The 70,673-nt window shown below is 41.7% G+C and overlaps 3 protein-coding genes across 8 annotated transcripts; 1 reads left to right on the top strand and 2 right to left on the bottom strand.

Annotated features, from left to right (window-relative positions):
• Positions 1 to 9,954: 9,954 nt before the first annotated feature.
• On the bottom strand, positions 9,955 to 16,061 carry mgat2 (alpha-1,6-mannosyl-glycoprotein 2-beta-N-acetylglucosaminyltransferase). 2 transcript variants are annotated; one of them, XM_063047165.1, is made up of 2 exons: positions 15,940 to 16,061; positions 9,955 to 15,684 (listed from the first exon to the last, which is right to left on the bottom strand). In XM_063047165.1, the coding sequence occupies exon 2, from the start codon at positions 15,648 to 15,650 to the stop codon at positions 14,346 to 14,348; it is 1,305 nt and encodes a 434-aa protein (XP_062903235.1). In that variant the 5' UTR covers positions 15,651 to 15,684; positions 15,940 to 16,061; the 3' UTR covers positions 9,955 to 14,345. The 2 variants fall into 2 exon arrangements, with proteins under 2 accessions (XP_062903235.1, XP_062903227.1); XM_063047157.1 differs by having other exon boundaries at positions 15,920 to 16,034.
• A 1,460-nt stretch (positions 16,062 to 17,521) lies between these two features.
• On the bottom strand, positions 17,522 to 44,838 carry lrr1 (leucine rich repeat protein 1). Of its 5 annotated transcripts, none has more exons than XM_063063525.1 (5): positions 44,706 to 44,838; positions 34,491 to 34,684; positions 34,314 to 34,412; positions 24,599 to 25,326; positions 17,522 to 18,349 (listed from the first exon to the last, which is right to left on the bottom strand). In XM_063063525.1, the coding sequence occupies exons 2-5, from the start codon at positions 34,677 to 34,679 to the stop codon at positions 18,097 to 18,099; spliced, it is 1,269 nt and encodes a 422-aa protein (XP_062919595.1). In that variant the 5' UTR covers positions 34,680 to 34,684; positions 44,706 to 44,838; the 3' UTR covers positions 17,522 to 18,096. The 5 variants fall into 5 exon arrangements, with proteins under 5 accessions (XP_062919595.1, XP_062919502.1, XP_062919518.1 ...); XM_063063432.1 differs by lacking the exon at positions 44,706 to 44,838 and adding an exon at positions 36,471 to 36,605; XM_063063448.1 differs by lacking the exon at positions 44,706 to 44,838 and adding an exon at positions 35,257 to 35,339.
• A 9,030-nt stretch (positions 44,839 to 53,868) lies between these two features.
• On the top strand, positions 53,869 to 54,887 carry rps29 (ribosomal protein S29). The gene is made up of 3 exons (XM_063063180.1): positions 53,869 to 54,029; positions 54,220 to 54,319; positions 54,726 to 54,887. The coding sequence occupies exons 1-3, from the start codon at positions 53,968 to 53,970 to the stop codon at positions 54,732 to 54,734; spliced, it is 171 nt and encodes a 56-aa protein (XP_062919250.1). The 5' UTR covers positions 53,869 to 53,967; the 3' UTR covers positions 54,735 to 54,887.
• Positions 54,888 to 70,673: the final 15,786 nt, after the last annotated feature.

The following is a 70,673-nucleotide window of genomic DNA, read 5'->3' as shown; positions in this document are numbered from 1 at the left end:
AGTTTCTTAACTATACTCACAAGGATTCTGCAGCTTCCGATCCTATGTCACCTCTCTCTAAGGATTTGATTTCATTTTTTTATGAACACAGCCACCCCAGTCTACTTGTCTGTCCTTCTAATACAAGGTGTATCCTTTGATGCTAAGCTCCCAACTATGATCTTCTTTTAGCCACATCTCAGTGATGCCCACAAGATACCTGCCAATGTCGAACAGCGCTGCAAGATCCTCTAGCTTATTCATTATACATCCAAATATAACACTTTCAGTCCTGTATTTGTCACCCTTGTCAATGTAGTCAAATTGTTACACTTCAACTCATCCCACTGACTGCAATTTTGCCCTAACATCTGCTTACTCTTCCTCCTAGTCTCACTACACACTGCATCGACTTGTATACCAACTGCCCAATCATTCCAGTTCCCATCCTCTGGGCCAATTTAGATTAAGCCCTGCCCAATAGCTCTAGCAAACCTGCCCCTGAGGATATTGGTCCATCTTGGGTTCAGGTGTAACTTGTTCTTTTTGTACTGGTCATCCATACCCCAGAAGAGATCCCAATGGTCCAGAAATCTGAAACCCTGCCCCCACATCACTTGTCCTAGTGGTCAGCTTTCATGTTTATGATCCAATAATAATTCTTAGCAATTAATTAGAGGGAGATTGAAGCCATACCTGATCCTGTCCTCATCCAGATATAAGTATTTGTAGAATACATAATCTCATGCTTGATTTCGGGTCAGATCCGGAATCTGGATCAGATTTACCTAGCTCGCTGTAGCTGCATAAATCTAATATTTTTCTCCTAATGCATTCTCATAACTGTATTTTACTCTCCACACTATCACTAAATGGCAAAACTACATAATAATTTATTTTCAGTAGGAGCAATAGAATACCATAATAAATTGAAAGTATGGTGCCAGTTCTCACTCCTGGCTTTATAAAAAAGTTTAGATTTTAGCACAGTCAGGGAGATTAAACAATCACCTTAATGAAAGAGATGTGAAATAGCTTTTAGATTCATAACCAGTGCTACACAAAATCAAGATTACACCCATGAAGCCAGGACTGTTGTCGTCTTGGTAATGGACTTGACAGAACAATGGTAATGGTGTTTACTGACTTATTGAAATGACTTGGAATCATGCCAGACAACATTTTACCAAACATTGTTAAAGGCATCCCAATTTCAGCTCTTCTATTCTCTTTCCCAGTCTAATCTCTGTTATTATGTGAAATAGTGAAACATTTAGTATCGTAATCATCTAGCAAATTGTCACTGTATTGGGTTCTTCAGAAACTTTTCAATTGCGGCTTCATAGTAACACTCAGCTTACAGGGTACATTTATACCTGGAAGTAGTATCTCAAATGAAAAGAAGACCTTAAAGGTTCGATGTTCATAAGATCATAAGACAAAGGAGCAGAAGTCGGCCATTTGGCCCATTGAGTCTGCTCCACCATTTTATTATGAGCTGATCCATTCTCCCATTTAGTCCCACTCCCCCGCCTTCTCACCATAACCTTTGATGCCCTGGCTACTCAGATACCTATCAATCTCTGCCTTAAATACACCCAATGACTTGGCCTCCACTGCTGCCCGTGGCAACAAATTCCATAGATTCACCACCCTCTGACTAAAAAAATTTCTTCTCATTTCTGTTCTGAATGGGCGCCCTTCAATCCTTAAGTCATGCCCTCTCGTACTAGACTCCCCCATCATGGGAATCAACTTTGCCATATCCACTCTGTCCATGCCTTTCAATATTCGAAATGTTTCTATGAGGTCTCCCCTCATTCTTCTAAACTCCAAGGAATACAGTCCAAAAGCGGACAAACGTTCCTCATATGTTAACCCTCTCATTCCCGGAATCATTCTAGTGAATCTTCTCTGTACCCTCTCCAACGTCAGCACATCCTTTCTTAAATAAGGAGACCAAAACTGCCCACAGTACTCCAAGCGAGGTCTCACCAGTGCCTTATAGAGCCTCAACATCACATCCCTGCTCCTATACTCTTTTCCTCTAGAAATGAATGCCAACATTGCATTTGCCTTCTTCACTACTGACTCAGCCTGGAGGTTAACTTTAAGGGTATCCTGTATGAGGACTCCCAAGCCCCGTTGCATCTCTGAACTTTGAATTCTTTCCCCATTTAAATAATAGTCTGCCCGTTTATTTTTTCTGCCAAAGTGCATAACCATACACTTTCCAACCTTGTACTTCATTTGCCACTTCTCTGCCCATTCTTCCAATCTATCCAAATCCCTCTGCAGACTCTCCGTTTCCTCAGCACTACCGGCCCCTCCACCTATCTTCGTATCATTAGCAAACTTAACCACAAAGTCATCTATTCCATAATCCAAATCATTGATGTACAATGTAAAAAGAAGTGGCCCCAACACGGACCCCTGTGGAACACCACTGGTAACTGGCAGCCAACCAGAATAGGATCCCTTTATTCCCACTCTCTGTTTTCTGCCAATCAGCCAACTCTCTATCCACGTATGTAACTTTCCCTTAATTCCATGGGCTCTTATCTTGTTAAGTAGCCTTATGTGTGGCACCTTGTCAAAGGCCTTCTGAAAATCCAAATACACAACATCCACTACATCTCCCTTGTCTAGCCTACTGGTAATTTCCTCAAAAAATTGTAATAGGTTTGTCAGGCAGGATTTTCCTTTAAGGAATCCATGCTGAATTCTGCCTATCTTGTCATATGCCTTCAGGTACTCTGTAACCTCATCCTTGACAATCGACTCCAACAACTTCCCAACCACCGATGTCAAGCTAACAGGTCTATAATTTCCTTTTTGCTTCCTTGCCCCCTTCTTAAATAGCGGAGTGACATTTGCAATCTTCCAGTCCTCCGGAACCATACCAGAATCTATCGACGTTTGAAAGATCATCGCTAATGCCTCCGCAATCTCCACAGCTACTTCCTTCAGAACACGCAGGTGCATTCCATCTGGTCCAGGATATTTATCTACCTTTAGACTATTCAGCTTCCTGAGTACTTTCTCTGTCGTAATTGTGACTGTGCACACTTCTCTTCCCTGCCACCCTTGAGTGTCCGGTATATTGCTGATGTCTTCCTCAGTGAAGACTGATGCAAAATACTCGTTCAGTTCCTCTGCCATCTCCTTATCTCCCATTACAATTTCTCCAGCATCATTTTCTATCAGTTCTATATCTACTCTCACCTGTCTTTTACTCTTTATATACTTGAAAAAGCTTTTAGTACCCTCTTTGATATTATTTACCAGCTTCCTTTCATAGTTAATCTTTTCCCTCAATGACCTTCTTAGTTTCCTTTTGTAAGGTTTTAAAAACTTCCCAATCCTCTGTCTTCCCACTAATTTTTGCTTCCTTGTATGCCCTCTCCTTTGCTTTAACTTTGGCTTTGACTTCTCTTGTCAACCACGGTTGCATCCTTTTTCCACTCGAAAATTTCTTCTTTTTTATCTTGCACCTTCCTCACTTCTCGCATAAACTCCAGCGACTGCTGCTCTGCCATCCTTCCTGCCAGCGTCCCTTTCCAGTCAACTTTGGCCAGTTCCTCTCTCATGCCACTGTAATTTCCTTTACTCCACTGAAATACTGACACATCAGATTTCAGCTTCTCTTTTTCAAATTTCACAGTGAACTCAATCATGTTATGATCACTGCCTCCTAAGGGTTCCTTCACCTCAATCTCTCTAATCACCTCCGGTTCATTACACAATACTCAATCCAGTACAGCCAATCCCCTAGTGGGCTCAACAACAAGCTGTTCTAAAAAGCCATCTCGCAGACATTCTACAAATTCTCTCTCTTGAGATCCAGTGCCGACCTGATTTTCCCAATTCACTCACATGTTAAGATCCCCCACAATTATCATAACACTGCCCTTCCGACAAGCCTTTTCTATTTCCAGTTGTAATTTGTAGTCCACATCACTGCAGCTGTTTGGAGGCCTATAAATAACTGCCATCAGGGTCCTTTTACCCCTGCTATTTCTTAGCTCAACCCATAAAGATTCTGCACCTTCTGATCCTATATCACCTCTTTCTAATGATTTAATATCACTTCTTACCAATAAAGCCACGCCTCCCCCTCTGCCTACCTTCCTATCCTTCCGATACACCGTGTATCCTTGGATGTTCAGCTCCCAGAGACACGCATCCTTTAGCCAGGTCTCAGTGATGGCCACAATATCATACCTGCCAATCTGTAGCTGTACGACAAGATCATCCACCTTATTCCTTCTGCTGCGTGCATTTAAGTACAACACCTTAAGACCAGTACTTGATACTTTTCGCTTTGATTTCTCTGCAACTTTATTGCACTGCAACTCATCCCAACGGCTACAAATTTGCCCCATCACCTGCCTGTCTTTCCTGACATCTTTACTGCTCACTATCTTAGATTTATTTCTGTTTTCCCCTTCCTCCGCTCTGTCATTCCGGTTCCCATCCCCCTGCCAAATTAGTTTAAACCCTCCCTAACAGCTCTATTAAACTTTCCCGCCAGGATATTGGTCCCCTTTGGGTTCAGGTGTAACCTGTCCATTCTGAACAGGTCATACTTCCCCCAGAAGAGATCCCAATTATCCAAGAATCTGAAGCCCTGCCCCCTGCCCCAGTCTCTCAGCCACGCATTCAGCTGCCTGATCCTACTATTCTTGCCCTCGCTAGTACGTGGCACAGGTAGCAATCCCGAGATTACTACCCTGGAGGTCCTGCTCAGCTTCCTTCCTAACTCCTGGAAATCTCTCTTCAGGACCTCCTCCTTTGTCCTATCTATGTCATTGGTACCAACATGTACCAAGACAATTGGCTGCTCACCCTCCCCCTTCAGAATATTCAGGACCCGATCCGAGACATCCCGTACCCTGGCACCTGGGAGGCAACACACCATGCGGGTATCTCTATCAGGCTCACAGAATCTTCTGTCCATTCCCCTGACTATGGAATCCCCTACGACTACTGCATTCCTCTTCTCCCTCCTTCTCTCCTGCACAACAGCACCAGGCTCAGTGCCAGAGACCCGGTCACCGTGGGCGTGCCCTGTCAGGTCATTTCCCTCAACAGCATCCAGAAGAAGATACTTGTTGCTGAGGGGAACAGCCACAGGTGTGCTCTCCACTATCCGGGCACTTCCCTTCCCTCTCTTGACAGTGACCCAGTTTTCTGACCCTTGTAGCCAAGGGATGACTACCTCCCTGTAGCTCCTGTCTATCACCTCTTCACTTTCCCTGATAAGCAGTAGGTCATCAAGCTGCAGCTCCAGATCCCTAACACGGTCTCTGAGGAGCTGTAACTCAGTGCACCTGGCGCAGATGTGGCGATCAGGATCTCCCAGGATTCCCATATCTGACACCCTGAACAAAGCACTAACCCTGCAGGCATGCTATCTAACTCTAAAGGAATGAAGCAGGAAAAATAAGTCTACTCACCCACTTACCTCGCCAAACGGACGAACTTTTTAAACCGTTAGCTCGTACCGTTAGCTGTGAGAGCCCTGCTGTTCCTGTCTGTCTGGGCCAATTCGCAAAAGGGTGGGGGGGGGTGGGGAGAAAAAAAAAGAGTTGGCTCTTCGCTCTTGCCTCTTCCCATTTACCGCCGAAACCCGTTGAAGCCAAAGCCCTACACTCTGCTACCACTCACTCCACTGCCCGCTGTATAGGGTGGTCTCCTTTCTAAACTCTCCGCGTGGTCCTGTTGATGTCATGCGCCTGCGCAGTCTCACCCTTCTTGCACTCGAAGTTTTTAAAAAAAAAACTGCCTTCCTTCAGAATTCAGCTCCCACGACGCTCTGTAGTCCTGATCCAAAAGAGAGCCATTAGGTGCATAAGATTCCAAAAGGAATTTTCTGAGTGCAGCACTAATGTACGTGGAGCCTTTTATTCCTCAATAACCCAAAATACTCTACAATGAATCAAGAAACTTCTGAAGTATAATCACTCTTGTTATCAGGAAACGGGAACATATTATATGTACAATGAGAGGGAAAAGGGGAAATATTGCCAACCTGATGAAACATAAATAAGATTTTCCTCAAGTATGAGTAGTCAGCAGTGAAAATCAAAAACATGTCCTTCCTAAATGATGAACGAGATACTAAGAAGAATCTTCAATGTTGTATCATCAATTACCTATATTTAATAAGGATTTTTTATGTTTAAGGCCAAAGTTAATTTAGAATCATTTTTGAATCAGCATATCCGTGTTGTGAATTGATGATTCTGAAGGAAGATGTGAAGTAAACTAGAGGGGCAACTCAGGAGCTCAGGAATGACAAAATATTTAAATGAGAAAAGTGATAAATGAAATTTTAAGCAAATAAATGTAAAGTTAGAAATGCTTTATGAAATTGTAACAACAAATTACATTCTCATTCTTAAGGATGACTTGAAAGAGATCTGGTCATGTAACAATTCCAACCAATGTAGGGCTAATAGTTTTCAAAAGTAAGAGGAAAATAAAATAGAAGTCTGAAAAAGATTGAAGGTTGAGGCTGGGAAATGTCAGTTTTACAGAGAATTATCCAGAATTCTTCACTGAAATCAAAGAGTAAAGATGTTCAGAATTAATATGAAAAATCATTTGTAACACTATAAGTTACAAATTAATTAAGATGAAATAAAAACAAAGAGCTGAAACAACTTAGTAAGTTAGACAACATCTGTGAAAAGAGGAACAGTAAACGATTTAGAGGAACACACAAAATGCTGGAGGAACTCAGCAGGCCAGGCAGTATTTATGGAAAAGAGTAAATGGTCGACGTTTCAGGCCAAGACCCTTCATCAGGACTGATGAAGGATCTTACCTCGAAATGTCAACTGTTTACTCTTTTCCACTATCTGAGTAGAGTTCTTTTATTTTCACTTAAGATGATTGTACTATTCATCTTTATCTATGAATCCAATGGCCTCAATAAGCTATCACAGACAAAATTTACGTAGCTTTATGTCTTCCTATTATTTAACGCAGAGTTCGGAAAAAAAAAAACAAAATTATCTTTAAATACTGACCCTACCTATCTTTGGAATCTTCTACTTTCCAATCAAATTCTACTGCACCACAGAATCAGAACTTACACTTTTTGGTTCCTGCTGTTTCACAGCTATAGAATCCCTTTTAAAGCTTCCTCTTTAACGTTCCCTTTAAATACAATTCATAGTATCGTGCTTACGTCTGATTATGGAATCCTGCAGGAAGAGACTGAAAGGTGTAGCTTAAGTTAATTTTACTGATAGCAGCTGTACTTAGAGCTTGTACATACTAATGCCATCTTTAATAGCACCTCTAGTTTAACAGCTTAGAAATTAGGCCAAACTATCACTGCATCTTAGTCACAATTTGTAAACATTCAATTATTTTAAAAACATTTAATTAGTGATTCAATCAAATAATTGTGATCAGAAATTAATCAAAGTATCATCTAAAAGCCAAAAATAAACTATTTCAACAAAAAAAATCCATTTTACTTTTTATGCCATGCTTCTGTCAGCTAAAATTATTTGGGAGAGATTCAACAATAACCAAGTTTATGACACATTCCTGGAACTATATGAAATCAGTTGTTCTTGATAAACGGTAGACTACTGAATGACTTGTACAGATTTGGATTTTTTAAAAAATCACAACTTCAAGCCATGTAAATAATTAAAATATTAGGTTATTTAATTTGAGATTTTATTTACAGAAGTCCAAAAATACTAGTGAGTAAAATCAAAGATGTTTATAATTATATAAAAAGCAGGTGGACAATTAAGGAGGGTTCTTTCAGAGGTCGAAAAGGAAATGCTTGCTGAGAGATGGAGCAAGTGGGTAAGGCTCTTTTCTGTCTTTATGAGAGGACAATTTTAATTGGAGGGCATAATTCTAATTAGAGGCTATAGGTTTAAGGTGACAGGGCAAAGATTTAAGAGACCTGAAGAGCAACTTCTTCAGAAAGGATGTGTTGTCATTGGAGATAGTCCATAGGAGATTCATGAGGATGATTCCAGGAATGAAGGGGTTAACATATGGGGACTTTTTGGCAGCTTTGGCCCTGTACTCATTTGAATTTGGGAGAAGACGGGGGGGGGGGGTGGATCTCATTGAAACTTACTGAATGTTGAAAGGACTAGATAGGGTGGATGTGGAGAGGATGTTTCCTATGGTGGGGATATCCAGAACTAGAGGGCACAGCCTCAAAATTGAGGGGCAACTCTTTAGAACAGAGGTAAAGAGGAATTTTTTTTGGCAGAGTAGTAAATCTGTGGAATGCTCTGCCACAGACTGCGGTGGATGCCAAGTCTGAGCATATATTTAAGGCAGAAGTTGATCATTCACTGATCGGTCAGGGCATCAGAAGATATGGCGAGAAGGCAGGTGTATGGGGTTGAGTGGGATCTGGGATCAGTCATGATGGAATGGGCTGAATGGCCTAATTCTGTTCCTATGTCTTGTGCTCTGTATATAAAAAGTGATTGAGGCAGGTACAATAACATTTAAAAGATACTTGGAAAAGTACATGAATAGGAAAAGTTTAGAAGCACAAGGGCCAAACGCAGGCAAAAGGGTCAAGCTTAGATGGGCATCTCTCTTGAGCCAAAGAAACATGTTTCAGTGCTGTATTCATTCTGTTTTTTAAAAAGGAACAATGAGAAATAGCTGGGATAAACTTACTTGTATTGATGATATTGACTTAAACATATGGTACATGATTTTAAAAAAGTCCGCACATTTTATAACATTTAGCTGTGTGGTACTGGTGATGAAAGCATTAAATGCTTCAGGGCGGCATAAGTAGGCTGGTGAGATGGACAGAAAAACGGCAAATGAAATCCGATCCAGACAAGTGTTAAGTAATGCATTTCAAGAACTGCAATAAGGTGAGGGAATACCATGTACATAGTAAGATATTGTGTGGTGTGGAGAACCTCTGAATATATATCCATAAATCGTTTAAAGGTAGCAGTACAGATCACTAAGTTTAAAAATGCTTTCCTCTTTAAAAAAAATCATAGAATGCAAGAGCTGGAAAGTTGCACACTAAAGCTGGCATGTTGTATTCTGAAGCAACACCCACAAAATGCTGCAGGAACTCAGCAGGTCGGGCAGCATCTACAGAAATGAAAAAAAAAGTCGACATTTCAGGCCAAGACCCTTCTTCAGGGCTGAGAAGAAAGGGGGAAATGCCAGAATAAAAAGGTGGGTGTGGGGATAGAGGCGAGCAGGAAGGTGATAGGTGGGCGAGAAAGGTCAGGGGATGGAGAAGAAAGAAGCTGATAGGAGAGGAGAGTGAACTGTAGGAGAAAGGGAAGGGGGTGGGGAACCCAGGAGGAAGTAATAGGCAGGTCAGAAGAAGTGAAAAGTCATGGTACAGAATGGGGGGGGGGCGGGATTTTGTTCATCGGAAGGAGAAATCAATATTCGTACCATCAGGTTGGAGGGTACCCTGACAGAATATAAGGTGTTCCTCCATGCTGAGGCTACATCTTGGGACAAGAGGAGGCCATGGATCGACATGGACAGGAATGGGAATCAAAATTAAAATGTTTGGCCACCAGGAATTCTGATCACCACACTGCAGAAAGAAAACATAATTGTGTTGGAGAAGAATTTCCCCCAAAACTGCAGGCGCACATGTACAAGACATGCAGAGGATCAATGGATAGCAAAAGGAAAATTCTTTCTTTGCACTATTTAAAAAGACCATCAATGTATTGCTTGTTTATTGTTGATTGACTTCTAGAATATTAAATTACAATACTATCTGATTTTGTGGTATTTAAATGTAGTGTTGTAGAAGTAAGTATTGTGTATCCAACCTAAACCTCTGGTGACCATTTTCAAAGGCGTTCAGCATGACAGCCCAGTATGACCAAGACCTACTGAGTAGAATCAGGGAAATATTGAGAAGAACCCTCAGGCCCTATTTACAAAAGGTCTTCATGAATCAATTATCTTTCATGCACCACAGCAAAGGGAAATCATAAGGTTTCAATTTATTCAGAAAATCACAACAGAAATGCACCACGTGCTACAGCCACTACTGTTGCGCAGGACCAGAATCATACCAACTTTAATGTTTCTGTCTCTTTCCAGGGAATATTTACAACATTTTGTGGCTTAGAGTTCACAAATGCAATTTACTTCAGAAGAGCAGAATTTATCATTTTCTTCCTTGGCAGGAAACAGCAGGCAGCAAAAAGCATGTGGCTTTTCAAACAATACAAGTTCCTGATACTACAAAGTATGAATAATTCACAGTAGCTTGTTGGCATCAGATGTGAAGGAGTTATTAATGTGTTCATTATGCATATGACAGCTAGGCTCTCCATTTTGAGCCTCTATTCCAAATGAAAAAGAGACTAATTAACCTCGCGGCACATTGTCAGTATCTTAAATGGTGATCGCAGGTGGAGACGTACTCTGCTGAAACACCTATGCTGGTTTAACTCATTCTGGCAACTGAGGAAGTGAAGAGCCAAGAGGTACAGTTGATAAAGCGAGGGGTGAGGAGGTTCTCTACTGGTGGAGCTATCAGAAAAGATATGGTACCACACTTTAAAATGAAGACAATAGCAATTCCTTATTCCTGAAGGTTCCCATTGTTATTTTTCTAAAAGGAGAAAGCCACAAGATTATGTTTATGCTGAGACAAATTACAGATTTGAGTTGGGAGCAGTGAAAGATGCATGTTTGTATCACCTGTATCTTATAAATCAGATGTGATTATGCTGTGAAGAGTTGAGACTAAGGGAGGAGGATTAGGTCTGAGCACCGTCATTATCAATGGTCTCATGTCTGCCATTTGTCTTGGATTTGACCATAGGAGCAACCATGACGAACATTCATCCTTTTGACTTGGCAGTGAACACACCGTGTGGGATATAGATGTAAAGCTTGGTATAATTCATGTATCTGGTGGGACATTTAAAAGGCTTATTAGTGACTTGATACAGTTGCTTATGAAGTGCGTGAAACTACTGTTGCAATTGGAACATGTCATCGAACATTCTGTGGCACTCCCGTCCTTATGCTTATTTCCACAGCCACTGCCTCTTTTTTCTGCTGCTTCAGCTACTGTAGTCTGAATGCAAAACCTTCTCCCATCATTGCCCAAGGTTTCTATTGTATCAGAGCACTGCAGTGTAGCTGTTGCTTCTATCCTAACAGCACTTCTGGAAACTGTGACCAACTTTGGAATGATTTCCACTCCCACTACTTCATTCAGCTTGACTACACCACCCCTTTAAGAGGAGCAGGTAAACTGTAATCTGCATAAAGGTGGCTTGAACTATCAAGTCACTCAAAAGTGGTCCCATGGGAGTCTGTTAAGACAATCTGCAGCAAGCTAAGGCTTGCCCAAATACTAAAAGCATAAAGAAATGGCATTGCAAAATTTTCCAGTGCTATATAACTTAGTTCCAATGTCTTTGGAGAGGAACAAGGAGAAGGAATTTATTTAAAACAGTGAAGAAAAACAGAATCCACAGTGCCTCTTTGTTAATATTTGTCAGTTTTCCCTTCTCACTAAATCTGTGAATGCTGACAGCTGTTCCGTCCATATTTCACATTTTCATATGTGAGTTAACTCAGCAATCATTGCTAAATTACGTGTGTTCACAAGCATCCTTAACAAGACTAAACTCCTTTACATCTACTATGCTCAAAAGCGCACATCAGTGGAAGATTTATGGGAGACGTTTTGAAGAATGAGGCAACTTTACAGATTTGAAAGAGGAAAAAAGAGAACCATTGACCAATGGCTAACACGAGGGGGCATAGTTTTAAGGCGCTTGGAAGTAGGTACAAGGGGGAGGTCAGAGGTAAGTTTTTCACACAGAGAGTGGTGGTGCATGGAACGCACTGCTAGTCACAGTGGTAGAGGCAGATGCAATAGAGTCTTTTAAGAGATTCTTAGATAGGTACATGGAGCTTAGAAAAATAGAGGGCTATGCTGTAGGGAAATTCTAGGCAGTTTCTAGAATAGGTTACATGGTCAGCACAACATCGTGGGCCGAAGGGCCTGTAATGTGCTGTAGATTTCTAAGTTCTATATTTCATTTCCATGGAAGCCAAGCACTGAACGGTGCAGCACTGACATCATCTCATGGGAGACAGCCACACAGAGAGACTCCCGTAAGCCAGGACCACCAGACTCAAAAATAGTTACTTTCCCCAAGAAGTAAGGCTGATCAACATCTCCACTTACTAACTCCACCACTACTTTATTATTTCCAGTCAGTCACACAAGTACAACCTAGTGTCACTTTATGGAAATACAATTAATCCACATATATAAGCTATCTTATGTATTTATATTTATCATGTTCTTATTATTATTGTTTTTTATCCTGTGTGTATTTTTGTGTTGCATCAGATCCAGACTAACAATTATGTTGTTCTCCTTACACTTGTATACAGGGCATGATATTAATCCTGAACCTTGAAACTGGAATTGCAGGGATGAGAGTTAGAATTTGGAGCAGGAGTAAGGGTTTAACAGAGGAGATTGTTAGTGGTGGTGGGGGGCTGGGGGAAGGACCACTCATCGAAATGACAGTTTTACACTATTTAGACTCAGCCGACAACATGACCACATTGTGTCACTTGAATTTTTCCAGTGATTTTCCCGGGAGGTCGACCCTTCCCTCTGTAAAGTAAAAGGATGGAGTAATCTGTTCCCAAGGGGAAAAGATCATCATCTTCATTTTTCACAAGGTTTTGTCTGAATAAGAAATTTTGCTGAGCATGGTCACTGTAAAAAGGACATTCCCCTTCCGGGCAATATAGCAAGAATGGAACATTAGGATCAAACTTAACTGTCTTGTGGAGAAGACTTGATGGGCCAAGTAGCCTAATTCTGCTCTATGTCTTATGGTCGTCACCACTATCCTCCCACCTCATTAATGAAAAGCAGATTGTATGGAGGTGATTGACATATAGGAAAGTAAAATAGCTTGTTTTAAACAAAAGTCATATAATTTGAAACTGAAATTAAAGTACAGATAACTTTTAGAACAATGTTTGACTCATTACATCTCTTCCAGTTCACAAAAAGAATTGTATTGTTCTTTTTATTTTAGGAGGCCGTACAATGAAAAGCAAAAAAATTTAACCAAGGCATTTGCTTTTAAAAAATGAGCAGTTTCAGGGGGTCAGCAGTATCTCAAACTGCAGTGAAGCACCATCTGTCAAGTCAGATGAACCCTAATAAATGCAATCACAGGGAAAAGGCATGCTGGTTTTTTTTGGAATACCATCACCAACAAAGGAACAAAAACATTTCACTGTAGTATCAGTTACAGATTTGTGTTCAAAGCAAAGAACTGAACAGTATCGTGACTAAGATTTCGATATAGTGTACTAATGAATGAGTGACATTTTCACATAGCCATTCATTGAAGGTGTTTTCCCTTTACTACAATTTCATACATACTCTCGTGGTGAATTGATTAAGTCTTCATACCAATTCCATTTTGGCAAAATATCCACTAACATAGCTGCAGATTTTGATTTTGGATCTCTGGGTATTTTAAGGAGTGAGTATTTTGAACTGTATAAAGTATTTTCAGTTACAGTTCTGCCACTTGTTTCAAAAATAACCTGGATAATAAAATTAAGATTAATCTCACCACAGTATCACACATTAAGGCATATTTAAAAGTTTTCTTAATGTAAATACATTATAAGAACAGTGTGACAATGCTGATTTTGAACAAGTATCACCTGTAAATTAAATCAAACAATGAAAAGTGAGCCTTAACTAAATGACATAAAACGAGCAGGTTTGACTTTTGCCATCAAAGTTGCATTTTCTCCTTCTCAGTTACCAGAATACATACTGTACAAAGAATGGTAACCTGCTGAAAGTGCTTGAGTTCTTTAAAAGGCAAAAAAAACCTTTTCTTTTTGCTATTCTTTTGTAAAGGCATCAAAATGCTGATGTACCAGCATTCTTCCAGCACCTTATTCTTGGGACCTAATGGCAAATGCCAAAAAAGATACATCTGACTGGGGACCAGACTCCCAGGTTTCATCCAGCACTGTTTTTCAGTGTGGTTACTAACACCAGTCAAACATTGGAACCTTGGTTGATTTTTCCCTCTTTCCTACTTGATGGATAATGAAACCAATTGCAACATCCCTTACTGAGAGAAATTAATCCAGAGGCTAGGTCAAACCTAGCCCTTCTGTGGTCCATAAATTTCAGGACCACATCTTTTTTTGGGAGGAAAAATGTCATTGGAATAGTCATTTTCTTAGGGTTTAAGTTCAAAGATTGTATAACACTGCTTCTGTTCTTGCAACAGCAGAAAACTAAACTACTGAACTCATGATATGGCATAAAATTTATTACATAATTACTGCAGACGGCGATAGCTTGCACACAATTCATGGTCCCTTATATCTCCCCAGCCTCCATTTTTCACGTGTGGAGTAATTGCACCCGATGGATACACTTTGCTTATTGTCATTGTTTCTGGAAATAAGTGCTGCATATTACTACTTATAATTTTGTCTATTTTAGAAACTTCAACAGATGGCATGCACACTTTCTTGTGATGCATACCACAATCACCAGCATGGTAAATCCGAGGAGCTTCACAAACCATAACTTTCCAATATTGAGGCAAACAGGACACTGTTAAATGCTGTAATGTCCAATCCCAGTTATAGTCATCATATTTGCAAAAAGTATCTGTGCACTGTATTAATTTTTGATAGGTCTCTCTGGTCATAGCCATGCCCATGTTATGCTCCGTTGATCGCCAGGTTTTCACCTCAACTTTATTTGTTTTATCTCCAAAATTACTAACTCGCATATATGCCCCAAGAGACAGTATGTCACAGTCAGGACAATTTTCAGCTTTCAGACTCCACATATTTTTCAGAACATGATAAAAATCAGGTGACAGATAGTGGTCCTCTTCAATGAACAGCACTAGACCCTTATGATTTTCCAAAACCTTGACTTTCTCCCAAACAAAATGCAACTTCCACCACCAGTGGTGTTTGGTTTGACAGAATTTGGACTCTCTATAATGGCCAAATGAATCTGGATACTCAGCATTGATACAGCCCAATTTGAAAGCATCCGCCTTGCTTATGTCACGTGGACAGTCCTTGGGATCGTGCCCTGGGAATTCGTTAGGATACAACTGGATACTGAACGGAAAAAATATTTGTAGTACTTGACAAAAATCGATGCTGGCCACAATCTGGTTGATCTGCGGCGACCAGAAGTCATGGCTAAATATTAACAAGACATTTTCTATGCCTTTGACTTTTCTGAGCGAGTTCACGAGTAACTGCAGGTATTCTGGCCTGTTGTGCACTTGGATCACCACCACCACGTCGTCGGGAGGACGTGTCCTTATGCTCTCCCGGTTTCTGACAACCTGATCGAAGTTTAATTGGTAGACGATCCCTCGGTAACCCAGCGTCAGGTTGTCGATCTCCGGCCTCTCCAACCTACCCGGCTGAGACTCGTTGGAAACTTTCCGGCTCACCTTCCCGTCGCCAACTCGCGGTGAACGCGGTGTCTCGGCGTCCCTCGGAAATGCCTCCGGTTTCCTCTGCTTGCCGCTCGTCCAGAAGCCGAAGGCGGCCACCAGCACGACGAGCGCCAGCACCAGGACTTTCCTCTTGTAGATGCGGAACCTCATGTTGTCCGGCGAGCTGGCGGCGCCCTTCTCCTGACTGAAACAGACCAAAACACGGGGTGATATCGCTGGCGGCACCGGGCAGCTTCCAATTAATAAAGGCACGGCCGCGGTGCGGTGCCGGCCGCGCTCCGGATCATTTCCAGCCAAGGACGGGAGGCGACCGGCACTCCCTCCCGCTCGCCACCCTCCGCAGCGCAATATCCGATCCGGGGAGAGCGGGGAGCCGGCCCGCGGTGCCGCCCACCCACTCTCAGCGGCCGAATCCGTACCGTCCTTCGCCCCTCCTCACATTCACACCGACACCAGCATCCTGCGGGCAACGGCCCCGCGCCCGCCTCTGCTCATCCAGCTCCCCGGAGACCGCCTGCCTCCTCCTGTCGCCTCTCCGTGCTGATTGGTGCGCAGCGGAACACAAGTCCAGCCGTGATTGATCGACTCATCTGTCACTCGCTGGCGCTTCTCTCTTCCCGAGAGCGTCGCACCTCACATTAGTGGGTCTCTACTTTATGACGTTGGCGCTACAGGGAAGCAATGTCATGGCCGCATTTGGTTTGCTGAGTGGCTGAAAGCTCCTTAAATAACGCTGTTTCAACCATAAGCTACCAGGACTCTACGTTAAACAGAAAATGCTCGAAATACTCAATGGGCAATAGAGCCAGCGAGAAATAGAGGGCTGACATTAATTGTATACCTCGTTTTTAACAGATGCGTTTGTTGCAATGTTTGTTTATAAATTGTCGAAAATACTTTTTTCCATGCTGTCCGACTTAATTTTAGTTATCAATATTTCGTGTCGTGTCTTTAATGTATTTAGTTAAACTTCCAAGCACCTCTACATGTTATACATGTCACCTGCACTTTGTTTAGAACATCCATTTAGAGTCAGGGCACTAAACAACTATATATGAAACTTCTCGACATTCAGAACAATCTTCCTCTGCCTTCAGACTCTCTTTTTCCATAAACTGTGGCTATGTAGGTGACAAATCAAGACAAATGGAGAGCATTTTGCATGACAAGATACTATGCTGTATTCTTGTGTGTACCATGTACCATTTGTGGATACACGAGGAAATCTGCAGATGCTGGAATTTCAAGCAACATACATAAAAGTTGCTGGTGAACGCAGCAGGCCAGGCAGCATCTCTAGGAAGAGGTACAGTCGATGTTTCGGGCTGAGACCCTTCGTCAGGACTAACTGAAAGAAGAGTTAGTAAGAGATTTGAAAGTAGGAGGAGGAGGGGGAGATCTGAAATGATAGAAGACAGGACTGAGAGGGATGGAGCCAAGAGCTGGACAGTTGATTGGCAAAAGGGATATGAGAGGATCATGGGACAAGAGGCCCAAGGAGAAAGAAAAGGGGATGGTCTCTTTCTTGCTGACTTTAAACTGATTCCTGGTTAAGCAACTCAAATTTGAGTTTTTGATTTTAAAATTTTCTTCCTTGTTTGCATATCCCTCCATCTTCCATTCAAGTTACACCTTAAAACTCACCTCTGACTGAGCTTTTGGCCACATGCCTTTTGGTATCCTATGTGGTTCAATGTCAATGTTTTTTTTGGACAGGATGTAGTACCTTGGTTATGTAACCTTTGGCTGAAAACTCTCACATCCAGGATCGGGGTAAGGTTTGCAGCATTGATGCATTGCAAAGAAGGAAGGGGGTCACACATCAGCATCTCACAAATTATTTACCTTGTAAACCACAAGTCTTGCTTGAAATTAAAGATACAAAACGCTTTAGATTTTGGAACTAGATTTACAAATAGTAAAATGCAAGATTATTTTGTTAAAATAAAGGTGAAAATTTGTTATAGAATAACATTTCCAAGAATGCATATTTTAACAATACTGGTCTGGTATATTTTAGTGAACATGATAACTTTTTTATTAAATATAAATGAAAATGCCACATACAATGGAAGAAATTCATTAAACATTTGTCTTCTCAATAAAAAGATGCATATACTGTATTTTAGGTTTACGAATTGCAAAACGAAAACAGTGATCTCTACACAGAATACTGCTGTGCAATTTTTTATAAAGTTTAATTATCTATGACTTAGTCCAGTCTCAAGGTCTACTTAAATTGCTTTGTTTACTAATGCAAGTTTTCCTATCAAAAATCTTCCACAGAGTACATACAAAATATAGTAGCCAAACAGCTAAAGATAATTTTAACTCAATACCTAAAATATAGAACTTTTCAAGATAATGGCTTTGTCCCAAAAATACTGATTTCAGTTTTGTAGTCCAAAACCTTGCTATAATGTTCTTAAAATGTACATTTTGGTCAGCTTCACTCACCAAAGTAGTATGTACCAAAGCTGGATATTTTAGAAAAACAGCTAACATGTACATCAAGTTTCTGCATTGCTTAAAATGGTCAAAAATTAATGTTGGCAGAATATTCCACAGCTTACCATTTAACTTGAACATTTCATGACTATCTGTTACGTTGTTGATACTTATCAAGGAACTGTGAGTAACAAGTTAAAGAACAGAAATAGTAGAGAATTGGGGCTTCAGTACCACCCATATTGTCCACCAGGACCACCGTATGGGACACCTGATGTAAATTCAGATTTACAACAATTTGAATGAAAGAGTTCAGACAAGGTCTTCTGCAAAGGCATCCTTTAATCAAATCCAGATCTTGACACAGGTGAGCTGGAAGGATATGTGGCCCGTACACAATTCTTTAGAAAAAGCAAAGAAAAAACATTTAGTTAGAACTGAATGAATCTATGCATGATTCAGGATGCAACTTAAGCAGCCTTTAAACAACAATGTACTCAAAAGCTATTCCAGACCATTTAGGTGATGGAAATAAATGACAATGCAAAGGTAATACATTAATTTCTGTCTGATACTAGATTTTATGCAAGATGCAGAGTATTAATAGCTTGATTTGTTGCATTACTTTATGCTGTGAAATTTTAAAAGCTCTAATCAGAGATCCTACTGGCTGATGGAGTAGCAGTGTTTTTATATGCGCTCCTACTCTCTTTAATTTACTGCTTCTAGCTTGTTTTGAAAACTTACTTTTAAACGCAATATTGGTTTATGATGAGTCGTGCTAAAGCTACTAAAAAAGAGGACCCTCCTGTAACTTTGGAATCTGTTATAGTGACACTTCGGAAGCATAAAAATGAACTTTCGGAGGAGTTCCAGCAACTCAGCACTGAATTTAAACGGATGGATGGAAAATTGGATTCTATTTAAAACACTTTTAAGTGAACACGATAAACAGATAAAAGAGAACGAAGACACTTTGACGATGTTCGACACGAAGACTGACGACCTGGAACAGATCTGTGATAAACAGTTAAAGGTTAACGAAACATTAAGACAGAAGATTACCAACTTAGAAAACAGAAACAGAAGAAAAAATCTACATATTCTGGGTTTTAAAGAGTCATTGGAGGGCAATCAGCTTTCGGAATTTTTTGCAAACCTTTTGGCTAAATTATTTCCAAATATTTTAAAATCTCCACCTAAAATAGTCCGACCTCACAGATTGCCTGTACCTAGACCTCCACTGAGAGGACAACCCCGTTCAGTGATAATTTGTCTTCACGACTTTCAAACAAAGGAACTTTTAATTCGTGACTCTCATTGGAAAGGTATGATTGATTATGAAGACCAGAAGTTCAGAAATGTGGAAGATTTTTCTCCTGAGGTGTTGAATGAACGCTTCAAGTTTTAAAAAATCATGTCTGATCTGTATAATAAAGGTTTTAAGCCCTCACTTCATTACCCCGCTCATCTAGAATCTTTTTGAAAAATGGCTCTCCGAGATGGTTCCGTTCCACCAAAGAGGTGCAGGTTTTCTTGAGTGCCGAATCAATCTCAGAAGTTTAACTGTTCAATGATTCTTCACACAAACTTATGTTGCATCTGCCTGATAGATCCTTTTGTTTTAGAAATCAGCAGTCTAACTGTTCATTACTTTCTTTTATAAACAATTGTTTTTACTACTTTTGGTATACCTTCTAATTTTTTTTTGTACTTCTATTTCCTTGTTTAGAAAATTAAGGATTTAGTATTAGTAAGTTTTCTTTGAGTTAATACTTCCTAAGTTAATATGATCTGAACTTTCATATTTCTTTCTAATATTTTTATACTATAATTTTAATGAGGTTTTTTAAAAAAATGTTTAATTTTGCTCTTTTTTTGTTGTGTCTTGCTGGAATGCATTTTTGCCTTGAAAATTTTTTTTTGGAGCTCAGCCAGTAGATTGTTTTGGGAGGAAATGGTAGGTTTAGCTGTCGACTGCCCTTTGGTCAATTTTCTCTCTTTGGGCGGGGATGGGGGGGTGGTTTTCTTTTTTTCTATCAGCTGTTTGGCTCTCTTAGCTTCATTTGTTCCTTGGTTACTTTTTCTTAAAGCTCATTGTTTGGATTTAATATATATTGCAGTGGTTTTTATTCACACATCTCCTTTAAGCAATATTTAAAATGGACCATATTTTTAATTTACTTAGTTTTAATGTGAAAGGATTAAACCATCCTGTGAAATGTATTAATTATATTAAGAAATTGAATGTCTCAATTTTTTTTTACAAGAAACACGTTTGTAAATGTGATAATTTACGTCTTTTCAGCCGTTGGAAGGGTTTATCTTTCCATTCCAAGAGGAGTTTCGATTCTTATAGACAATTCAGTTTCTTTCGTTCAACATAATGTAGTGTCTGATACCAATGGACATTTTGTTATAGTCTCAGGGAAATTAGATAATAAATTAATGGTATTTGCTAATTTGTATGCCCCGAATATAGATGATCCAGGCTTTTTTTGAACTTTTTTTTGCTTTTACCAGATTTAAATTTATATTCTTTGGTTTTAGGAGGAGACTTCAACTGTTGTTTAGATCCTGTTATAGATCATCCTTCTTCTAAACGATTGACTTGTAGTAGATCTGCCTCCTTTATTCAATCTTTTCTAATGAAATGTGATATTGTTGATGTTTGGCATTTTTTTTGCATCCAACAGATAAAGAGTACTCATTTTTTTTTCTCATGTTCATCATACATATTCCAGGATTATTTTTTTTTGTTGATAGCCAACTGATTCCATTAGTTCGATCTTGTGAAAATAAAGAAATTGCTGTTTCAGATCATGCTCCTGTGTTTTTATCTTTAAATCTTCCGGGTATCTCCCAAATAAACAGATTATGGTGTTTTAATCCAACTTTATCAGATAAAGATTTTAAAAATTTTTGGAGAGACAAATTATTTTTTTATGAAGAGAATATGCTAGAAGAGCCTCCTAGTCTTATTTTATGGGTTGCTTTTAAGGCTTATATTAGAGGACAAATTATTTCTTTTACTGCAAGTGTTAAGAAAAGAAGCTAATAAAGGAGAGAATTGAATTAGCCAATCAGTTGAAACAATTAGACCAAAAATATGCTTTGGCTCCAGATCCTGTTTTATATAAAAGACATGTTGAAATTAAAACTAAATACGATCTGCTCTTAATTTGTCCAATTGAAATGCAACTTTTAAAAGATAAAAGTCAGTTTTATGTTCATGGAGATAAAACAGGTAAACTATTAGCTAACCAGTTAAAGACCTTTTAGTTAAATGTCAAATTAAAGAAATTTGTAAAGCTAATAGTGATAAAACATCTGATCATTTAGAAATAAACAATGCTTTTAGAGAATTCTACTCTAAACTTTATAATTCTGATCCTCCTAAAGATAATTAATGAATAATTTTTTAGATCGATTAAACATTCCTACACTTTCTCATGATATTCGAAAATTGTTGGATCAACCAATTTCTTATGAGGAAATTGCCGATGTTTTTCACTCTTTGCACTCGGGGAAGGCTCCGGGTCCTGATGGATTTTCTGGAGAGTTTTATTAAGCTTTTTCCTCTTTGCTTATACCTCGTTTATATTCAGTCCTTTCTGACTCTTTTAAATTAGGCAAGTTGCCACAATCTTTTTATGAAGCCTCTATTTAACTTATTCTTAAAAAGAATAAGGACCCAATTGAATGCTGTTCTTACAGACCTAATTCCTTACTTAATGTTGATACTAAAATTTTATCTAAACTTCTGGCTCGTAGGATTGAAAATATTTTGCCATCTATTATCTCTGATGATCAGACTAGATTTATCAAAAATCAATACTCCCACTTTAATATTCGTCATTTATTGAATGTTATTTATTCTCCTTCTAAAGAGATTTCAGAATGTGTGATATCCTTAGATGCTGAGAAAGCCTTTGATCGGGTTGAATGTAATTATTTATTTAAAACTTCAGAAAAATTTAACTTTGGGCCCGATTTTATTCAATGGATTAAATTATTTTACTTATCTCCCTCCGCTCAGGTTCTTACTAACCGTCAGTACGCTAAACCATTTAAACTTTATTGTGGAACTAGACAAGGTTGTCCTTTGAGTCCTTTGCTTTTTGATTTGGTCTTAGAACCTTTAGCTATTGCTTTCCAGGAATCTAATGATATCACTGGCATTTTAAGGAAGGATATTACCCACAAAGTTTCACTTTATGTTGATAACCTTTTGCTCTACATTTCTAATATGGAGTCTTCTTTACCTTCTCTACTTTCTTTACTTTCCTGCTTTGGTCAGTTTTCTGGATATAAACTTAACTTTCATAAGAGTGAACATTTTCCTTTGAATAATTTGGTATTAGTTAATATTAACCTTCCTTTTAAAATAGTAAGAAATCAATTTACTTACTTAGGCGCAACAATTACTAGGAATTATAAATTCCCTTTTAAAGAAAATTTTTTTTACACTTCTGAATTATGTTAAGAAGGCACTTTCAAATTGGTCACCCCTCTCTTTATCGTTAATTGGCCGTATCAATTCCATTAAAATGAATATTTTGCCTAAATTTTTATATTTATTTCAGGCCATACCTGTTTTCATCCCGAAATCCTTCTTTGATTCTTTGAATTCTATTATATATTCTTACATATGGAAAAATAAAATCTCTCGATTAAATAAAATTCATCTTCAAAAAGCTAAAAAGAATGGAGGTTTAGCCTTACCCAATTTTAGGTTTTATTACTGGGCGGTCAATATACCGAATCTTACGTTTTGGTTATATTATATTAATCGAGAGGACTGTCTGGTCTGGGTTTCTTTAGAAGCTAACTCTGTTAATAAATTCTCTATCATTCCTCTTCTCAAATCCTCAATTCCTTTATCTTTAAGTAATTTAACTGATAATTTTGTAGTTAAACACACTTTAAGGATCTGGGTACAATTTAGAAAATGTTTTGGTTTATTGAGTTTTTCACTTATCAGTCCCATTTTTTCTATTTTTTTTTAAAACCTTCTATGTCTGATGTAGTTTTTAAAGAGTGGCATAGATTGGGTATTAAATGTTTTCATGATTTGTTTGTTGGAGGCAGTATCTCTTCATTTGAACAACTGTCAGTTAAGTATAGCCTACCAAGAACTCATTTTTCTCGATATTTACAAATTAGAGATTTTTTGCGTTCTCAAGTACATACATTTCCTAAAAGTCTAGATAAAAATTTACTTGATATAATTTTTAATTTGAAACCCTTCCATAATGCATCTATATCTAATATTTATGGTATGTTGTTGGGAATGAGAAATATTCATTTAGATAAAATTAAAAATCTTTGGGAACAAGACTTACAGATTTCAATTTCTGAGGACACTTGGAATGAAATTTTTAAATTAGTTAATACCGCATCGTTATATGCCCGTCATTCCCTTCTACAATTTAAAGTGGTTCATAGGGCCCATATGTCTAAAGATATCATTTTATTTGGCTATATCTCCCTTTTGTGATAGGTGTAATAATAGAGAAGCTTCACTAATCCATATGTTTTGGACTTGTCTGAGTCTTGAAAAATATTGGAAGGAAGTATTTCAAACTTTTTCGGTGCTTTTTAAAGTAAAGTTTAAACCTAATCCTTTGACTGCCTTATTTGGTATTGTTGGAGGAAATGATATTATTTTGGAGACACATGATCTGCGTATTTTGGCCTTTATTTCTCTCATAGCCAGGAGGACATTGTTGCTAAAGTGGAAGATCCCACTCCACCTACTCATACTCATTGGTTACATGATGTTACGTCATGTTTAATTTAGAGAAGATTCACTGTTCAATTTCTGAACATAGACAAGATTTTTTAATATTGTGGGGACCATTTTTGAATTATTTTCAAAATCTTTAATTTGCTATTAAACACGTATGTTGGCTAATAATATGTTTTACTCTATGTTAAGGATTTCTTCCTTTTTTTTTTAAAAGCCTAACAGCTTTTTTTTCTGGTAGTGGGTTTAGATTTTTTGTATAATAAAATTATCTCTTTTCAATATTATGTTTAAATTTAATTTTATATGGATATGGGGTAATTACACTTTATCTGTGATTTCAATATATTGTATCGATATATATTATATATCCTACTGTACTCTGTATTCTTTTATGTAAGAAATTAATAAAAATATTGAGAAAGAAAGAAAAACTCTAATCTTTTTGAGGCATCTAGGTATCATTTGAAGATTAGAGGCTCATCCAAACCATGAATTTGAATTTATAGTTCCCCTATCAATGTCATTAGGTTGTTGCCACATCGCATTCACCTTGGGAGAAAGGAGAAAACAAAGAGGTTCTAACGTAAAGCATTACCCCCCCTAATTTGGATGAACTTACTAAACTACAACAGTTTGATTAGTCAAGACTATTGAAAAGGAAGGTTCAGGTAAATCTCATTTAGTGTGATATTGCAGTTGGTCTAGAACCCTTGGGTTTTGACAAACAGAAATAAGAAAAATTGCGGGATGGTGGGAGGTGTGAAATGCAGTTAGATCTATATACTAATTATCTCTTGAAAGTAACTTTAAATATGCTCAATTGACCATCTCACATTGCTGCTAAACTACAGAAAACTCATTAATAATCATAATTTTAAGAAAAGTTAAGATCTTTTACCTGTAATTTATTGTTGCTCTTGCTGCAGATTCTAATAGAGTCATTGGAATCTGCAAATGGATTGTTGGAATAAGGGGGTTGGGGTGTTCAAAGGGATTTCCAAATAGATCCACATTCTCAAGGCATAGCAACTGGAAATCACATGGAAGATAAGGCAACTTGTTGCGTGCTGCTGTAAGGAAGCGTAGTTTAGTTAGCCGTCCTATCCTGTAAGGAAGTTGGACTAACTCATTATCGTCGAGCTTTAGATGAACGAGTTCTTGCAGTTGACAGAACTGAAGAGGGAGAGCTCGTAAATGGTTGTGGCTCAAGTCCAAAAATTGCAGAGATTTTTGCAAAGTGGAATTACACAATCCAACGCTGAATGTTTCCAGGTAGTTATTATGCAAAACAAGCACAGATAGGCAAGTAAGGTCTCCAATGGTAGCTGGAAGTTTGCGTATGTGGTTATTACTGAGATCCAGTTTCCGTAGTCTTCGTAGGCAAAGCATTCGCATATCCACACGTGCCAGTTTGCAGAAGGAAACCTGCAGAAGTTCTAGAGAGTATGGAAAATTTGTAGTAATAGGATAATCCTTTCTTGATGTTATTACCATTTTGGTTTTTGGTTTTTCGACTTCAGAGGTTTTCACTGGAGCCAGGTTGGACAGTGATATAGTGTCTATTTCACTACCTCGGTGAGCCAGCCTTAAAGCTGAAAGGAAATTCCTCAAATTATTCACATCTGCCTGTTAACAAAAGAAAACAGTTTATGAAATATTTGTTCATTGTTTACAATTAAGTTCTATTTTAAAAATATTAACTTTGATTTATTGATAAGACATTTGTTTTACCATTCCGAACTATGCTCCATCAAGTAATTATTCCCCAGAAAACAGAATGGAATCAGATTTTAACATTACTGAAACATGTATGTCATTTGAGTGTCAATACTTGTATTAGGGTTCATTTTCTGGCACCTTCGCTTTGCTGAGCAGGATAGGCAAATTTTCCAATTATCGGAATAATATTTTTGAAATTGTCTTTAAAAATAGCATACAGGAAGTCCATTCCAGCAAGGAATGTTGTATAGATGGGTTATAACTCTATCTCAATAGGAACAGGGGCCCAGTGAACCAGATATTAAACGACTGGGATTTCTCAACAATGGGATAGTGGATTATCGGAAGGAGATAGAGAGGTATAACCAATCTATATAACATTCCTTGTTGAAATGTACTTCCTGTAAAGCTGTACATGTAAAAGTGGAAGCTATAGTGGAATAGTTCAACCTTTCCTCATTACAAGTACTTAAGATACTTAACACATTCAAGCCAAAAAAAATGTCAACCCAAGGTATTGAAATCCAAATCACCCAAGGTCAACTGACTTTGATTTTCAAAATAAAAATCAAACTGCTGGTAGGACATGATCTTCAGTAGGGTAATTGGGAAGGTGGGGCAGAATTTTCAACATTACTTGTTGAGACTCTGCATCAGGAATCCTCCTGTTATTTGGTCATGCTCCAGATTCCATCATCTGCCTTTCACTTTTGCAACTTCACTGCAAAGTCTCAAGACATGCTGATTTTGAAGAGATTTTCTACATCTCTTCAACAGCAGTTTTCCAACTCCCTCTCACTGCTGCCCCTGCTCTTCAGACATTCTTATTAAAATTCATTACTACAGCCACAACTTTCATTAGGACTTGTCTTCATCGCCATCTTGTTCTGCAAGCTTCGAGCTCTATTTCTATTTTTTGCAGTTTTTCCCCCAGCTAGGATCTCAAGTATGTGCATTCAACTCATCACTTCTCCCCAGTTTTCCCTTTACATCCCATACTCCGACATTCCTTTGTTTCCCTCCAGCAGCCCTGGGACCTCGCTTTCCTGGATTTTCCCCCAGCCAGGCTCTCAGGTACGTCCATGCAATTCATCACTTCTCCCCACAGTTTTCCCTCCACATCCCATGCTCCACCATCTCAGATGTACCAGGGTCTGAAATTCTTCTGCAACCTCTGCCGTATCAGCTCAGAAGGCTCAAAAGCTTGCTCAGTTCCAGGCTCACAACTCCACTGGATCTTACTCCCTTTTCCCATGCCACGATTCTCACCATGGGCCCCTTGCCCTCCCCCCACCTAGTATCCTACCTGCAGCACCGCTCCTCTCTCTTCTTCCCCTAACCCTCCCCTTCCCCCCATCTCACCCTCCCTTCCCATTAGTCTCTTGCTTCTGGACCTAGGCTTTGCCCCATTGCCTGTCAGGTCTTCATCACCCCACCTGACCTCCCCCGCTTTTGATGCCGAGTGGTTAATCATCTGCCAAGGTCTTACTTTTGTACTCTTGTGCCCCAGCATGATGAATCCTGGGCCTGTCATGTTTGCCCACTCTACTGTGCAGCAAAATGGTGCTCTTTTCCTCTCCCCTCACTGAAAGCTCTTTTTCAGATCTCCAACACTCCCCTTTCTTTTGAGCACCACATCTGTCGAGCTTTTCATTTCTAACTGCCATCACACCAACTGCCTCAACTTCTCCACTCACTTCATCCCGTCTGAACGCTCAGCACTCCACACCAATCCCAACCTAGTCACCTCAGTCCCGATGCAGGGTCTTGACCAAAAAGTCAATGATTTGTTACATCCCTCACCCGCGCCCCACCCCCAAAAAAAGATGCTGCTCAAACTGCTAAGTTCCTCCAGCAGCTTATTTTTTGCTCCAGATTCCTGCAACTGTAGTATCTTGTGTCTCATTCTTTACTTTCATACTGTTCAAGACAGAATTAAAAGTGCTATTTCAAGTCCAGTTCAACCGCCATTGTTAAAGTAGTAGGTATTGAATACCTGAGCTGATTTTTATCACGGTGCAGTAGTAAAACTGGATTAAGACTGTACATGAGCAGTTTATGTGACTATTTTGAAATAGCAAATAAGATATTTCTTTTTGACATTTATTACAATAATAGGAATTATCAGCATAGACATGATTGCCATGTATCTTCAGTCTCTGTGAATCAAAATAGATACCTCTACAGTCCAATTACTATAACCCTTCTTTCTCTGCTTCTCACAAGTAGTTGATTTATCCTCCCCTAATCTCATTTCCTAACATTCTATGAATAACTTAGGTACAGCACCCAAGTTCATTTTGACTTTACTGGAGGAGGAGCGTTCCAGTTGTATGCAAATAAGCAGCACTACTTATTTTTAAATTTGTTTGAACAATTACATATGAAAACACAGAATTATCAAAATGAACGCCCACCTGGACAAGCCAGCGAGCACTGTGAGGGTCATGTTTTTTGACTTCTCCAGTGTGTTCAACACCATCCACCCTGCTCTGCTGGGGGAGAAGCTGACAGCGATGCAGGTGGATGCTTCCCTGGTATCATGGATTCTTGATTACCTGACTGGCAGACCACAGTACGTGTGCTTGCAACACTGTGTGTCCGACAGAGTGATCAGCAGCACTGGGGCACCACAGGGGACTGTCTTGTCTCCCTTTCTCTTCACCGTCTACACTTCGGACTTCAACTACTGCACAGAGTCTTGTCATCTTCAGAAGTTTTCTGATGACTCTGCCCTAGTTGGATGCATCAGCAAGGGAGATGAGGCTGAGTACAGGGCTACGGTAGGAAACTTCGTCACATGGTGTGAGCAGAATTATCTCAGCTAATTTGTGAAAAAGACTAAGGAGCCGGTGGTAGACCTGAGGAGAGCTAAGGTACCGGTGACCCCTGTTTCCATCCAGGGGGTCAGTGTGGACATGGTGGAGGATTACAAATACCTGGGGATATGAATTGACAATAAACTGGACTGGTCAAAGAACACTGAGGCTGTCTACAAGAAGGGACAGAGCTGTCTCTATTTCCTGAGGAGACTGAGGTCCTTTAACATCTGCCGGACGATGCTGAGGATGTTCTACGAGTCTGTGGTGGCCAGTGCTATCACGTTTGCTGTTGTGTGCTGGGGCAGCAGGCTGAGGGTGGCAGACACCAACAGAATCAACAAACTTATTTGAAAGGCCAGTGATGTTGTGGGGATGGAACTGGACTCTCTCACGGTGGTGTCTAAAAAGAGGATGCTGTCCAAGTTGCATGCCATCTTGGTCAATGTCTCCCATCCACTACATAACGTACTGGGTGGGCACAGGAGTACATTCAGCCAGAGACTCATTCCACCGAGATGCAATACAGAGCGTCATAGGAAGTCATTCCTGCCTGTGGCCATCAAACTTTACAACTCCTCCCTTGGAGGGTCAGACACCCGGAGCCAATAGGCTGGTCCTGGACTTATTTCATAATTTACTGGCATAATTTACATATTACTATTTAACTATTTATGGTTCTATTACTATTTATTATTTATGGTGCAACCGTAACGAAAACCAATTTCCCCTGAGATCAATAAAGTATGACTATGACGAAGCACCAAGAGGCAGACACACACACGCGTGCAAACACACACGCACATGCGCATTTGTCTGAGAAATACATTTATGCAATTTAATAGAACCCCTCTACATTTGTAGTTTTACAAATATTGTACCAATACACCATAAGTTGGCAAACAGTTAAAGACCACCCATCTTTTAATGGGAAAGATCAGTCATGAAGGCTTTGATTCCCTTAATATCCAAAAGTCTATTGATTTTGGCCTTGAATATACTACAGCACAATCCTCTTGGATAGAGAATTCTAAAGATTCACCACCCTCTGGTTGAAAAAGTTTCTTCTTCTCCTGTGAACTGAATAGTCAGCCCATTATTTTGAAACTGCGACACCTCCCCCCCCACCTCAGTAGGGAGAAATATTTACTCCGATTACCTTAACAAGCCTCTTGAGAATTTTTTTTTACATTTTCATGAAATCATCACTCACTCTTCTTTAAGTGCATGGGCACAGTCTATTTAGTCTCTCCTTGATTAACAAATCCTCCATCTCACAAATCAATCTGGTGAACCTTCATTGCACCTCCCTCCTCTATTACAATTATAACCTTGCTTAGTTAGGGAAACCACACCTGTGTAAAATATGTTAGATGCGATCTGACCAGAGCCCTTTGTAGGTATAGACATGTAGCAAGACACCTCTACCCTTGAATTCATACCATTTGTTTTCCTAAGTGCTTGTTGTCCTTACACATAATCTAATTGGTAATTGATATACACCCAGGTCCCTCAAATTCAATATCACTATTTTCTATTTTGCTACTAAAGTGGATGACCTCTTATTTCCCACATATTATGTCTGCCATGCACTTGCCCATTCATTATATCCCCATAAAACCTTTGTGCATCCTAGTACAACCTAGTTTTATATCATCAGCAAACTTGGGTATATTACACTTGGTTCCCCCATTGATATAAATCACATACTTCTGAACACGATGATGACTTTATAATGTTGCAACTTAAGAGTTCTTCTGAGATTCTAAACATATCACATCAACTGGCTCACTCAGCTCAGAATTATAATCAGATTTATTATCACTGACTTATATGACTTGAAATTTACTTTTTACTTTCTAGATTCTATACAGTGCAACTTTATTTTTAGGACCCAATACATTCTGCAGTTGCTGGAAATCCAGAGCAACAAATACAAAATGCTGGAGGAACTCAGTAGGTCAGGCAGCACTTCTGTTGTCTGCTTATTCTTCTTCAGAGATATCACCTGTCCTGCCAAGTTCCTCCAGCATTTTATGTGTCTTGCTCTCTTTATTCAGGAACATAGTTATAGTTAGTTCACTTTTAACTGATGGATTTCTCCTCTATAAAGTATGTCTACCTTCTTTAAACTCTTCCCAGTATTAACTTCTTTTCACCTTTCTGAATCCTTCCACTTTATCCTTTAGCAAATTTTTATTAGAGATAAATCTTTAACCCACGCATATGCTTGTCACTTTTAAACAATTTGGAACTGCTTCAAAATACTGCCTTCACAATTCTCCTTTCAATGAAATATACTCAGTGTGCACTTTATTAGGCACCCAACCACCAGGCCACGGACCGGTTTAATATTGACAATATTTTTGCAGACCGGCCAAAGGGGGTGGGGGGGGGGTGTTCAAGTTCAACAGTGCGTGACAGGAAGTGAGGAAATGTGCAGCTGACTTGTATTGTTTCATATAGCCAAATCATATCGTTTCCTTGTGGCCCGGTATCGGGCCGTGGCCTGGTGGTTGGGTACCACTGCTGTACCTAATAAGGTGGCCTCTGGTAAGCTCATGGTTCTTCTGCACACCATTATTGTAATGCATGTTTGTTTGGGTTACTGTTGCCTTCTGGTTCCTTAAGGTTGACACAGCCCGGGGGGGCGGGGGGGGATTAATGGAGATAAGCCATTAAATGCTCCCAATGGCGTGCATCTCAAATAGCCTCTGACAACTACATGTGGCTTATCTACTATGCCTGGCAGGGCCATTTCTACTGACAGAAGGGGAAGAGGTGGATTACTGGCACTTTAAGACCTTTCATTTCAGGCAGATGGGGCTCATCAGCCATGGTTGGCAGCTTATCTAGGAGAACGAAAACTCTGGTCTCAAACTTCTGTTGCCTTGCATCTATACCCACTCATGGGGAAGGAAATCCGGAGCTGGTATGCCTAAGGCAATCCTACATTGAGTTCAATGTTGACTGGCAACTCCTGCGCTGTTGCTGGTGTCAAACTGATTGGTCTCAGCTGTCCCTTTAGTTTTAACAGTTGTGTGCGGAGGGCAGCCTGTTACATGGGCAACAGCTTGCTCTTCATGTCGGACTATGCTGGCTTGCATAGGATACAACATTCATGGTCGACCCAGATCAACAGAGGGCCTACTGTCCCCTTCCTGTCACCCTGAACTACTCTGGCCGTTCCTTCCTGACCTCTCTCATTAACAAGGTGTTTTCACCCAAAGAACTGCTGCTCACTAGATATTATTTGGATTTTTGCACCATTCTCTAGAGAATGCTGTGTGAGAAAATCCCAGGAGATCAACAGTTTCTGAGATACTCAAACCACCCCATCTGGCACCAACAATCATTCCATGGTGAAAATCACATTTCTTCCCATTCTGATGTTTGGTCTGAACAACAACTGATCCTTTTCACCACGTCTGCATGCTTTTATGTATTCAGTTGCTGCCACATGATTGGCTGATTAGATATTTGCATTAATGAGGCATACAGGTATACCTAGTAATGTGGCCAGGGAGGAAACCACTGAATATATGGAGTTAAGTGACTTTACATCCTGGGACACAAAAACATTCCGTTGTCTCACAATACTCAGCTAATTTTTTATTTCATTTAAGTTCTGCAAATATAACAAAGTGACTTCCATGAAACAAAGGTTATTCAAATAGCTACAAATATACAGACAAGTGCACATATGTTGTAATTGATTAACGTCATGTAAAACGTTGCTTACATTTAAATAGAGTACATGATGTCAAACTATTAAAAGTTAAACAGATTTTCCCTGATTATACTGTCTACCTTCAAAATCAGAACTAACTTCCTGCACTTACCATCGACTGTATTCTTTAGTATATACAGCTAAACAAAGTTGCCTGAAATTGAAATTTTAAGAAAGACAATTCCTTAAACGACAAAGGATTTACATACGAATTAAGAGCAGAAGAATGCCAATCAAGGCTACTCAACAAAATCACATCCAATCTGACTATAATCCCATCTCCATGTTCCAACCTGCTCCAGTAACCTTTTGCCCTCTTTATCAAGTATCTGCTTAACTCTTCAAGAAGCCATGGCTTAGAGTCTTAGGATACCTTCAATGGAGAAAATCCTTAAGACTCATAAGCCTCTAATTTTTTGAAAACATCATCACATTTGTCTTTAAATTGGCAACCCCTACTTCTAGGAACTTACACAAGAAGCAGCATGCTCATCACAAACACTTTGTCAAAACCCCTCAGGAACTTATCTGTTTTGATCAAATTAGCTCATCTTCAATTTTTAATGCGAGAGAAGTATTTTGAAATGTAGCCAATGTTCCAACATAAGAAACGCCACAGTCAGGTTTCACAAAAGTTATATGATAATAAACATTGTTTCAGAGAGTCTGTTTTTCCCCCAAATAACTCAAAAAAGATCAATACATCTGCCAATCAGTGGATTCAGTTTGATATCACTTCTGATCATGCAGCACTCCCTCAAAACATTGAGGTGTTAGCCTGGGTTATGCCCTCAGTCCCCGGAACGGGTCTTGAAACTATGGTATTTCAACTTAAGGAAGAAAGCATGCTCCTCCTGAATGATGACATTTATACAGCACCTTGTGTGTAATTTGAAATTTGTAAAGCAGCTGAAGGCATCAAAATGAAGATGGGAGGCACGTTTTGAAATGGGGTAGAGGTAGACAGCTGGAATGGCGTAGGAAGGAAACTACAAAGTGCAGAGCACATTATCTGAATCTCCACCACAAACAAGGAAAAGACTGGAAGGAAAGGTGAAGTGCTCATTATGGATCTTAACATCAAAGAAGATCATAAGAATTTTGAAGAAATTCCTGGAAGTATTTGAATAATGGGTGAAAACTATGTAGCTGATACAGTTAGAAACCAGATGATCAGAAAGGACAAGGTAAACATATTTTGTTGGAGATTGTTCTGCATAAACTGAAAAAGTTTGTTTTTGACATACATTTTGACTGCGTAGAGGCTGCAATTAAGAACTTTCAAGAAACTGGCCTCGTTACAGAACACTATGGGAACATATTAAAACAGTGCCAGAACTGAGAAATATAAGCTCCTGGCAATAAATGTGATATGAGCATTGATCCTTGACTATTCAAGACAAATATGCACATTGATAGTTCTGTGAACCGAATAAATGAACTGGTAACTTGCAAAGTTTCTTAAATAAAGGCGAAAAAAAAATGCTGGATATACAGCAATTTCTCTGTTGGGACGAAGTTGAATTCAAGTGTGTTTTAAGTTACAGAGAAGTGGTGGTGGTGGATGGGTGGGTGGGTTGGGGGTCATGGCAATGGAGAGAACAAAGGGAATGTCTCTAAGAGGATGGAGACCAAGAGAGGAAGACTGACATGTGATGGTGGTGTTAGCTGAGAAAGGCTGACAAAGGCTTTTTAAAGTACTGCTGATTTGTCTGGAAGAGATATAAATAGAAGGAAATTAAAATGATCAGAGGAAAGAATAAAAAAAATACTGTAGTGAGAGAAACTCTGCAGTTGCTGCAAAACTAATTAAAAGGAATGTTGGAAATATTCAACAGGTCAGTCAGAATCAATAAAGAGTTAAATGACCTGACTGAACAAAAAGGCTGGTTATCTGAAATTATTGAATATAATTCTAAGGGTTGTAATGTGCCAAGTCAAAGAATCAATACTTTTTTTCAGGCTCATAATGGGCTTTACTGGGACACTGTAAGAGAGACCAGAATGGGAACGGAATAGAAGATAAAAAGTGTTAGGCAACTGGGAGCTTAGTCATCCTTGCAGACTGAACAGGGGTGTTTTGCAAAATGCTGATACAATTTGTGCTTGGTTTGTCCAAAATAGCATAGGACCATTATAACCACACACAAGTTTCATTGAAGTTGTGCTCTAACTTCCATCTTGCTGATCTGAGCAGAAAAAAAGCTGCTATCATAGTTACTACATTAATCACAGCAAAACCTTAGTGTGTGGGTAATAATGAATAATAATGAATCATTTCAATGTTAACAACACAAACAGGTTTAACTTTTAAAACTGAGATGTGAGAAAATGCCACTTTATACCTTATTTAGACAGACATCCACTGCTGGCTCCTTGAGTCTGATGGTAGCTTTTCCCTCGTCCACGAATTTAGTGAAAAACTGTTCTATATTTTCTTTCAGCTGCAAGGAGATATTCATTAAAAATATATTCTAGGCTTTATAAAGTTAATATGATAAGTTATATAAGAATACACGCACCTTATATTTACAGCCCGATTTGTCTTTTATTGTACAAATCAAGAGTTGAATGGTTGCCGAGTTGTTTTTGATGCCCCGATCATGGTGCTTTCCTATTGACAGAACTGCTCGGTTGCCCTTCCCTCTGTTCCTCATACCGAAGGTTGGGAGCATCCGATTGATGACTTCCACTTCACACTGGAGTTTCATAGTATCTGTAATAAAATGATCGCTCACTGTAGACATAATTCTGGACTACTGGAGAATACAGCATTCCCTTGGACGCCTAGCACATAAACAAGTTGCTAGTATGAATGCAGATATTTTCATTCCCGATTGGCTGATTCCGCGGTTAAAGCCGACTCCGATGGGAGCTTAGATCGTGGCACACAATGGAGAAAACGCCCCCTTCCCTCCCCTCCGCGCCAATCAACCGAATACGGCTGTGGGTCATTGAAAATTACAGCGGTCAAGAGGGAGAACTAGATAACACAGGCCGAGAAAGACACCCCCGGCCGGAGAGAGGGGAAAGCAAGCGTACATCCTGGAGGGAACAGGAGTGAATGGTGGAGGAATTTATGTAAAAAAAACACGGGAAATTCGGGGATCAAATCTACTGTGGGGAGGGAGAATATTTAGAGAAGAGGGAAACTACGGATTGAAGTTCATTTCAATAAACTATGAAAATTGTTTAAAATAATCTTGTAAAGGGACCAAAGCTTTACAAAGCTCTGTAAAAAAACGCCAACTGGGACAAAGGTCACTTGCTTCATTCTGTCAAACGTACCCATATTCCAGGAAGTGTCATTCCTAATCTCCAATAAAAATACACACTCTATTGTACTTGTATGTTGCTATAGTTTTGACAGCACTAGAAACGTGATTTTAATCTATTAATCCTCGCTAACGATTTTTTTCATAAGTCCCTTATTTAGTTATTGATTACTAAAGTTTACAATGGTTCGCAGAGAATGGATTAAACAAGACTTGACTGTCCACATGCAATGTACTATCTTTCAGATACTATTTACACGCCGGAACCGCCATGAGGAAACGCCGCCGTGGCACGTAGGATACAACCACGAGGGTACAATAAAAGCTCAAATCGAAGAGGCCAGTCTTGTACCAGAGAACATTGTGAACGATACTCGGTCACGTTCGCCGTGTTCTGCACATTATGCAAATCAGTATCGTCACAAGCCGAAAACAAATCGCAGCGAGGTGCTTGTAACTAATAAGCATATTTCAGAGTGGAAAAGATAGTTTTGTGGCATTCATGTAGCCCGCGTCAATCCCCTAGTTTATTACTACCACATGAAAGCGCTTTTTCTTGTTATTATTTGATAGAAAAACGCCCAAGTATTCTCAAATATAATTCTATTAAATTTTGAGGACGATTCAATGTAAACGCTAACAATTTTTGCAATGGGACAATAATTTATAAAGTGTTCCATTCCTTTAATAGTAAAGATTTACCTCAGCTGAGGTTCTGAAGAACCTAACATTAATAAATAACGACAAGTAGTGTTAACAGAATTTTTTTTAATTTTTCTCGATATAAAATGTGTCTTTGTGATACACACTAGCCAACGGACACAGAAATGCAAAACTTCCGGTGTGGTGCAAAGACTGTCAGCCAAAAAACAGAAGACATACAAATGCAAGTTCTTATTGCACCAGTTTCTATGCATTTGTTCACTGATATATACAAAATTGTGTAGGCACCATCTAAATCTCCTCTGTAGCTCAAAACTTTTAACAAGATCCACTGTTTGGAAAAAATCTGTTACAAACATGGAAATACTTCACAACAGACTTTATACATGTCTCAGGAATTTTACCATTAATTAAATGAGTTCATTCAAAATTCTGATTTTATTTATTTAGTGATACAGCAAAGGAGACCTTTCCAGCACCGAGCCACGCTGTCCCAGCAACCCCAAAACCCCAATTAACCCTAACCTAATCATGAGACAATTTTGCAAGGACCAATTAACATACCTGGTACCATCTTTGGACTATGGGAGGAAACCAGGGGAAAACCAACACATCCCGTGGGGAAGACACCTAGAGACCCTCAGTGCAAAAGCACCATAAGGAAGTTAGCACATGCAGCTTGCAGGAGCTATGTAGCCAATAACGAGCAACACTTCAGTAAAACTTCAAACTGCTTTGCAATAAACTTGTAGAGTTAAGCATCTTTAGTTGCAATTTAACTAAAGGAACTTTATTGAGAGATTTGGAAGAGTGAACCACCACCAATACATTCACTAAATAGGGCAGCTTATCACCGAGCCCATGACAAAGTTCATTCCAGGGGATGCCAAAACACACCTCCCATTTCCATTATTGATGAGGCAAATCTGAAACCGATGCTGGAAACCTAAAATAAAATTGTAAAATACTGGAAGCAAATCAGGTAACGTAGAAAAAACAGACAGCATCACAGATTACTGACCAGATCTGATACAAAATGAAAAGGTCTGTTATTTGGAATCACTGAATTCAATATTGAGTTTTGAGTGTTGCAATGTACCTGGCAGGACAATGACCAATGAACCCCTTGTGATGGGGTCCTGAATTACCCCTATGAACGGTGCTTTTGAAAAGAGAGAGAGAGAGATATTTAACACCGACATGTTGTTTAAGAGAGTGAGAGAAAGAAAGAGAGAGACGAAGACTAACTTTTGGACTTTAAGGCACGAGAAAGAACTGGCTAACTTTTGGATTTCTGCTGAGTCGGAGATGGCACTGAGCAGCTCGTAAGTTGCTATGGTGACCGAAGGCAGCGTTATTTGATGGACAATCGATGTTATGATTTTCCAGCAGCGTGTTTATACTTCTCAAGGACATTCGACTGCTTGTGCATTTCTTACACAGAGAAGAGGAGGAGGAGTTATTTGAATGACAGCTGGTATCCAGTACGGTGAGATAAATAGGTCAAATGATTTAGACCTCAGACACACGTTTTGGACACTGAATGAGCTTAGTTGTGCCTGCAGAAAAAGTGGGTTTTTGGAGGATCGATCTGTTGCTCTTGCAGTGAGAAAAGGGATTGACCGGTGGGGAGTTGTCCATGTGTCCAACCTTTGCCTGGGTTGACAGCTCCACCACAGAAAACCGGTCCCCTTTGTTGTGGTCACAGTTGGTGACTTCTGAAGGATTTCGGAGGACAACGAGAAGATCGACGGCGTCAGCTCAATTGAAGATTCAAATCTCTCTCTCTCTCTCCATCACTACTCAACTCAATACCTGGAATGGACTTTGTCACAGGCTTGGTGATAAGCAGCCCTATTTAGTGAATGCATTGGTGGTGGTCCACTCTTCCAAATCTCTCAATAAAGTTCCTTTAGTTAAATTGCAACTAAAGATGCTTAACTCTACAAGTTTATTGCAAAGCAGTTTGAAGTCTGAACTGAACTTTACTCATCATCGTAAGACTGTATCTTTTTACCCCAGACTTGAAGCTTGGTTTTTCATATATATTTCCACACTTACTGATATACTTACCTATATATAATCATTGCTAACCTGTTTGATTTAACTACGTTTATATTACTGTATTGCACAGTTACTAATAAATATTATTAGTTAATAGCAATACTGGACTCCAAAGTGTTTTCCATCTCTGCTGGTTCTTTATTCCCGTCACGGGGTACGTGACACCCTACACACAACATCTCACCTTTCGATGATGCACCTTACAGCTCCCAAACTTGACAACGAATTCAATTATTTTAGATAACTGTCTTTCTGGCTTGTTCTAGAACTGGCAAGTTCTGATGAAAAGCTATTGATCTGTAACATTAATTCAGGGTTTTCCTTTCTCCATTGTTCCTGCCTGACTGCCTGAATATTTTCATCATTCTCTGATCCGTTTCAGATTTCCATTATCTGCGATATCTCAGTTTCAGCATTTTTCAAAAATTCTCCCCCATTCTCACTGACCTCCTATTAACATTTGCTCTAGACAAATCAATTACCTCCACCAGCCAACTTCACCACTGCTTATGTCTGTCGATGAAGATTATAATGTATTAAGAGATTGACAAATGACAATAAATGTGACGATGCGAGTCTGGTTCTAATAGTTGACACTTTCCAGAGGAGGAGAGCAGAATATTGGATCAACAAGATAGCAATACCTTTAAAAAAAAGGGAAAGTACAAGTACGTAAGAAACGTAGTCTATGTACAGTTCCAAGAAAAGGTTTGTGAACCCTTTGCAATTACCTGGCTTCCTCCATTAATTACTCATAACATGTGGTCTGATCTTCATAAGTCACAATAACAGACAAACATAATCTGCCTAAACTAATGACACACAAACAATTGTACTTCTTCTTGTCAATACCGAGTACACCATTTAAACAATCACGGTCTACTTTCAAAAAAATGTGAACCTCTGGGTTAATGGCTTCTACAAAAGCTATTTGGAGTCAGGTGTTCCAGTCAATGAGATGAGATTGGAGGCGAGGGTTGTAGAGGTGCCATGCTCTATATTAAAAAAAACACACAAAGTCAGGTTACTGAAAGAGCCTGTTCTTCTCAAGAGAGATCTGTTTATGTGCACCATGCTTCAATCAAAACAACTCTCAGAGGACCTTAAGAAGAATTATAGTGATGCATGAAGCTGGAAAAGGCTACAAAGCATTTGACCTGAGTGTTCATCACTCAACAGTGTGAGAAATTGTCTACAAATGGAAGAAACTCAGTACCGTTGCTACTCTCACTAGGAGTCGCCATCCTACATCACACCAAGAGCACAACGTGCAATGCTGAAAGAAATGAAAAAGAACCCAAGGGTAACAGCAAAAGAGCTGCAGAAATCTCTAAAACTTGCTAATGTCTTTGGGCATGTGTCCACTATAAGAAAAAAACCCTGAACAAGAATGGTGTTCATGGAAAGATACCACGGAGGAAGCCACTGCTCTCTAAAACAAAACATTGCTGCACGTCTCAAGTTTGCAATAGACCACCTGGATGTTCCACAACGCTTCTGGTACAACGTTCTGTGGTCAGATGAAGCAAAAGTTGATCTTTTTGGTAGCAATGCACACTGATATGTTTGGAGGAAAAAAGAGCACTGCACACCAACACCTCATCCCAACTGTGAAGGAGCATCATGGTTTGGGGCTGCTTTACTGCCTCAGGGCCTGGACAACTTGCAATCATTGAGGGAACAATGAATTCAAAATTGTATCAAGATATTTTACAGGAGAATGCCAGGGTAGCAGTCCATCGCCTGAAACTTAATAGAAGGTGGTTGATGCAACAAGACAATGATCTGAAACACAAGAGTAAATCAACAACAGAATGGTTTAAAAAGAAGATTCGTGTTTTGGAATGACCAAGTCAGAGTCCAGACCTTTGTCCAATTGAGATGCTATGGCATGACCTAAAGAGGGCTGTTCATGCAAGGTATCCAAGAAATATTGTTGAACTGAAACAGTTTTGTATGGAGGAACGGTCTAAAATTCCTCCTCACCATTGTGCAAGTCTGATCAGGAGCTACAGGAAATGTTTGGTGGTGGTTATTGCTGCTAAAGGAGGTTCAACCATTTATTAAATACAAGGGTTCACATACTTTTTCCAGCCTGGACTGTGAATGATTAAACAATGTGTTCAATAAAGACACGAAAAGTACAGTTATTTAGTTTAGGCAGATTGTGTTTGTCGATTATTGTGACTTAGATGAAGATCAGACCACATTTTGAGTAATTAATGGAGAAATCCAGGTTAATTGCAAAGGATTCGCCAACTTTTTCTTGCAACTGTAGTTCTTCCCGTAGATCAAAGATCTGCCTATCACAGCCTTGAACATATTCAATAATCCAGCCTCCAAAACTCTCTGGGTAGAGAAGCCTGGGTAAAGATCTTGGAACATAGAACAGCACCACATAGGAACAGATCCTCAGCCCATGATATCTGTGTTGCTCTCTTGGCTGGACATGATGTATAATCACTCCATTCCCTACATATTGATGACGTAAAGATGGCACTGGTGTACATTGGAGATTCCCAACAGGCTGTAGAATTGTACCAGTTTTTTCTTAAATATACTGCTTTTGATGCCTGAAGCAGAAAAAAGAATCTCAGGGTTGAATGTGGTGACATGAATGTACTCTGATAATAAATTTTATTTTGAACTTTGATGTGTCGATCTAAAAAAATGCCAAAGTTCAAAGTAAATTATCAAATATGTAAATATCACTATATACTTCTCAGATTCATTTTCTTACAGACCTTCACAAGAAATACAATAGAATCAATGAAAAACTACATACAAAGACTGTCAAACAACTAATGTGCAAAAGGCAAACCACGCAAACCCAAAAATAAGTAAATAACACCAATAGCATGAGTTGTGCACTTCATGAGCGTGAGTCCATAGGTTGTGGAATCGGCTCAGTGCTGAAGTGAGTGAAGTCATCCATGTTGGCTCAGGAATCTGATGTTTGAAAGGTAATGACTGCTTCTGAACCTGGTGATGCGGGGCCCAAGGCTCCTGTATCTACAAGGCCATTGTCATACCTGCTTCCAGTGCATCCCCTCAAGTCCACTCCAGGCACCTACCACTCTGTGTTAACTAAAAAAGACCTGTGCTGCAATCTTCCTTATACTTTCTCTCTCTCTAATGTTAAATATACACCCTCCTGTATTTGATATTCTTACCATGGGAACAAAGACTATCCACCATTTATCTGCCTCTCATAATTTTATAAACTTCTCTCAGGTCTCCCCTCAGCCTCCAACACACCAGAGAAAACAGTGCAAGTTTGTCCAATCTATTCTTAAAGCCCATATCCTCTAATCCAGGCAACATCCTGCTAAACCTCTTCTGCGCCCTTTCCAAAACTTGCACATCATCCAGTCTTACACAAAACAATCTTTCATCCCAGGAGCTGATTTTGCAAATCTTCTCCAAAGAAAGTACATTTATCCTTAAATAAGGAGGGCAAGGTTGCACACGGTACTCTAGCTGTTGTCTCACTTACGCTCCATAGTTACAGCCCGAATTCCTTAGTTGTAGGCTCCCATCCTTTTGCAGTATTCTATTTTAATTCATTGTTATTAACTCCCTGTATGAGGACACCAGACTCCTCTGTACAGCTGCATTGTGCAGTGTCTCCATATAAACATCCTGTTTTTCTATATATTTTACCAAAATTTTGTAACTACTGTACTCACATTGTACTTCATTTGCCACATTTCATCCATACATTTAACTTGTAGACATATATTATCATTATATACCATGTCATATGACATAGGCGATCATGGTCCCGTGACCATGATTGCTCTTGGTAATTTTTTCTACAGAAATGGTTTGCTTTCTTCTGGGCAGATTCTTTCGAGACGGTTGACCTCAGCCATTATCGATACACTTCAGAGACTGTCTGCCTGGCGTCAGTGGCCACATCACCAGGACTTGTGATATGCACCAGCTGCTCATATGACCATCCACCACTTTCTCAGTGGCTTCAAATGACCCTGATTAGAGGGGACTAAGCAGGTGTTATTCCTTGCTCGCAGGTGACCTTCAGGCTATGACCTGAAGGAATGCCTTAGACCTCCTTTGGCAGAGACGTATCTCCACCCCACCCAGCATATATAATACCTTCTCAAAACCTGCTTTCTTCTGTTGAATCACATAGGTACTTTGGCCCCACTGATCACCCATTAATCAACAGCACCCATTCACACCAATCTTATTTTATTTTCCTCATATTCCCCTCAGATTCTACACACTAGTAGCAATGTACAGGAATCAACTCAGCTACCAGCTCACACACCTTTGGAGAAGAAACAGGATCGTATGGAGGGAGCACATACAGTCTCAGGGAAAATGTGTAAACTTCACATAGACAATATTGGACAATAGGACCGAGCCCAGGCCTCTGGAGTTCATGAAACAAAGGCTCTACTTGCTGTGCCAAAAATATTAACAAATTTGGTTGCAATAAGCTTATGACTTTCATCAGGTCAACAACTGATAGAATATTCATGTCTAGAGGAACACAAGGATCTGCAGTGCACGCCAATTCATCCTTGACAGAACAAGGACAAGGTGAAGATGATTAAAGCTCCAATGCCATATTTAAATTTGCTGACAACACTCTGGGCTTGGCCAAATCAACATATAGGAGGAAGCTTGAAAATTTGGCTGAATGGTGCCAGGACAACAACCTCTCTCTCAATGTCAGCAGGCCAAGGAGCTGACTATTGACTTCAGGAGGAGGAGACTAGAGGTCCATGAGCCAGACCTCATCAGAGGTGGGGAGGATCAGCAACTTCAAATTCGTCGGCGTTAGCACTTCAGAGGACCTGTCCTAGGCCCAGCACGCAAGTGCAATTGCAAATGCAAAGAAAGCATGGCAGTGCCTCTACTTCCTTAGAAGTTTACGAAGATTCAGCATGCCATCCAAGACTTTGACAAACTTTTACAGATGTGTGGTGGAGAGTATATTGACTGGCTGCTTCACGGCCAGGTATGGAAACACCAATGCCCTTGAATGAAGAGCCTACAAAAGTAGTGGATACGGCCCTGTCCATCACAGGTGAAGCCCTCCCCAGCATTGAGCACATCTACATAGGAAAGTAGCATCCATTATCAAGGACCCTCACCATCCAGGCCACGATGAGTTGTTGGTTTGCCTTTCCACGAATGCTGTTTGACCAGCATTTTTCAGTTCCTATCACTAAAGTACTTGATGGGGCATCTTTTTGTCAAGGCAAAAATGTTCACCTTCAATGATCACATAAACATCTTGTTATTCAAGCTACAGGACAGCAATCTGGCTTGCCCCTTCGCACTAAGATTATTGCTGCCCTGTTACCATAAGCTACCTCATAACCAAAGAATTTCTAGCTAATTATTGAAAGGAATGATTTACTTGTGTAAATAGTATTTAAATGTTGTCAGAGGACCATCTGAATGATCAGGGTAGGACATATTCAATAAATGGCAAAGTCCTCAAGAATACTGATGAACAGTGAGATCTCGATGGAGAAGTCCAAGAACCCACAAAGTAGACAGCATTATCCAGAACACTGAGTACCAGTAAAGGGAGGTAATGGCACAATTTTTCAAAACTTTGGTTAGGCCACAGCTGGAGAACTGTGTACAGTTGTGGTCATCAGCTCAGGGAAGAAAGTGATTGCATTAGAGATTCACCAGGATGTTTCCTGGAATCACACATATCAGTTATGAGGAGAGATTGGACTGGTTGGGAAACTTTTCTCCTCAGTAGAAACCCTGACTGTGGTTGGAATGTGGTAAACTGTCCAATTGAAGTTGGTACTCTGACAGTTAACTACTATCCATGCAAGTATTTCTATCGCCAAGCTATTCTATAACCAGAGGCTGCGGATCAAATTCAGGTAAGTGATAGCATAGCAAAGTATTTGATAGTCAGTATAGTTCGATGGTGGATGGAAGGCTTATTTCAGCCAACTGGCCTAATTCTGCTCCTATATCTAATAGTGTATACAACACTTCCAAGCTCACAAAATCTACCATCATGAAGGACAAGGAAAACAAGTACTTGAGAAAATCTTTATTTTCTTCTCCAAGCTACATATCATCCTGACTTGAAAATATACTATTTGTTTACTATTATAATCCAGCTGAAGGAACCCCCCCCCCCCAAACACTGTGGGAATACTTTTATCCAAAAAGCTTCAGCAGTTCAAGGTTTACTGCCATCTTTGAAGACAATTGAGAATGAATAATAAATGCTTGAATCAGCAAATGTCCAATTGCCAAAAACAATGAAGAAACATACTTGAGGCAATAATTACATAACTCCAGAAACAGGAAATCTGAAGTAAAGGCAGTATTGGATATACTCAGTAGGTCAGGGAGTAAGAGAGTATCTGCAAGCCTTCTCACTTTTGCAATATAGTCAATGACTCAAAAGTTCAACTGTTTCTCTCCTCTCTGATGTTATCCGACTTCCCGAGTAGCTAATCTTGTTTTTATTGTTATTTTGTTAGGCGCGGGAGGAGCATCTCCAAGACGTGGGAAGAAAACCGGTGGCGTAGTAAAAGTACACGAAGATTTCAAACAAAATCTGTAGCCCGTCACGGAGACCTGCAGGCCTTGAACGGACCCAACACATAAGGGAGAGCGATGACAACCCCCCCCCCCCACCCGGCCCCACTGAATTTAATCGCCCAGGGGCCGAGCTCACGACCCATTCGCCCCGAATGTCTACAATTGAGATATACTTACCGTTTTAAATAATAAAAAAAGGTCGCCTCGAGTGAGAAGCCCCAACAATGACCAACCCGGGTCGGGCCGGACCACCGTACACCAGCGACCAGTTTCAGGTAGCCCGCGTCTGGCTCTCCTCCTATCCGGGCAGCTGATTGGCGCAAATCCTCACCAATAGCAACCACCGAGTGCGGCGGCGCGGGGGCGCCCTGCTCACACAAGGTGCGATCTAGCTGGAGCCAGAGGCGGCGCTGTGGAGTCATAATGGGCCCCGGAACTGGGGCCTCGGGGTGACTGGCGCCTGTTCCACCAACAGTAGCCGGAAACAAAAGGAAAATACAGGCTCTTGTAAATATGATATTGAAGGAGCTCAATGACAGGCAGATTCCGTGGAGAGGAGAACAGAGTATAATTGCCCAGATCAATCAAAGATTATTTTATGTATATATTTCAGTTCCAGAAGTTTCAGCGCTCTCTGGTGGCTGACTTTTTTTAGGCATGGAAAATCTGCAAGTTAAACTCGTCTTTTTGCTACCTTTCATTCTCCATGGAAACCATTAATTAATTATTGGTTAATTAATTAATTAATATTGACCAAGTCCCCACATGGTAGATTGATCTGGAAACTGAGATGGTCAGGGTGAGCTGGCCAGTTGGATACAAAATTGGACTGGTGGAAGGTGGTAATGGCGAACCAGTGGTATTCTGCAGGGATTGGTGCTAGTTCCTCTGCTACTTATCAATTTGTATGAGAATTTGCAAAGAAAACATGGCATCACCTTGACTTTCGATGGTTCCACTTAACATCATAGAATGTATATGTTAAACTGTTTTGCACCGCGGACTGGTTTAATATTGACAGTATTCTTGCGGAGCGGCCGACGGGGTGGGGGGGGGGTGCTCAAGTAGAGTTGCCAACTTTCTCACTCCCAAATGAGGGACAAAAGTAGCAGTCAGATACGGGACACTTGTGTTTACCCCGAGAAAGACTACCATGACCATGGAGTCTTGCGCGGGCACCTGTGTGCGCATGTGTGACGTGCGCATACATGAAGTGTGCATGCGTGTACGTGCCGATTTTTTCTAATAATCAGTTTTGGCTTTATCTTCCTGGTTCTGTTAAGTGAAACTACACTGTACATACATTATTTCTACTTTATATAGGCTGTGTATTTATCATATCATTCCTGCTTTTACTATATGTTGGTGTTATTTTAGGTTCTATGTGTTATTTGGTATGATTTGTTAGGTTATTTTTTGGGTCTGGGAACACTCAAAAAAATTTCCCATATAAATTAATGGTAATTGCTTCTTCGCTTTACGCCATTTTGGCTGACGAACAGTTTCATAGGAACGCTGTACCTTAGTGGGGGAAATACGGGACAAGGGCCATCCCGTATGGGACAAACCAATTTAGCCCAATATACGGGATGTCCTGGCTAATACGGGACAGTTGACAACCCTATGTTCAAGTTCAACAGTGCGTGACAGGTGCAGCTGACTCATATCGTTTCATATCGCCAAATCATATCGTTTCCTTACGGCCCGGTGGTTGGGGACCACTGTGGTATACAACCTGAAATCCTGACTTGCTGCAGACATCCTCGAAACAGACAAAAAACCCCCAAAGAATGAATGACAGAAAAAAATGTAAGAACCCCAAAGCCCCCTGCCCCCCGCCCTCCATGCACAAGCAGCAATAAGCAGCATCAACCCTCCCCTTCCCTCCACTTATTCCAGCAGAAAGCATCAGCACTCCTCACCACCCACCATGCAAATAATAGCAAAGCCCCAAAGGGAGACCATGGTCTACAGTACATCAACAAATACTGTTTATCCCAACTGTTCAACATCCTTCAGGCTCTCTCACTGAGAAGGGAGAGAGGAATGTCACTCCTTCAACAACGAAGAGGGAGACAAACTCGCCGTTTTGATGTTACAGTCTGCAGTGCTGCTTCCTTAGAAGTTTGCAAAGCTTCGGCGTGTCATATAAAACTTAAACAAACTTCCATAGATATATGCTGGGGAGTATACTGACAGGTTTCAGCATGGCCTGGTATGGAAACATGCCCTTGAAAGGAAAAGCCGATAAAAAAGTAGTGGATACGGCCAGCTCATCATGGGTAAAGCCCGCCATTCCATTGAGCAGATCTACAGGGAGCATTGTTGCAGGAAAGCAACATCCATCATCAGGGACCCCCACCACACAGGCCGTGTTTGCTTCTTGCTGCTGCGATCAGGAAGCAGGTACAGGAGCCCCAGGACCCACACCACCAGGTTTAGGAACAGCCATTACCCCTCAGCCATCAGGCTCTTGAACCGGGGGGATAACCACCCAACTTCAATCACTCCATCCTGAACTATTCCTATAACTTATGGACTCACTTCTAAGGAAAATCTTCACCTCATGTTTATGACTTTTATTGCTTATTTATTATTATTATTATTTTCTTTGTTTTTTCTTTTTGTACTTGCACTGTTTGTTGTCTTTTGCACATTGGTTTTTGTCAATCTTGTTGAACTGAACTGAATTGAATTTATTACTTACATCCTTCATATACATGAGTAGTAAAGATCTTTACGTTACGTCTCCGTCTAAATGTAATTTATGGTAATTTATAATAAATAGTATGCACAACAGGACAGTCAATATAACAAAGAAGTACAATTGTATCAGCAAGAATTAATCAGTATGACGGCCTGGTGGAAGAAGCTGTCCCAGAGCCTGTTGGTCCTGGCTTTTATGCTGTGGTACCGCTTCCTGGATGGTAGCAGCTGGAACAGTTTGTGGTTGGGGTGACTCATGTCCCGATGATTCTTCAGGCACTTTTTACACACCTGTCTTTGTAAATGTCCTGAACAGTGGGAAGTTCACAACTACAGATGGGTTGGGCTGTCCACACCACTCTCTGCAGAGTCCTGCGATTGAGGGGAGTATAGTTCCCATACCAGGCAGTGATGCAGCCAGTCAGGATGCTCTCAATTGTGCCCCTGTAGAAAGTTCTTAGGATTTGGGGGCCCATACCAAACTTCTTCAACTGTCTGAGGTGAAAGAGGTGCTGTTGTGCCTTTTTCACCACACAGCCGGTGTGCACAGACCACGTGAGATCCTCAGTGATGTTTATGCCAAGGAACTTGAAGCTGTTCACCTTCTCAACCCCAGATTCATATTCATTGTTGTCAATAGGGGTTAGGCTGTTTCCATTCCTCCTGTAATCCACAACCAGCTCCTTTGTTTTTGTGACATTGAGGGAGGGGTTGTTTTCTTGATACCAATGTGTCAGGGTGATGACTTCTTCTCTGTAGGCTGCCTTATTATCATTTGAGATTAGGCCAATCAGTGTAGTGTCGTCAGCAAATTTAATTAGGAGATTGGAGCTGTGGGTGGCGACACAGTCATGGGTATACAGAGAGTAAAGGAGGGGGCTTAGGACACAGCCCTGAGGGGCACCTGTGTTGAGGGTCAGAGGGGTAGAGGTGAGGGAGCCCACTCTTACCACCTGTTAGTGATCTGACAGGAATTCCAGGATCCAGCTGCACAAGGCAGGGTGAAGGCTGAGGTCTCTGAGCTTCTTGTCGAGCCTGGAGGGAATTATGGTGTTGAATGCTGAACTGTAGTCCAAGAACAGCATTCTCACATAAGCATCCTTCTTCTCCATATGTGTAAAGATGGTGTGTAGAGCTGTGGCTTTGCATCATCTGTTGATCAGTTGTGTCAGTAGACAAATTGTAGGGGGTCCAGTGTGGGTGGTAGCAAGCTGCAGATGTAGTCCTTGACCAGCCTCTCAAAGCATTGGCTTATTATTGAGGTGAGTGTGACAGGACGCCTGTCGTTTGGGCATGTTACCTTGGTCTTTTTAGGTACAGTGTCAATGGTGGATGTTTTGAAGCAGGAGGGCACTCTACACTGGGAGAGGGAGAGGTTAAAAATATCTGTAAACATACCTGCCGGTTGTGCTGTGCACATCCTGAGTACCTGCCCTGGGATGCCGTCTGGTCCTGCAGCTTCTGTGGTTTTTCATTGATTCTATTGTGTTTCTTTCTATTCACTGTGAACGCTTGCAAGAAATTCAATCGCAAGGTAGTATATGGTGACATATACATACTTGGATAATAAACGCAAACAACAGGAATTCTGCAGATGCTGGAAATTCAAGCAACACACATCAAAGTTGCTGGTGAACGCAGCAGGCCAGGCAGCATCTCTAGGAAGAGGTGCAGTCGACGTTTCAGGCCGAGACCCTTCGTCAGGACTAACTGAAGGAAGAGTGAGTAAGGGATTATTTATCTGTGTTATTTTATGTGTGTTGCTTGGATAATAAAGTTACTTTGAATTTTGATTCCTAAATCTGTGGATGTTTACCAAGATTGATGGTACAATGGACAGTGATGAAAGCTGTCAAAGTTTACAATCAAGATCTCAATCAAGTAGGAAAGTGAACTAAGGAAAAGCAGACAACAGGAATTCTGCAGATGCTGGAAATTTAAGCAACACACATCAAAGTTGCTGGTGAACGCAGCAGGCCAGGCAGCATCTGTAGGAAGAGGTGCAGTCGACGTTTCAGGCCAAGACCCTTCGTCAGGACCAACTGAAGGAAGAGTGAGTAAGGGATTTGAAAGTTGGAGGGGGAGATCCAAGATGATAGGAGAAGACAGGAGGGGGAGGGATAGAGCCAAGAGCTGGACAGGTGATAGGTAAAAGGGGATACGAGAGGATCATGGGACAGGAGGTCCGGGAAGAAAGACAAGGGGGGGGGGGACCCAGAGGATGGGCAAGAGGTATATTCAGAGGGACAGAGGGAGCAAAAGGAGAGTGAGAGAAAGAATGTGTGCATAAAAATAAGTAACAGATGGGGTACGAGGGGGAGGTGGGGCCTTAGCAGAAGTTAGAGAAGTCGATGTTCATGCCATCAGGTTGGAGGCTACCCAGACGGAATATAAGGTGTTGTTCCTCCAACCTGAGTGTGGCTTCATCTTTACAGTAGAGGAGGTCGTGGATAGACATGTCAGAATGGGAATGGGATGTGGAATTAAAATGTGTGGCCACTGGGAGATCCTGCTTTCTCTGGCGGACAGAGCGTAGATGTTCAGCAAAGTGGTCTCCCAGTCTGCGTCGGGTCTCGCCAATATATAAAAGGCCACATCGGGAGCACCGGACGCAGTATATCACCCCAGTTGACTCACAGGTGAAGTGTTGCCTCACCTGGAAGGACTGTTTGGGGCCCTGAATGGTGGTAAGGGAGGAAGTGTAAGGGTATGTGTAGCACTTGTTCCGCTTACAAGGATAAGTGCCAGGAGGGAGATCAGTGGGGAGGGATGGGGGGGACGAATGGACAAGGGAGTTGCGAAGGGAGCGATCCCTGCGGAATGCAGGGGGGGGGAGGGAAAGATGTGCTTAGTGGTGGGATCCCGTTGGAGGTGGCGGAAGTTACGGAGAATAATATGTTGGACCCGGAGGCTGGTGGGATGGTAGGTGAGGACCAGGGGAACCCTATTCCTAGTGGGGTGGCGGGAGGATGGAGTGAGAGCATACAGACTTTTCGATGATTTTATTTCCCTGGCCCCCACCGCTTTATTTTCACCATGGATGTCCAGTCCTTATATACTTCCATCCCCCATCAGGATGGTCTCAAAGCTCTATGCTTCTTTTTGGATTCCAGACCTAATCAGTTCCCCTCTACCACCACTCTGCTCCGTCTAGCGGAATTAGTCCTTACTCTTAATAATTTCTCCTTTGGCTCCTCCCACTTCCTCCAAACTAAAGGTGTAGCTATGGGCACCCGTATGGGTCCTAGCTATGCCTGCCTTTTTGTTGGGTTTGTGGAACAATCTATGTTCCGTGCCTATTCTGGTATCTGTCCCCCACTTTTCCTTCACTACATCGACGACTGCATTGGCGCTGCTTCCTGCACGCATGCAGAACTCGTTGACTTTATTAACTTTGCCTCCAACTTTCACCCTGCCCTCAAGTTTACCTGGTCCATTTCCAACACCTCCCTCCCCTTTCTAGATCTTTCTGTCTCTGTCTCTGGAGACAGCTTATCCACTGATGTCTACTATAAGCCTACTGACTCTCACAGCTTCTGGACTATTCCTCTTCTCACCCTGTCTCTTGCAAAAACGCCTTCCCCTTCTCGCAATTCCTTCATCTCCGCCGCATCTGCTCTTAGGATGAGGCTTTTCAATCTAGGACGAGGGAGATGTCTTCCTTTTTTAAAGAAAGGGGGTTCCCTTCCTCCACTATCAACTCTGCTCTTAAACGCATCTCCCCCATTTCACGTACATCTGCTCTCACTCCATCCTCCCGCCACCCCACTAGGAATAGGGTTCCCCCGGTCCTCATCTACCACCCCACCAGCTTCCGGGTCCAACATATTATTCTCCGTAACTTCCGCCACCTCCAACGGGATCCCACCACTAAGCACATCTTTCCCTCCCCCCCCTCTGCATTCCGCAGGGATCACTCCCTACGCAACTCCCTTGTCCATTCGTCCCCTCCATCCCTCCCCAATGATCTCCCTCCTGGCACTTATCCGTGTGAGCGGAACAAGTGCTATACATGCCCTTACACTTCCTCCCTCACCACCATTCAGGGCCCCAAACAGTCCTTCCAGGTGAGGCAACACTTCACCTGTGAGTCGACTGGGGTGATATACTGCGTCCGGTGCTCCCGATGTGGACTTTTATATATTGGTGAGACCCGACGCAGACTGGGAGACCGCTTTGCTGAACATCTACGCTCTGTCCGCCAGAGAAAGCAGGATCTCCCAGTGGCCACACATTTTAATTCCACATCCCATTCCCATTCTGACATATCTATCCACGGCCTCCTCTACTGTAAAGATGAAGCTACACTCAGGTTGGAGGAACAACACCTTATATTCCGTCTGGGTAGCCTCCAACCTGATGGCATGAACATCGACTTCTCTAACTTCCACTAAGGCCCCACATCCCCCTCGTACCCCACCCGTTACTTATTTTTATGCACACATTCTTTCTCTCACTCTCCTTTTTCTCCCTCTGTCCCTCTGAATATACCTCTTGCCCATCCTCTGGGTCCCCCCCCCTTGTCTTTCTTCCCGGACCTCCTGTCTCATGATCCTCTCGTATCCCCTTTTGCCAATCACCTGTCCAGCTCTTGGCTCTATCCCTCCCCCTCCTGTCTTCTCCTATCATTTTGGATCTCCCCCTCCCCCTCCAACTTTCAAATCCCTTACTCACTCTTCCTTCAGTTAGTCCTGACGAAGGGTCTTAGCCTGAAACGTCGACTGCACCTCTTCCTACAGATGCTGCCTGGCCTGCTGCGTTCACCAGCAACTTTGATGTGTGTTGTAAGGAAAAGCAGATGACATTTATCTTAGACAAATGTGAAATTATGGATCTTGGGAAGATAAACCTGGGCAGAGCTTACCTAATGAGGACACTGAGGAATATTGTTGAAGATGTAGTGGGTACACGCACATATCAGTTCCCTGAAAGGGGGTGACACATGTAGGCAAAGTTGTGAAGAAGGCACAGGACATGCTTGCTTTTATCTGATGGGATATTGAGTGCAAGGTTTGGGACATCATATTACAGCTGTAGATGGTGAGGTGGGGCACACCTGGAATATTGTGTACAATTCCAGTTGCTATACTGTAGGGAGGAAGTGTTTAAGTGAGAGCAGGTGCACAATAGATTCATAAGGATTTTGCTGGGATTGGCAAGCTTGAGATGAAGAGAGACTAGATAGGTTGGTACTATATTCCCTGGAATGAAGGAAGTCAAGGGGTGACTTAATAAAATTTATAAAATCACAAGGAATTTTTTTTGACAGATTAGGGGAGTCTAAAACTTGAGGGCATAGGATTAATGTAAGAGGCAAAAGGGACCTGAGAGGCAGGTTTTTCACACAGATGGCGGCGGGTAAATGCAACGAGCAGCCAGAGAAAGTGGTAGGTGTGAGTATAATTACAACAATTAAAAGATGTTGAGACATGTTCAAGGAAAGGACAGGTTTAGAGGGATACAGGCCAATTGTAGGCAAATGGAACTAGCTCATGAAGGCACCTTGGTTGGCAGGAACGCGTTAGGCCAAACGGCTTGTGTCTGTTTTGTATTAACTCCTTGGCTTAAAAGAAACCATCAACTAAATTTCAACTAATGCAAACTAACTCAATAATGAAATAACATGGTCCTGGCCATGACAGTTCACCCAGTCAGCTGAAGTGTCCCATTACTTGGGTGCTGGGCAGTGTCACTTAGATGCTGTGAAAGGACGTGTTGGAAGAAGTGGTCTCTGGTCAGTTGTTTCAGGTCACGATAAAACCCCTGGTACAGCTGCCACGGACAGTCATGGTCAAGACCATGATTACCCCCGTCATACAACTTGGCACATAATGATGGTACAGCTACAACCCCGCAGAAACCTTGGCTAGCAACCCCAATAAACCTCTCCACACACTAGCTTACTGGTTGAATGTTTAAGTCAACATTCCCCTCTGCAAGAGATACTGTCCAGTCACCCAAAATACAATACTCTTTTAAATCATTTAGAAGGATGATTATATCATTAGCCAGGAAAAAAATAAAAGCATGAATGTCTCCTTTTTAGAGAAACATATATAATTTCAAAGTAACTTCCAGATTAGATCTTTGACTTGAAAACCTCCTTGCATGCTACTTGACCTGATTATTATTTCTGGCATTTTCTGCTTTTATGTCAGATTTCCATCATCCAGTTTTGCATTTAATTAGCTCTTTTAATGCAGTGAATCATTCCAAGGCAGTTCATATACATTATCAAGTAACATTTCACATCGGGATTATATATGAGGGTAGTATGTCATTTTTAAGGGTCTCCTCAAAGGAGGAAAGAGATGAACAGAACTTGGGGTCCTCTGCATCTGGAAAGAGTCAATGTTTCCAGCTGAGGCCCTTCAACAGGACATTTCCCTTCATAGATGCTGAGTTCCTCCAACATTTTGTGTGTTACTCAAGATTTTCAGCATCTGCAGAATCTATCTCAGGATTTCAATTGCATTGTGTACTACCGTGCTGTATGGAAATTTTTTGTAAGGCGATGCCCATGCCAATACCAACAAAGCAGACCAGCGGGGGTGGAGTAGCGAAAGAGGACATTGCAGGAACACAACAGTGGGTTGAAGTTGTCCTGCGTTACGTCACGGCGCATGCTAATTAACGTGATATTCAAATGAGAGCGCCGGGGCCGCTGGGAAGGGGTTGAAGAGCGCGTGCGCGGCCTACTCTCTCTCTCTTTTGGATCCACCGCCGCGCCGACATGGGCCACCAGCAGCTCTACTGGTCTCACCCCCGAAAATTCGGACAGGGCTCCCGCTCCTGGTGCGTATTCCATCACTGTGGTGTATCTCGGTACCCGGGCCATGGGGTAGCGGCATCCGTGGTATTAGGAATGAGCAGATGAAGCCTAAGTTTCAGGCGGCGTTCGGGCCCATCCCTACCTGGAGCCCAGGCCTCGAACCGGTTCACGATCCCGCCCTCCTAATCCCCCTGCTTTATTTTCATTTCGCAGCCGCGTGTGCGCGAACCGTCACGGACTGATCCGGAAGTATGGTCTGAACATGTGCCGGCAATGCTTTCGACAGTACGCCAAAGACATCGGCTTCGTCAAGGTAAGAATCGGGCGCCTGGCCCACCTCTCCCTTTGCGATCTAAAGCGGCTGGCTCGCCTGCTGGGCTCCTGGGTGGATGGCGGAGCAACGTCGTTTCGCAAATGTTTTTTCAAAGGTGGCCCAGGAAGTTCCCGTGTTTTGGGAGTCAACTTCTTCTATTGCGGGAAGATAACGTAAGTGGGGTATAAACTATTTCAAGACTCCTACTTCTATGGGAAATGGTTTTTGGATTTTATCCGTCTTATAGAACAGTTGTCACTTCGATTCCTGCACTGATGGCTATTTCAGTACACTGTCAGGACCGAGTGAGTCACTGTTCATGTCTATGTACAGTGAATGCTGTAAATGTCTGTGATGTAAATGCTTTTGCAATTAAAATGCTTAATCTTATGTTTTCTTTTTGTAGTTGGACTAAATTACGAATGGAGCAAGACTGCAATGAGGAAAAAGGACTCTGGCGTACTCAGCTGTGATGATCTGACAAGCAAACGTTCTGTAATGCTCCGATTTTGTAAATAAAGTTCCTTCTTGTTAGTGCTGAGACCTGTCTTTCATAGCACTAAATATATTGGATGTGTGATCAGCATTTGTTCTAGGCTGCTTTTGCTACTCATATGCAACTTGGAAATTTAGAAGCACATTGGTTGGTGAAATGGAGTGGTGTGTGTTTTAAAAACAGTCCAAGCATTATCGATAAGGGTGACAGACTGATCTAAGTTGTGTATTATTCTGGCAGAAACCTTGGTGTTGAGCTTAGATTTAAAATATAGACCTGAAGTTTAGGATCTTACACATTTGCATCTTTGGTTTGGTATGAGGACGCAAGTAGAATTTTGAGTTATTCCATGTCATAGTCCAAAAAGCATTCTAAAAGAATGGAAATATATTCTTCTGCATTTGTGATCTTAGAAGTGTAAACCTTTGTCCCCTTGTTTCGTGCATCTTAATCTTTCTTAGTAATTCCCTATCTGCTTCTGAATTACCCTCAGTCTCTCAACTGGCCTCTTCAGTTCCCTTTTTCTTCCTGCTTTCTGTAGAAGCACTTGTACAGTGTCACTATAGTCATTACATGCTGAGTGCTTTGCACTACCATCTTGATCTCGAGCTGTCTAATCGTTAGGGCAGTCCTACCCAACACCACTATTGTTTTCTAAACTGCATTCTGGAAATGAGAGATGAGGTAAAGTTTCATTTAAGGCTCTGAATTATTTCTCAACTAGTCGTGGCCTGGTAACGATACTTACAAGTCTATTTTGGTGCAGGATTTTGACTTGGGATGTCAAGCATCCCTTTACCTCCAGAGATGCTACCTGGCCTATTGAGTTCCTTTTTGTTTTTAAATGTTTTGTCTCCAAACAGGCCTCAATATGATGGTTTGAATTAAATTAAATTTGAACCCAGATTCCTCAGTGCGATTTATTAGATTTTCACCCCCTTGTAGTTGTGTAGGGTTAAACTGAGCAATGTGCGGCAGAATAAAAACGTACACAGGAATTTCAACACTTGGAAGTTAATTTGGGGACCTAGAATTTTGGGTTCTTTATGGACAGTCAGAATATAGAAGCAGATTTAAATTGAGGTTTGGCTTGGAAGAACAAGATGGTTGAATGCTGTGTTAACAAAGTTGGTTGTGATCTCAGATCTGCAAAGAGACTTGTCTGCTGAGCAATAATCACTCCCCATATGCTTCTGAGACTGATCTCAAGGCATTGGAAAAATACTTAAGCGAACCAATGTCTCCCTGAACTGAGGTCCCAGTTACATTCAGGTCGTTATTTTGGGTGGATTTCCAACATTTTCTGCATTCCCAATGATTCCCCAAATGCTTCCAACCTAGCCCTGTCATTGCAGAAGCTGTACTGTAGAGAACATTCTAACTGGTTGCATCACCATCTGGTATGGAGGGGCCAATGCACAGGATTGGTAAAAGTTGCAGAGGGTTGTAAACTCCATCATGATTAAGAGTCTCAGCACTGAGGTCAAAAGAAAACTCAAATGCAGCATCTAAAAGTACCCCTACCAGCCAGGACATGCCCACATAGGTAGTATAGGAACCTGAAGACAGTCCATGTTTTAGGAATGCTCTTTTCCCCTTGTAGACCACTAAGATTTCTGAATAGTCCATGATCACTGAATCACTATTTGATTTTTTTGCGCTTTGTTTTATATATTTAATGATATATATGTATGTATATATATGTGTGTATGTATATGTATATACTTATTTATTTGTTTGTCTTGGTCTGAAATGTAAACAGTTTACCCTTTCCATAGATGTCTGACCTGCTGAGTCCCTCCAGCACTTTTTGTGTGTTGCTGTGTATAGACACATTATGTTTCTGAATGAATTGGATGCCTTCAATGCCTCACATGTCAATGCAACTTCCTGTCAGCCAAGTTGTGCTTTTTGTGGAAGAGAGCATAGTTTTGGTAAGGTCTGAAACTCATTAAGTTCTTGCACTCAAAACCAGATTGGCAGCAAGTCATCCTTGATCCCCAGGGACTGTACAATTGCAGTTGCCTAAGAAAGGTTGTGGAGGCTTTGGAAAGGGTGCCAAAGAGATTTTATCAGGATGCTGCCATGTTTAGTGGTTATGAACTATAAGAAAAGCTTAGGCAAACATTTTTGCTGGAATGTTGGATGCTGAGGGGAGACCTGATAACAGTTTAAAATTATGAGAGGCATGGATAGGATAGGCAAACTTTCCCAGGGTAGAAATGTCAAGTACGAGAGGACATTCATTTATGGCGAGAGAGGGAAAGTTTTGACAGTGATAGAGGAAAGGGTGTTAATATGACTATGAAAGATGGATCATGTGCAGTTAGAAGTGATTTAGTTTAATTCTGCAGAGCAGAAAGTGGACCAAAAGGCCTGTTCTTGTGCTTGTGGTAACAGAACAGTTCTTAGAGCAGTCGGGAGAAACCTCATCTTAGGCATTAAGAGGACAAAGGCTGTTTACGCACAGAAAATTTCAGGAATACCTTCCCGTTCACAGTCCCTGGTGTATGTTGCTGGGCATCAATGACATTACGCAAGGAAAAGCAGTGTTGACTGTACCAGGACACTCCTGTGCCTTGCTCCCTCTTCCTTTTATGCAACACAACACTAGCCATGAAAATCCTCCCTTCCCGGGTGAGTAGCCACTGTCAGAAGCAGTAGCAGCACACTCGAGAAGGACTCTGTAAAGAGTCAACCTTTGTAAGGCAGCTTGGCTGGACAACATCCTGGGCTAGGTACTCAGAGAATGCACACTCGCTCACTGATGTCTTCATGGACATATCCAACTCCTCACTCATGCAGGCTACTGTCCCACTTGCATCAAATCAGCCACCATCATCCCTGTACCAAAAAACACACCTTCAGAACTAAATGGACTACCGCCTTGTGGTACTAACATCTGACATCAGTCGTCATAAAGTGCTTTGAATGGCTGATAATGGCACATAATCAAAAACTTCCATTACTGCCATAGCAACACACAAAATTACGGAGGGTCAGGCAGCATCTATGGAAAAGAGGAAACGGTGGATGTTTCGGACCAAGATCCTTAATCAGATTCTGACAGAATCACTTAACAGATACTGACACCTAGAAAACAAGGACACATCTTTAAGAATGCTACTTCTGGATTTCAGTTTGGCTTTGAACACTATTGTCCCATGGACTTTGGTGAGCAAGCTTCTATTCCCTAGTCTAAATACACCACTGCAACTGAATGTTGGGACTTCCTAACCAACAGACCTCAGGTAGGATGCACAACTGCTCCTCTGTCCCCATCATCATCAATGTGGGTTTCCCCCACCCCCTAAGGCTTGTGTTCTGAGCCAGTTGCTGTACACATTGCTCACCCATGACTGCACAAACACCTGAGTAATCACATTGTCAGGTCCACCAGGGACACAACAGTGGTGGGGCTCATCGACAATGAAGTGGCCTACAGGGAAGAGGTGGAAGAGATGGAGCCTGGTGCCAGGCTAATGTCAACACCACAAAGGAGATGGTTGTTGACTTCAGAAGAATTCACTGCCCCCACCCCCCCAATACTGGTGGCACAATAGTGGAAAGTGCAAGCCGTTTCATACTCCTGGGAGTGCACATCACACATTGCCTCTCATGGTTTCAGAACACATCCTTCACAGTCAATGCTTGTGCTTATCAACTTCCTGAAGAGAGCATATTCATACTCATCATGCTGCAGATGCGCAGTGGAGAGGATCCTGACCAGCTGCGTCACTGCTCGGTATGGAAACTGCAGTGTGATGGACAGGAAGGCTCTACAACGGGTAGCTGAGACTGCCCAGTTCACACTGGTGCCAGCGTACCCACCATCAAGGACGTGGTGTATATACAGAAAAGTGCTGAAAACACCCGGTAACATCATGAAAAATTCCACCCACTGGCATCAGGGAGGAGGCCTCGTAGCATCCACGAGCAGTAAGGTTGATAACACCTCCACCCACCAACTCCACCACTACTTTATTATTTCCTGTCAGTCACCTTATGAACAGCCTAGATCACTTTATGGACATGCAGTCAAACTATGTATATCAGCTATGTATTTATTGTCTGTCTTACACTCTGTCTGAGTAACCTCCAACCTGCTAGCATGAATACCAATTTCTCCTTCCGGTAAAATAAAATGTTACTTCCCCTCCCCTTTTCTTCTATTCCCCATTTAGGCCTCTTATATCTTCTCACCTGCCTATCATCTTGCCCTGGGTGCCCTCCTCCTTCCTATGGTCCACTCTCCTCTTGTATCACCTTCTCCAGCCTTTTATCTTTCCAACCCACCTGGCTTCACCTACCACCTTCTAGATATCCTCCTTCCCCCACCCCACAACCAATGTTCCCTCTAATTTGTAATGACCAGTGTGTGCAAAAATTTTGTGCGGTGCAAATTTGTGCCCAGTGACAATGACATGTATGCACAGAATAACTTCAATAAAAACAGTATAAGCCAGTTGTGAAATCTGCAGAGAAATCGCAAACTCCACATTGTCAAGAATCTCCGCATCAGAAAATGGGGAAAGAAACGTGATTGTGTATGATCGTGAAATATATTGAACATGCCAATGAGGTAGAGGGTGACAATCTTTTGTGCGCAGTTTAAGTTCCTATGTGCGCTAGTAGCTAAAGATGTGCGCATGCACCTTAGAGGGAACATTGCGCCCCCACCTTTTTATTCTGTTGTCTTCCCCCTTCATTTTCAGTCCTGAAGAAAGGTCGTGGGCCAAAACGTGGACTGTTTATTCATTTCCATAGATGCTTCCTGACCTGCTGAGTCCCTCCAGCATTTTCCGTGTGTTTTGGATTTTCAGCATCTGTAGACCTGTTTGTGTTATTTTGATTTTTAAAAATTATTGTTGTATTCTTTATCTTTGTATTTTTTTGTGCTGCATCAGATCTGGAGTAATGATTATTTTGTTCTCTGTCGCAATTGTGTACAGGAAATTAAATCACAACTGTGAATCTGAAGGTTGCACCATCTAGAATAAATGGTGTGCCATATAGAAATGAACCTTCAGATTAATCTGACACTGAACCAGCATGTTATGGTCATCCAGGCAAATGTCCTCATCCTTGAAGCAACAGATGTCAGTAAAATTGAGAGAGTACAGAGAAGATTCACTGATATGTTGCCTGGGTTTCATCTCCTAAGTTACAGAGAAAGGTTGAACAAGTTAGGCCTTTATTCTTTGGAGCATGGAAGGTTGAGGGGGGACTTGATAGAGGTATTTAAACTTATGAAGGGGATAAATAGAGTGGACATGGATAGGCTTTTTCCATTGAGAGTGGGGGAGATTCAAACAAGCGGACATGAGTTGAGAGTTAAAGGGCAAAAGTTTAGGGGTAACAGGAGGGGGAACTTCTTTACTCAGAGTGGTAGCAGTGTGGAACGAGCTTCCAGCAGAAGTGGTTGAGGCAGGTTCGATGTTGTCGTTTAAAGTTAAATTGGATAGATATATGGACAGGAAAGGAATGGAGGGTTATGGGTTGAGTGCAGGTCAGTGGGACTAGGTGGGAGTAAGAGTTTGGCACGGACTAGAAGGGCTGAGATGGCCTGTTTCCATGCTGTAATTGTTATATGGTTATAGATAAGACCAAACAGAAAACCTCCGACTTTGAGTGATTTTAGACACGAATTACAACAGGTGGTTGTTGATGCTTTCCACAAATGATAAATGCTATCACCATTACATATTACTTTTTGTCTTGTGCGTACAAAATGTGGTTATTTCAAAGTAAGATGCTTGACTGAAGGAGCACTACTTCCAGAAATAGTAAGGGACAGAGGGTCCAGTGAGATGGAGGAACTGAGTGAAATACATGTTAGTAGGGAAGTGGTGTTGGGTAATTTGAAGGGATTGAAGGCAGATAAATCCCCAGGGCCAGATGGTCTGCATCCTAGAGTGCTTAAGGAAGTAGCCCAAGAAATAGTGGATGCATTAGTGATAATTTTTCAAAACTCGTTAGATTCTGGACTAGTTCCTGAGGATTGGAGGGTGGCTAATGTAACCCCACTTTTTAAAAAAGGAGGGAGAGAGAAACCGGGGAATTATAGACCGGTTAGCCTAACATCGGTGGTGGGGAAACTGCTGGAGTCAGTTATCAAGGATGTGATAACAGCACATTTGGAAAGCGGTGAAATGATCGGACAAAGTCAGCATGGATTTGTGAAAGGAAAATCATGTCTGACGAATCTCATAGAATTTTTTGAGGATGTAACTAGTAGAGTGGATAGGGGAGAACCAGTGGATGTGGTATATTTGGATTTTCAAAAGGCTTTTGACAAGGTCCCACATAGGAGATTAGTGTGCAAACTTAAAGCACACGGTATTGGGGGTAAGGTATTGGTGTGGGTGGAGAATTGGTTAGCAGACAGGAAGCAAAGAGTGGGAATAAACGGGACCTTTTCAGAATGGCAGGCGGTGACTAGTGGGGTACCGCAAGGCTCAGTGCTGGGACCCCAGTTGTTTACAATATATATTAATGACTTGGATGAGGGAATTAAATGCAGCATCTCCAAGTTTGCAGATGACACGAAGCTGGGTGGCAGTGTTAGCAGTGAGGAGGATGCTAAGAGGATGCAGGGTGACTTGGATAGGTTGGGTGAGTGGGCAAACTCATGGCAGATGCAATTTAATGTGGATAAATGTGAAGTTATCCACTTTGGTGGCAAAAATAGGAAAACAGATTATTATCTGAATGGTGGCCGATTAGGAAAAGGGGAGGTGCAACGAGACCTGGGTGTCATTATACACCAGTCATTGAAAGTGGGCATGCAGATACAGCAGGCGGTGAAAAAGGCGAATGGTATGCTGGCATTTATAGCGAGAGGATTCGAGTACAGGAGCAGGGAGGTACTACTGCAGTTATACAAGGCCTTGGTGAGACCACACCTGGAGTATTGTGTGCAGTTTTGGTCCCCTAATCTGAGGAAAGACATCTTTGCCATAGAGGGAGTACAAAGAAGGTTCACCAGATTGATTCCTGGGATGGCAGGACTTTCATATGAAGAAAGACTGGATGAACTGGGCTTGTACTCGTTGGAATTTAGAAGATTGTGGGGGGATCTGATTGAAACGTATAAGATCCTAAAGGGATTGGACAGGCTAGATGCAGGAAGATTGTTCCCGATGTTGGGGAAGTCCAGAACGAGGGGTCACAGTTTGAGGATAGAGGGGAAGCCTTTTAGGACCGAGATTAGGAAAAACTTCTTCACACAGAGAGTGGTGAATCTGTGGAATTCTCTGCCACAGCAAACTGTTGAGGCCAGTTCATTGGTTATGTTTAAGAGGGAGTTAGATATGGCCCTTGTGGCTATGGGGGTCAGGGGGTATGGAGGGAAGGCTGGGGCGGGGTTCTGAGTTGGATGATCAGCCATGATCATAATAAATGGCGGTGCAGGCTCGAAGGGCTGAATGGCCTACTCCTGCACCTATTTTCTATGTTTCTATGTTTCTATGTTTCCTTCCTAGTTACGCACAGACCTGATTTGGAAGTACAGTACATTGCTGGTCCTTCATTATTGCTGGTTCTAAACTGTGGAAACCGCTGCCAAAAAGATCTGAGTGGTTCAGGAGGAAGGCATCACTATTTTCTCAAGGGTGATCAGGGATAGACATGAAATGCCAGCAGCACCCAATGCAGACAGACTATTCACAATTTTAAATGGCAGCTGACAGTCAGAGTTCTTGATAAGTATCACAGAAATCGCTGAAGCCGTCAGCGCAGGAGTTGAGTGGGCGAAGCGGTCCCGACCCTCCAAGCAGACCATTGCCTTTGTCAGAGCTGGGGAGCAGCCAATACCTGCCAAAAGAACATCTGCAGGCATTCTGACCTCTGCAAGGGACTGGCAGCTGTTGGTGGACCTCGAAGGGCAGCTGAAGTTCCCCAACCATATCGCAGCCACCACCCTGTGACCAGACACTGTCCTAGTGTCTGAGTCTACTAAGCAAGTGGTGCTGCTGGAGCTGACAGTCCCATGGGAAGATCGCTTGGAGGAGGCCTTTGAAAGGAAGCTCTCCAAGTACGCAGGACTGGTCAGCAACTGTCAGCAGGCTGGATGGAGAGCGAGGTGTCTCCCAGTGGAAGTTGGTTGTAGGGGATTCATAGCCCGTTCTTTAGTTAGGGCCTTCAGCATTTTGGGCATCGAGGGAGAGAGGAAGAGGAGAGCCATCCGCAGTACCACCGATGCGGCAGAGAGGGCCTCAAGATGGCTGTGGCTCAAAAGAGGGGAGCCATGGAGTCATAAGTAGCTAGCCATCTGGACACAAGCTGGGGTCTGATCAGCCCCGGCTGGGTCACCTGGAGGAGGTTGTGTGATGTTGAAAGACCCAAAACACCCGATGATTCCAGGAACATCACTGAAGATGTGTCCAGAAGCATCAATAGATGTATGTACACAGTTTATAAAGGATCAGCAGTGCTGAACAAAAGATAGAACAGCAAGCCATGTCACCATTCCAACTGAAAAATGCTTACTGAACCATGCAGTGTTTCAAAGATAAAGTATGATTTAATTCATTGTACACAAAAGAAGAATAATATACTTGCAGAGAGGGATAATTTTGCAAATTAAGGTCTGAATTTCAATACATTTGGAAGAACAAGCTTCCATGCTCTAGTAATCATGATGCTAAATATGTTTCCTGTAAAGTTTGTGGCTTTCTTATTTCTTCTCTTAAAATGCATCCCCTCACACTCCATTGAAATTAATTTACCAGTCTGCATGTTTATTAATATTTTTGTGCTTTGTTGCATTCTTTCTTGCTATTATTTTTCACCGTTTTGGACTTGTGTTTGCCTTACTATAGAAATCCAAATTCACTGTTCTTTTGTACCTAGACGTAGGTTTCTCACCCCAGTGGTTTATACACTTTCAGCACCCCAACTAATGCACTGTAGCAGCTGATGGTGACTGATTTCACCCAGAACTCCCTTCAGTTCATCATTGTCTTCCACCCACCCAGTACTGCTGGAGTTCAACTTGTTCCACAATAAACAGATTCTCATATGATATCAGAACTCCTAGCCTAATGTCAGCTCACACATTAGAGAACAGTAAGATATTGTTAACATCAGCCGTATTTCAAGCCCTTTTGTGTGGAAACTGGTAACATTTTTCTTCATTTAGTACACATACTTATATATAATCTAGTTGACACAAGATTAACTCAGTTCTTATCTGTCACAGACATTAGCTGTTCCTAGTATATTTCTTCACGTTATGGAAGAAGGGTATTAGGCCTGCTGAGTCCATGCCATAACAGGTCTGTATGAGAAATCTTCCATTATTTCCCTCACCTGCTCCTGAAAAACTGTCAGAGATTTTTCTACCATCTTTTAATGATGCAAAAAATCACAAGTTATTGGTACAAATGCCCATCTCTTTACAGTACCATATTTTTCCAAATAACACCACACATGGCCATGATTCTGGTGACTTAACTAGTAACTGTCATCAGTTTTCAGCACGTTGAAAATAAATGATCATAATGAGCAATCATCTGTGAGCATGAAAATACTGCGGCCAACCTTTTTCTTAAATGGCAGGCAAGCAGGGGTGAGGAGCCAAGTGGTCTACCCCTGCTTCTGAAGTCATAGTTCTGTACTTCTGTATCATAATTCCTTGTGTGGAGCAAGCAGATGGATTAATTGCATCTGTGGGTCAATCATCTATGGACACAATTCACAAATTTTTCAGCCAATTTCTGTTTTAAAAGTTTCTTTAGAAATCCCAGGGTTCCTAGTTACATGTTGATACAGAAATTTTGGTCAGTTTTTAGTTGGAGTTAATTTAATGTTGGTTTACAATTAATTCAGTATTTATTGATGTACACTCTTCAAATTAAACCATTCTCTGCAATCTAGTTTACGCATTTTGCTCATCTGACATTAGTCTGTTGTGCAATTTCCTTACACTTTCTGGTTTAAATTATTGAAGTCTGATGCTCAACAAATATTTTTCACCTAACCTACTTAAAACAATTTATTTATTTATTATGTATATATATACATATATGTACATATAGCACAGAATTGGGTCCTCGAACCACGCACCCAGCAATCAATTCCCCTGATGTAATCCTAGCTTAATCATGGGACAATTTACAATTTACCGACTGGAACATCTTTGGACCGTGGGTGGCAACTAGAGCCCAGAGGAAACCCACGTGGTCATGGGCAGAACATACAAGCTCCCTACAGGCGGTGCCGGAAATTGATGCTGGGTCACCTGTACTGTAAAGTGTTGTGCTAACCACAATACTACTGTGCATGGATATGTTCTTAATATTTCCATCTTAATTAAATCGTCTTGTGTCTTTATTTTGCTCTGAAGTTTCATCACTTTTATATTGATTAAAAATTGAGCTAAATAAAAAAAAATTGTTTTGTGTTTTTGAGATCTGATTTCCAACTTTTTGAAAGTGATCTGCCCTCTAAACATTTCGATGCTGCAATTCCAACTCTTAACACTAGATGGAGATGGACATGAACACTGCAGCCAGCTCTCTGTATTGCCTCCTCTACAGTGACATCTAGTGGCTGGAAGTAACAACTACAGTGGGAAGAACGCCTGGCGTTGCAGTTGTGTAGTGTGCCTATTGATAACACGGTATGAGTTAATAAAATGGTGTCAAGGCAGAACTTGTAGTCAACTCATTTTAGAAACGTAGAAATTTACAGCACGTTACAGGCCCTTCGGCGCACAATGTTGTGCCGACCATGTAACCTACTCTAGAAGCTGCCTAGAATTTCCCGACTACATAGCCCTCCATTTTTCTAAGCTCCATGTACCTATCTAACAGTCTCTATAAAGACCCTATCACCTTTGCCGGCAGTGCATTCCATGCACTGACCACTCTGTGCGAAAAATTTACCTCTGACATCCCACTTGTACCCACTTCCAAGCACCTTAAAAGCCTAACCCTAACCCTAACCCTCCCCCTTGTGTTAGCCATTTCAGCCCTGGGAAAAAGCCTCTGACTATCCACATCAGCAATGTCTCTCATCATCTTATACACATCTAGCAGGTCACCTCTCATGCTCTGTTGCTCCAAGCAGAAAAGGCCAAGTTCACTCAACCTATACTCATAAGGCCTATTCTCCAATCCAGGCAACAACCTTGTAAATCTCAAACAACAGGAACTCTGCAGATGCTGGAAATTCAAGCAACGCACATCAAAGTTGCTGGTGAACGCAGCAGGCCAGGCAGCATCTTTAGGAAGAGGTACAGTCGACGTTTCAGGCTGAGACCCTTCGTCAGGACTAACTGAAGGAAGAGTGAGTAAAAGATTTGAAAGTTGGAGGGGGAGGGGGAGATCCAAAATGACAGGAGGGGAAGGGATGGAGCCAAGAGCTGGACAGGTGATTGGCAAAAGGGATACGGGAGGATCATGGGACAGGAGGTACGGAAAGAAAGACGGGGGGGGGAACCCAGAGGATGGGCAAGGGGTATATTCAGAGGGACAAAGGGAGAAAAAGGAGAGTGAGAGAAAGAATGTGTGTATAAAAGTAAGTAACAGATGGGGTACGAGGGGGAGGTGGGGCATTAGCAGAAGTTAGAGATCCCAACACTAAGCACATCTTTCCCTCCTCCCCCCCCCCGCTTTCCGCAGGGATCGCTCCCTACGCGACTTCCTTGTCCATTCGTCCCCCCCATCCCTCCCCACTGATCTCCCTCCTGGCACTTATCCGTGTAAGCGGAACAAGTGCTACACATGCCCTTACACTTCTTCCTTTAACATCATTCAGGGCCCCAAACAGTCCTTCCAGGTGAGGCAACACTTCACCTGTGAGTTGGCTGGGGTGATATACTGTGTCCAGTGCTCCCGATGTGGCCTTTTATATATTGGTGAGACCCGATGCAGACTGGGAGACCGGTTTGCTGAACACCTACGCTCTGTCCGCCAGAGAAAGCAGGATCTCCCAGTAGCTACACATTTTAATTCCACATCCCATTCCCATTCTGATATGTCTATCCACGGCCTCCTCTACTGTAAAGATGAAGCTACACTCAGGTTGGAGGAACAACACCTTATATTCCGTCTGGGCATGAACCTGATGGCATGAACATCGACTTCTCTAACTTCCGCTAATGCCCCACCTCCCCCTCGTACCCCATCTGTTACTTACTTTTATACACACATTCTTTCTCTCACTCTCCTTTTTCTCCCTCTGTCCCTCTGAATATACCCCTTGCCCATCCTCTGGGTTCACCCCCCCCGCCGTCTTTCTTCCCGGACCTCCTGTCCCATGATCCTCTCGTATCCCTTTTGCCAATCACCTGTCCAGCTCTTGGCTCCATCCCTCCCCCTCCTGTCATTTTGGATCTCCCCCTCCTCTTCCAACCTTCAAATCTCTTACTCACTCTTCCTTCAGTTAGTTCTGGCGAAGGGTCTCGGCCTGAAACGTCGACTGCACCTCTTCCTAGAGATGCTGCCTGGCCTGCTGCGTTCACCAGCAACTTTGATGTGTGATCCTTGTAAATCTCCTCTGCACTCTCTCTATAGTATCCACACCTTTCCTGTAATGAGGTTACCACAATGCTCCAAGTGGGGTCTGACCAAGGTCTTATATAGCTGTAACATTACCTCATGGCTCTTGAACTCAACCCCATGGTTGATGAAGGCCAACACACCACAAGCCTTCTTAACAACATTGTCAATCTGTGCAGCTGCTTTGAGTGTCCTATGGACACGGACCCCAAGATCTCGCTGATCTTCCACGCTGCTAAGAGTCTTACCATTAGTATTATATTCTGTCTTCAAATTTGACCTACCAAAATGAACCACTTCATACTTAACTGGGTTGAAGTCCATCTGCAACTTCTCAGCCCAGTTCTGCATCCTATTGATGTCCTACTGTAACCTTTGACAACCCTTCAGACTATCCACAACACCCCAACCTTTGTGTCAGCAAACTTACTAACCCACCTTTCTACTTCCTCATCTAGGTCATTTATTAAAATCACAAAGAGGAGGGGCCCCAGAACAGATCCCTGCAGAACACCACTGCTCACTGTCCTCCATGCAGAATACGAACCACCTACAACCACATTTTGCCTTCTGTCGTCAAAGCAATTCTGGATCCACAAAGCAAAGTCCCCTTGGATCCCATGCCTCATTAATTTCTGAATGAGCCTCGCCTGGGGAACCTTATCAAATGGCTTACTGAAATCCATATACACTACATCCACTGCTCACCTTCATCAATGTGTTTTGTTACATCCTCAAAGAATTCAGTCAGGCTTGTAAGGGATGACCTGCTCTTGACAAAGTCATACTGACTATCCCTAATCAGACTATGTCTCCCCAAATGCCCATAAATCCTGCCTCTCAGGATTTTCTCTGACAACTTGCCCATCACTGAAGTAAGATTCACTGGTCTATAATTTTCTAGGTTATCTCTGCTCCCTTTCTTGAACAAGGGAAAACGTTTGCAAACTTCCAATCTTCTGGTACTTCTCCCATCCCCATTGATGATGCAAAGATCATCACCAGAGGCTCAGCAATCTCCTTCCTCACTTCCCACAGTAGCCTGGGGTATATCTCCAGGCTGTCCAAGTTGCATGCCATCTTGGACAATGTCTCCAATCCACTATATAATGTACTGGTTGGGCATTGGAGTACATTCAACCAGAGACTCATTCCACCGAGATGCAACACAGAGCGTCATAGGAAGTCATACCTGCCTGTGGCCATCAAACTTTACAACTCCTCCCTTGGAGGGTGAGACACCCTGAGCCAATAGGCTGGTCCTGGACTTATTTCCTGGCATAATTTACATATTACTATTTAATTATTTATGGTTTTATTACTATTTAATTATTTATGGTGCAACTGTAACGAAAACCAATTTCCCCCGGGATCAATAAAGTATGACTATGACTATGACTATCTCGTCTGGTCCCAGAGACTTAACTAACTTAATACCTTTCAAAATCTCCAGCACATCCTCTTTCTTAGTCTATAAAGTCAAGCATTTCAGTCCGCTGTAAGTCATCCCCATAATTGCCAAGGTACTTTTCACTGGTGAATACTGAAGCAAAGTATTCATTAAGTACCTCTGCTACCTCCACCGACTCCATGCACACGTTTCTACTCTCACTCCTGATTGGTCCTATTCTCACACGGCTCATCCTCTTGCTCTTCACATACTTGTAGAATACCTTGGGGTTTTCCTTAATCCTGCTCCCCAAGGCCTTCTCATGGCCCCTTTTAGCTCTTCTAATTTCATTCTTGAGCTCCTTCCTGGCACCTTTGTAATTTTATAGAGCTCTAAACTAGTTTCTAGTTTCTTGAAACTTCTGTAAGCTTTTCTTTTCTTTTTAACTAGATTTTCTACATGCTTTGTACACCATGGTTCTTTTACCCTACCATCCTTCCCCGGCTCAATGGAACATACAGTACCTATGAAGAACTCCACGCAAATGTTCCTTGAACATTTCCCACATTTCTGCCATGCATTTCCTTGAGAACATCTGCTCCCAAGTTCCTGCCTAATAGCATCATATTTCCAGCCTCATATACTGTAGCAGTACAATAATTTAAACAACAGCACTCAAAGAAGCTTCAAATTCTCCAGCAAATACTCAGAATACAGGTTAGTGATTCTGTAATTCATATTTTTAAAATTAGTCCAAATGTTATTTCTAGATGTGATTGTTGGAGAGTTAACTAATCATCTTCATTTTGGCTAAGAATATAGATGTCACTGTATTCAGATGTGGTTGATACCTCTGATGTAGACACAACTCCAGACACAACCCTCCACTAACAACACACACAGCTTACAGCAAGGTCTGCACACCATCACAGATTTCAAAGCTAAACACAGTGGTGTTTCCAACATCGCTGCCTCTCTCCCAGATGCGCTAAACCGTTTTTACGCTCGGTTCGATGTCACCGACACTGAGCCCCTGAAGAGAGACGTCGAAGCAACCTGCACCTTGGTCACCTCCGAGGCTGAAGTACGCGGGTGTTTCCAATGAGTGGACAGTCGCAAGGCTGTGGGACCGGACGGCATCTCAGGGCAGGTACTCAGAGACCTCGGCCTTCACCCTGCCTTGTGCAGCTGGATCCTGGACTTTCTGTCAGATCGCTGGCAGGTGGTGAGAGTGGGCTCCCTCACCTCCACCCCTCTGACTCTCAACACAGGAGCCCTCAGGGCTGTGTCCTAAGCCCCTTCCTTTACTCTCTGTATACCCATGACTGTGTCGCCAGCCACAGCTCCAATCTGCTATTTAAATTTGCTGATGACACTACATTGATTGGCCTAATCTCAAATAATATTAAGGCAGCTTACAGAGAAGAAGTCACCACCCGGACACAGTGGTGTCAAGAAAACAACCTCTCCCTTAATGTCACAAAAACAAAGGAGCTGGTTGTGGACTACAGGAGGAATGGAAACAGGCTCACCCCTATTGGTATCAATAGATCAGGGGTTGAGAGGGTGAACAGCTTTAACATCCTTGGCATACATATCACCGAGTATCTCACATGGACTGTACATACTAGCTGTGTGGTGAAAAAGGCACAATAGCACCTCTTTCACATGGGCCCAAATCCAAAGAACTTTCTACAGGGGCACAATTGAGAGCATCCTAACTGGCTGCATCACTGCCTGGTATGGGAACTGTACTTCCCTCAATCGCAGGACTCTGCAGAGAGTGGTGCGGACAGCCCAGCGCATCTGTAGATGTGAACTTCCCACTATTCAGGACATTTACATAGACAGGTCTGTGAAAAGGGCCCGAAGGATCACTGGGGACCAAATTCACCCCAACAACAAACTGTTCCAGCTGCTACCATCCTGGGAATGGTACCGCAGCATAAAAGCCAGGACCAA

Source organism: Mobula hypostoma, chromosome 1, assembly GCF_963921235.1.
Source record: "Mobula hypostoma chromosome 1, sMobHyp1.1, whole genome shotgun sequence".
In the NCBI taxonomy this organism is placed as follows: Eukaryota; Metazoa; Chordata; class Chondrichthyes; order Myliobatiformes; family Myliobatidae; genus Mobula; species Mobula hypostoma.
This window is presented reverse-complemented; position numbering and strand designations above follow the sequence as displayed.

Coding starts and splice junctions, on each gene's coding strand:
- mgat2 (XM_063047165.1), bottom strand. CDS start 15,650: ATGAGGTTCCGCATCTACAAGAGGAAAGTCCTGGTGCTGGCGCTCGTC.
- lrr1 (XM_063063278.1), bottom strand. CDS start 35,012: ATGTACGCTTGCTTTCCCCTCTCTCCGGCCGGGGGTGTCTTTCTCGGC. Junction 34,685..34,933: donor AGTTCTCCCTCTTGACCGCT/GTAATTTTCAAT, acceptor ATTTTATTACAG/ATACTATGAAACTCCAGTGT. Junction 18,350..24,598: donor AGAGCAACAATAAATTACAG/GTAAAAGATCTT, acceptor CTTTTTCTAAAG/AATTGTGTACGGGCCACATA.
- rps29 (XM_063063180.1), top strand. CDS start 53,968: ATGGGCCACCAGCAGCTCTACTGGTCTCACCCCCGAAAATTCGGACAG. Junction 54,030..54,219: donor GGACAGGGCTCCCGCTCCTG/GTGCGTATTCCA, acceptor TTCATTTCGCAG/CCGCGTGTGCGCGAACCGTC.